Source organism: Desmodus rotundus, chromosome 5 (assembly GCF_022682495.2).
Source record: "Desmodus rotundus isolate HL8 chromosome 5, HLdesRot8A.1, whole genome shotgun sequence".
In the NCBI taxonomy this organism is placed as follows: domain Eukaryota; kingdom Metazoa; phylum Chordata; class Mammalia; order Chiroptera; family Phyllostomidae; genus Desmodus; species Desmodus rotundus.
The window spans coordinates 22,164,377-22,236,465 of NC_071391.1; the positions used below are offsets into that span (position 1 = coordinate 22,164,377).

The following is a 72,089-nucleotide window of genomic DNA, read 5'->3' on the forward strand; positions in this document are numbered from 1 at the left end:
AGTTTTTCGTTACAGGTAAGATTTTATAACTGCTTTGCTAGAAACTGATGGGTCAGGAAGGCAGCCGCCCCACTCGTTTCTAATAGCAGGATGCGTATCTCAGTAAGGCCCCGTATCTTGGATCCTTAAAGGGAATAAAATGAAACAAACAGTCATAAAAAGCAGCAGAAAGCAGTCCCCTAGAGGAGGCGTAGCAGACTTGAATCTAATATTCCTTTTTAAACACCGCCCCCAATTTCCAGCATGAAGGAGGAAGCCTCAAAGGGACATAAATGGAGCCTCGTAAAGTCAGGTCACCGCTTCTAGGTTTAAGCTCCAGTCTGGAGACAAAAGGGCCCTGGTAACACAAGAGGGGCTCTGACTGAAAACCCCAGGAACAGCAGGAGCTGAACCGGGGCATTTCAGGGAAAGGTTTTCCTTCTTCAGTTTGTGTCTTTTTCTTCAGTTTTAACAGGTCTCTGTATTCTCACTGCCTGAAGCCTACTCCCCACCCCAACACCAGTCTTTCCTCCTCTCAGCTGAGGGAATCAGACAAAATGGGAAGAAATGTACAGAATTAGAGACCTAGTAAGAAAAAAAATTAAGATCCTTAGGAAGAGGCATGAACACTTAACATCTTTTATAACCTGGACTCTGACAGGTATACCTCCTTCACGGGTGTGGCTCCTTAACAGGTATAAAGGTCAAGGGCATAAACTGCCAAGTTTACCTGGCCCACTTCCCACTTCAACCCAACTCCAAAAATAATCAATGAACCTCTTCCACTAAGAGCCGGTGGGTCTCCGACCCTTCCCCAAGCCTGGCACACTGATGCTTCTCTACAAGTTAACAAAATTTGCAGCCTTTGGACAAGTGCAAACCATTCAGGCTTACAGAGCACTGGAGATTGAGAGCTTTTGGGGAAACGCTGTTTAAAAAGGAAAATGGGCTACCGCTAAACCACAAAGATTCAGAGTCCATCTTACAAAGTTCTTTTTTTTTTAAAGATTTATGTATTTATTTTAGAGAGTAGGAAGAGAGGGAGAAAGAGAGGGAGAGAAGCATCAATGTGTGGTTGCCTCTCGTGCGCCCCCCACCAGATACCTGGCCTGCAACCCAGGCCTGTGCCCTGACTGGGAATCGAACCGGCGACCCTTAGGTTGGCAGGCCAGCACTCAATCCACCAAGCTATACCAGCCAGGGCAGTTCTTTTCTTTCTTTTAAATGGTGAGGTTATTGTTCTAGTTACTGAGGCACCACTTCCAAACCTACTGTAACTGAACAAAATCAGAACTGATGTCAGATAGCATACTCTCTCAATCCCACTTACTGAATTTTCAAGGGTCAAAACTACAACTTTTCAAACTGGTTAAATACATTTGTTAGTTTGCTTGAATGTTTTTCTTTAGAAGAGGCTGCAAATCTGGAACAGGTTTGTCCTAAAACAACTACCACATAAAAGACACGCGATTGCACAGGACGTACAGCGACTGGAAAACCAACTCAGAGCCACTCAAACACAGCGGGGTCTCAGGGCGTGCCTCACCTGCAGGGTCTGCCTGTGTTCTCGGAACACGTTCACTCTGATCACCGCTTTGTTGAATTCAGGGTTCAGAGACTGAACGATCTCATAATCCAGATGCTCCTGATGGGGAGAGTCGAACCAATGACACACGGCAGGAAAGTGAGCGTGCCCCGGATTTAAACTTGGCACTGAATCAAAATAAATTCTCATCCCGATCTCCTACCTGGTACTGCAGCGCATCAAACCCCTTAAACACAAATTCAAACAGAGTGTGGAGGTTATCAGGGCTTGGGGAGGTAACGAAGATATTGGAGTATCTGTTGAACAAAAGAAGAAGAAAATTAAGTTTTTTTAAGTAATTAGGAAATCTAAGAAATGTTCGGGGAACTTGAGAAAAAAGGAAACATTTTTGTTTGCCCAAGTCACACAGGCGATAATCAGAGACAATGGCAGGAGAAAAAAAACAGGACACTTTTTGGGGAGGAAAAGTAAAGCAACTCCAGACCTGAGGATACTTTTCCTCCCAAACTAAGGAAAACACATTGACAGTTTTAAGTTAGCCCGTCCCAGCAATTAGCTACCAAAATGTGAAAATGCACCCCTAAGTGGTGCTGTGCACCCTGCTGCCCAGCCCTGTGCCCTGAATGAGAGGGATGGCTCCACACTCATCGCCAGCGGGGCTGAGGGGGTTTCCAACTGGGAGGCCGGAGAGCCTCACTGGTACACAGGCCGAGGCCACAGCACACCTCTGGGGGACTCTGGTGGATGTACAGGATGGACATCCTAATGGGTCAAGTGTTACGGCTGGAGCAGCAAGAGGAACAAAGGTCTGGGAGTTGGGAGCTGAGTCCAGCCCCAGTGCTACTGACTTGCTCAGGGACCTCAGCCAAGTCACTGAAACCCTCAGGCCTAGGCTCCTCCACCGCCAAAATGCTCACGGGATGACTAGTGACCGGGAGCACTACGGAAGATGGTGCGTATAGTATAGGGGAACACAGCTCCTTGGTCCATTCTAGGTCCACTGTTTATGGCTGTGAAGTTGGAAGCACGAACTGCTGGCAGCTGTATGCATCTCCCAGCCAGAGCAAAAGACAGAAAGGAACGTCACCCAAGGCGGCTCCTCAGCAGTATCTTCTACTGATCAGAACCATTAACATGTCCAACTTTTCTCAGTCAGCAAAGCTGGTCATACACACTCGCACATACTGAGAATTTTTAAGTTTCTCGCCAGCATTTCTTTGCTGCGTGTTTGTTTCACTTTGAATCATGATCACAAAGGCCCTGGTGTGGGTGGGTGTGTTCGTCTGCACATGTGTACCTGCACCTCTGGGCAGTTGGGGGAATGTGCTGCTGTTTCAAGGTGGGAACCAAAGACCTAGAAGAAATCACCCAGAAGAGCCTCCCAGTCCCAAGCCCTGATCCCACACACTGCGGCCTCAGAGCCCAGAGTCCCTCGAGATGGGGAATCGGACCCTCTTACCCAAAAGCCACTGCCCCAGCAATAGCCAACCCCAGGGCCGCAGATTTTCCCCTTCCTCGGGCGGCTGTGAGCGCAACGGTACTTCTCAGGGTCTTCTCAGAGATCCCCTCGATGAATTTCAAGACCGCTTTGGCCTGTGGAAAGAGACACGCATTAGCTGAGCCCCGAGGAAGGCCAAGTTCCAGTCATCTGCCACCATCACCATGGAGAAGTCAGGCTGATGCCCATGCTGAATAAAGGGGGGCAGTTCTCCCAGGCCAGAGGGCAAGGCTCAGCACTTGGACTTCACTCCTGTAGTCACCTCCTCCGAGTCTGGAGGCTTTCAACACCAATTAGACGCCAATAACCCCAAATTCACATCCAGGGCAACTGCCCCTGCACAGCTCCACTTGCACCTCTAACAGACACGTCAGACTTCAAACAGAACACCGAACCTGCCCCTCAGACCTCCTCCGCCCATCATCTTCCCCACCTCGGTCAACGGTCCAATTGTTCAGGCTACAAGCCTTCTCCATTCCGCTCCCCCCCATCTGATTTATCAGCAAGTCCCACCACTACCTGCAGAACATACCCCAAATCCTGCCATGCCTACCGTTATCCTCCTCTATTACTCCGACAGAAGCCACCATCACTACAGGAGCCTCCTAATTAGGCTTTCTGCTCCCATCTTCCTTCCCCCAGTCTAGATGCAACAGGGCCACCAGAGGGACCCTTTTACACTAAGCCTGGGGATCCCTCTGGTGGCTGTGCTGAGAACAGACTAAGCCTAAGCCCTCCTACCTCTCGCAGACTAAGGGCCAAAGCCCTTCCAGGGGGCTGCCCGGATGTACACCACCTGATCTCCGCCACCAATGGCTGCCTCTTTGTGCTCACCCTGCTTCAGCCACACCAGGCCCCTTGCCAATCCTCAAGCACACCAGGCAGACTCCTACCTTGGGCCTTGGCAGCTGGAGATCCCTCTGCCGGGAGCACTCTTCCCCCAGAGAGCCACATGGCCCACTTTCTCAACTCCATCAGTCTGCTCAAATACCCCTAAACGAGGCCTTCTCTGCCCCCTAGAACTGCAGCATCCTACCCTGCTCCTGGCACAGCCTCCCCCTCTGTCCTGCTCACTGGGTTTCTCCGCCGTACAGAGCAGTCACTAGCTACAGGATTTGCTTGCTTCCCTGACTCACGGTCCACCTCATCCCACCAGAATGTGAACTCTAGGAAATGGGTGTGTCCCTGTTGTGCACCGCACAGCCCAGTGCCTAGAGGAGTGCCCAGCATCTAGGAGGGGAAGGAAGATGCCAGGGCACCAAAAGCGGAGGGACAGCCACACTTTGCAGGGGCCCAGTGGCTCTCCAACTGGCATCTGCCCTGAGCACAGGCCACTGAGACTGAGAGCAAGGCCGGATGGTCCTGCCTGGCCGGCGGGGTCCTGAAGAAGTTGCCTTACACACCCAGGTGGCGACACAAAGACACTGAGGAGATGCAGGCCCCAGGAGATGGAAGGGAAGGAAGGAGAGGGGCCACAGGAAACCAGTCTCACCAGAGGGAAACACTCAGAGGGCATCCAGGTCCCGGTTATCCCAACCTGGCCTTTGCCAAACACTGCATTTTACCTTTTTGTTTTTCACTTTAGAGTAAGGCAATTATAAACTCTAATAAAATGTGACCAAAAATCCCCTTACGTAATACCACAGGGGTACAAAACCTGCACTACACGCGCATGCACACACACCCTTGCCCCTGGGACAACGTGGGACTACGGAGGACCCACTGCCCTCAGAGTCGAAAACCCACGTGTAACACACGGCCCTCGGCGTACGCAGGCTCCCGACCAGCTGACCCTTGAACTGCATGGGTCCGCTGAAACAGACGCGTACCCGTGAACCCACACAGGCCAAACCGTATCGTTCACAGGTCGACTGTACTGTGAAATGATGACCACAACGTGTTCAACTGAAGCCCGTCTCCCCCACAGCGGCAATAAAAAGAATAAAGGAAGAAAATGTCTTCCCAGTGACGAGAACTCTTTGCATGTACTCTAACAATTTCCTGCACGTCCTCACGCTGTTCGTCACCTCCCTAGCACTTACCTATCTTATAACTGGAAGTCTGTGCCTTTCGACCACCTTTCTCCCACCACCCTCCCCTCGTCCCCTCCCGCGGGTGACCACATGACTGATCTCTTCTCCTGAGTGGTTTTTTAGGATTCCACATACTCTCTGAGATCATACAGTGTTTGTCCTTCTGTTTGACTTATTTCACTTACGTAATGCCTTCAAGTTCCATCCATGTTGTCGCAAATGGCGGGATTCATTCTTTTTTATGGCTGAATAAAAATAACATTCCATTGTGTGTGTGTGCGTGTGTGTATACACACACCACAATTTCTTCACTCATTCATCCACAGACAGAATTTCTTCACTCATTCATCCACAGACAGACCCTTAGGTTGCGTCCATATTCTGGCTATTGTAAATAACGTGGCAATGACCAGGAGGGTGTAGATCTCTTTTTCAATTAGTGTTTTCATTACCTTTAGATATATTCCATAAAGTGGAATTGCTGGGTGATGTAAGAGTCCTCCCTACTGTTTCCCCCAGTGGTTACACCAGTCTGCATTCCCACCAACAGCACACACGGGTTCCCTTTTCTCCACATGCAGGTCAGCATTTGCTCTCCCGTCTTTCTGATGAGGGCCATCCTAACGGGCGTGAAGTGGTATCTCACTGTGGCTTTAAATTTGCCTTTTTCCAAATGACCAGTGATGTTGAGCATCTTTTCAAATTGTCCGCTGGCCTTTCATGTATCTTCTTTGAGGAAATGTCTATTCGGGTCTTTTGCCCATTTTTAAATTGGGGCATTTATGAGTTCTTCGTATGCTTTGGGGATTAACCCCTCATCGGGTGTAGGGTCTGCAAGTATTTTTGCCCGCTCTGTACGTCTTCTCACATCGTGGATAGTTCTGCTTTTTCAGCTGATGCAGTGCCACTCGCTTATGTTTCTATGCTGTTGCTTGTGCTCCAGGGGTCACATTCAAATACTCATCACCACGGCCACGTCAAGGAGCTTTGTTCTTACGTGTTACTCTCGGAATTTCACATCGTACGTTTAAGTCTTCAACCCATTTCGAATTCAGTTTTGTGAGTGGTGAGACACAGGTCCAGTTTCATTCTTTTTCATGTGGGTATCATTTCAGCACCGCTCATTAAAAAGACTGCCTTTCCTCCATTGAGTATTCCTGGCTCCCTTGTCAAATACCAGTTGGTCATATGTGCTTTGGGTTACTTCTGGGCTCTCAATTCTGTTCCATTGGTCTGTGTGTCCGATGTGATGCCAGTTCCACACAGTTTGAATGACTGGAGCGTTACAGTGCTTGAAATCATGAAGTGCAGTACCTCCTGCTTTGTTCTTCTTTCTCGGGATTTCTTTGGCTGTACAGGGCCGTCTGCGGTTCCACATAAATTTTTAGGAGTGTTTTTAGTACTTCTGTAAAAAACGCCATTAGAATCTTGATAGGGATTGCACTGAATGAATCTACAGGTGGCTTTCGGAAGTACTGACATTTTCACAATACAGGAGTGGGCAAAAGTAGGTTAACGGTTAGCTGTAATACAAATACGATAATAAATAAATAATAACACAAGAATAAACTCTTGTGTTTCACATACTCACAACTGTAAACCTACTTTTGCTGAACCCCGTATTAATTCTCTCAGTCCATGAACACAGGATATCTTCCCATTTACTTGTGTCGTCGTTGGTTTCTTCTATCAATGCCTTGTAGCTTCCAGCAGAGATCTTTCCCCTCCTTAGTTAAATTTATTCCTAAGTATTTTATTGGTTTTATTTCTGTTTCAGAAATTTCACTGTTAGCATGCCACCTTCTATTTTTAAGCACGCTCTTTTGCAGTTACTGTTTTTTTTTTTGGCGGGGGGGGGGGGGGAGCGGCTATAAGCCACGTTTTCCTGTAATGCTACCACTGACATTATGGTGTCTCCCTCTCTGCCCCTTCTCCGTCTTCTGTCTCACCTCCTCTCTCTGGTGGTAAAGAGAGTACTAGGAAATGGTTTAAGGCCTAGAGCCTGCGGGCTGGACTGCACAGTCAGCTGGGAGCTGCTAATTCTGTTTCCAGAATGAAGAGAAAACCTGGCTTGTTTGGACGCAGCGCCGAGCAGGCACAGTCGTTGCAGCTATTTTCCATCATGACAGCAGAGCCCAGGACCTAGAGGCCTGTGCTGCTCATCAGAGCGCTGAACATACCTGACGGCCTAAAGGGCTCCGGGCCCTGCCCAGTGAGCTCCTGATGCAGCCTAGGAACCACCAGAGAGGCCGAGTTCACCAGCCCTGGCCGCCTCGATGAGCAGAGAAACGCCCACCCAGCCTGCTGTCTGCACCTAACGATCAAGTACATCACCCCCGACAAGGCCCTCACCAGCCCTCCCACAGGACGCGGGGTAAGTACAAGGGTCCTCAAGCTCTCCTCTCACTTCTGTATGAGGCGAAAGCAAAACCTTTATATCATCAAAACTTAACTCAAATGAAAGAACACAAGCATACCACCCTCTCTTGGGAGAAGTGTGGGGGGAGTTCCTCTTTAACTCTAATCCATCTCTTCCCAAATCTCAGCTCCCTGAACTGTTAATAGGGAGTCAGGGACACGTAATCCTGGATTTCTGTTGTGAACCCAGACAAGACAGAATAGCCCTGCTATTGCTGCATAGGTCTGAACAAGAGAAAATGCCTCTTCCCCAAGGAGGATCCAAGTCTTGACTTGTCCTAATGTGGCTTCTGTTGCTTTCTGCGCTCTACAGCTGACCTCTGGGCAACTCATACTGAGACAGGGCGCTTCTGACCGCCGCACTCACCTGGTCCAGGGTCTTGCAGCAATCCACCAGCACGCCCACTGGCTGCGTGTCCTGCAAGCTCTCCTTCAATTCCTTCAGCTCCAGATCAGAGGGACCCAGACTCTCATCCTACCAGAGACGAGAGGAGGTTTGCCACCGCCCTGGGAGAGTCAACACAGACACGCAACCTCCCGCAGATTCTCAGACCCCTGGCTGACTCACCGGGGCCTGGGGAGGTAGGGCCTCAATGCTGGCAGCGTGGGAAGAGATGGGCAGGATGTTGAGTTCATCGTCGATGACAAGACACTTCTTACAAGAGGTCAGAGAAAGAATAAACCTGAGGAATAAAACCACCATAGTGAGGTGTCGTGGGGGGAGAGGGCCAATGTCTATACAACCAAGAAGTGGCTTTTTTAAAGACTTTTATTTATTTTAGAGAGAGGGAGAAAGAGAGGAAGAGAAACATCAATGTGTGGTTGCCTCTCAAGCACCCCCTACCAGGGACCTGGCCCACAACCCAGGAATGTGCCCTGAGTGGGAATCGAACCAGTGACCCTTCGATTCACAGGCCGGCATTCAATCCACTGAGCCACACCAGCCAGGGCCAAGATGATGCTTTTCTTGAAGAAAAGCTTCTTGAGAAGCCAGAGAAAGAAGACAAGACCCAGTTGGAGAGCAACGTGAGGAGGTTCCAAGCCTCCTCTACAAGGCACCTGAACATGCTTTACACAGCAAAGAAGAAACACGAGAACTCTCTTGAGAGACTGATTACAAGCACTGCTCTTGTGCACAGCCACCCCCACTCCCTGAGCCATGGGGCCCTTCCCACATTCTCCTAGGCTCTCCCTCAGTACTATGGTGTCTCTGGCCACCCTCAAAGGGGGAACTCCAAGCCCACCCAACACAGGCTCACCGGTCACACAGGGGAACATACACCAATGGATTTACCTTCTATCACAAGAAAGAAACAATAAAGAACAGGGAGGACAAGAAATCTCCCTTAAGAAATATAATAAACATTCTCGCATGCAGAAAAACGTGTTTGCCAATGAAATTAAAACCTCTCCCACAAATGCAAGAAAAAGGCCTCATGAGCTACTTTCTCAGGCTTTGGTTCTCCCTGAGAGCACTTGGTAACTTCCTGGCCTACTCCTACTAAGTTAAAGTCTCAGAGACGGTTAAATGGCCCGGGGGAAACTGCTCCTGCACAGGACTGCTGATCTTAGGCCACAGTTCCTTAAGGTGGTCCACAGGCTGCTAACTGGTGTTCCCTAAAAAAGGGCCCTGTGGCCAAATAAGTGTGGGAAACCATCAGTTAAACAGGCCCCTGCTGCTGCAAGACTCTTAGAGGCTACAACAAGCTAATGCGACTCTTCACGAAGGAGAAACAGTTCCAGCATTTCCCAGACATATCGGGCACAAAACCCTGTTGTCATAAGGTCCCTCTTAAAACACGAGTGTTCTGCAAAACACGTTTTGGGAACAGTGACCCAGACAAATCACCCCTTTGACAGGTAAGCTAAGAGCCAGAGAGGGAGAGTGACCTGGTTAGGGCCAGGAGCCTGACAGAATCCAGTCTCCTGGCCCCCACCTCCCACTCACTTCCACTGCTTCCAGCTAGTTTCACGACTGCTGCTGTCAGAAACAGTGGTCTGGGGCTCCTGTGCCACCTTCCCTCAGACAGACGGAAGCACAGCGCTCAGTCGGGTCCGAGAGGAAAGCACTCCTCCCACCGTGGCTCCCCACAGTCAAGGGACTGGGCAATGGGCTGCAGACCCACCTCTCATTAAATCTTCCCACCACATCCTGATGGGCCTCAGTCCTGTACCGCGAATGCACGTCCTGAAAGAGAGAACACCCGTGAACAAAGGCGTCCACAGAGGGCTGAGGCCCAGGGTACAAACGTGAAGGCGTTCTGCCACGCCAGTCTGGGGTGAAGGAGGCGCCAGCGACGCTGCTGGAAACAAACTCCGCTTCTCCGTAACCTGCTGCACTGAACTGGCCCAACGCTGCCTGCCGGAACTGGGATCGGACACCAGATGCAATGCTTCTCGTTACAATAAACTTCCCTCGCCTCATCTTTGACTTTTTCCCCATTTTATCCAGCATCACAAAGTGTATTCATTCATTTAATAAAACACACATACCAACAGTGCCAGACATGCTGGGCACACGCCGGTGTCAAATGCTGTTTTCATGGAGCTTAGAGTCTCATGATTAGGGGGAGACAGACGAGTAAACAGATGCAAGTGTCGGCGAATGCTACCAATGAAAACCAGGGCGCAATGACAGCGAATGGGGGCGAGGGGGGCCTCCTACATGGGGTGGTGAGGGAAGGCGCTCTGAGGGGTAAGCATGCAGCCAGGTAAGAGAGGGAGGAAAAACCAACCAACTGCTGTGGACGCAAAGTCATTTGTTCGTTCATAAACATTTAACGACCAGGCACTCTTCCAGGGTCTCAAATGTACCAGCGAAGAAAACTAAGCCCTGCTTTTATGAAGTTTAACAACTAGCACAGGAGCGGTAAAATGCGTTAAATAAAAATGAAGCAGGTTAAAGCAGTGACAGACAAAGTGACCTATGCTCAACTGGGTGTGACAACAGATCACACTGAGGAGGTAGCATCTGAGCAGGAACTTAAGTGAGGAAGTGAGCCACATTGGCACGGGAATAGCAAGTGCAAAAGCCCTGAGGTGAGAGTGCTGGGCACTTCTGAGGACTTTCAAAGAGACCAGAGGGGCTGCAGTGACATGTAGGGGGCCGGAAGCAGGTACTAAGATTTGGGCAAAGTCCATTCCACCAGATGAATGCAGCTCACAAAACTCTGAGGCCGGTCCGAACACCTGTGCAGCTGAGCACTGGACAGGGCTCTCAGCCCCGCTCCTAACCATGCCCTCAGCCTTGGGAGAAAACGACCCCTCTCAGAGTCGAAGTTCTTGTAAACCTGGGGTGGAAATGGCAAATGGTCCTTCACTGCCCACTGGGATAAGGGCCAGAGTGGAACTCTGTGCAGCCCCTTTACTGCAATACACAGATGCAGGCACTGGCCCAACTTTCTGCAAATGCTACTTCAGGAATTTCACTGCGTAACAGGTGCATCGTATCTGCATCTCACTGGTGCAGAATCTGCAAAGGCCTGGCAACAAATGCAAAGTTCAGAGCTTCCCAGGCCCACCCAGGGCCAGTGAGATTTCTTTTCAGTGACTTTCCCATTAGCTGCAGTCAAAGAGCTCCCAGCCCAGAGACTGCTGACCGCTCACTGGAGCTGCTCCGGAGGAATTCTTAGGAGTCTACAGTAAGAACACAGAGTGGTCTGAGCCCTCCACAACCGAGGTACAAAACGGGCACTTACCATGGTCATGGTGTACAACTGCTTGAGCGAATGCATGGTCCGTAGGAGGATAACCACCAGCCCACCACCTTCCACTGTTTCGACAGTCCTGGCCAGCAAGTTTGGAGTCAAAGCTTCAAAATCCTGGAACAAGGAGATCTCAGAAAGGGCTGGTCATGCAAAGAGTACCACAGGGAAGCCTAACCAAGGGCCAGGAGATAAAGTAAAGGAGGGCTTCCGAATATGAACTCAAGACCATACCTCACCCAACTCACAGGACGGAGACACACACACACACAGCCCCTTCCTCAGGATGCCACAGAAGAAAGCCCAGCCCTGGAGAACAGGCCTACGCGGTTTCATATGTCTCAAGTGTCTCTAATAATCTCTGATAACATCCTGTCTGACAGAAGTCCCCCAATCTTCACGGATTCACACCTGAATTCCAAACAGACCTCACATTCGTTCTGGTATGTTTATAGATGGAAACTGCTGGACAAAACTCAACTGCACCACGTGGGGGAGCCACAGCCTAAACAGGCCCCCGGTCACTGCAGCTGAAACAGAGGGGCACTCACGTTAACAACACTCCCTGGTGGGCAGCAGTCAAGGGAGGAGGTGGCAAAACACTTTTTTCCTGGCCTCCAAGGTGGGAGGCAAGCCAAAGGCAGGGAAAAAAAAAAAAAAAGGAACTCCTATTCATGATATTTCCCCCTCATTCCTTAATTCACATTTTGTAAGGTATGTTTTATAATGTATATAATCACAATATACATGTAGGTAATAAATGCATACCAAAATGTGGAGATTTGTGCTTAAATGTCTTTTTATGAATCAAAAAATAAAAAAAACACCAGCACTCGAGACAAAGAAAAATGTGAAGTGTAGTCTATTAACTTGCCAGGCCAAAGGATAAGTAGCAGTGAAGAAATTTACCAGGGGTGGTTCTCCGAGCTGGAAAAGGCAGGTGATTTTAAGTACCAGAGGGGGTGGGAACAGTGCTGGTGGTGGTTATGCTAGTTGAGCACTCTGGGAGGGACACGGGAGTGCACAGGTCTGTGCCCAGGTGGTTAGAACGAGCCCTACTGCTCATCTGTCACTGAAGTCTTCAGTGAATTCCAATAAAGATCTTCAGTCCTAGGGTCACTTAAAGATCATGGTGCTTTATCAGCTTTAGCTAGTTAGAACCAATTGTGACAGAACATCACAGCCAGTTTTAGTATCTCCAGACAAGTGCCACTTTAAGTAGGAAATTTTCTTTTTTGTATGGGATGAATTATCACGTTCCCTTTGGAGAGTGGCCAAGTATTCTACTGACGATGCTGGGGGAAGAGGGCACACATGAGCCTTCTCTCCTCACTGTGCACTCGTCCTCAGGGGGCCAGGCACCCTGAGCTCACTGTGCACTGATCCTCACGGGGCCAGGCAGCCCAAGCTCACTGTGCACTCGTCCTCACGGGGCCAGGCATCCCGAGCTCACTGTGCACTGATCCTCACGGGGCCAGGCAGCCCAAGCTCACTGTGCACTCGTCCTCACAGGGACCAGGCACCCCGAGCTCACTGTGCACTAGTCTTCACGGGGAACAGGCAGCCCCAGCTCACTGTGCACTCGTCCTCACAGGGACCAGGCAGCACCCCTCAGTGCTGACTGCAGTCGCAGGCTGGAGGATGTCACCTACCTGGAGAACACACATGCCAAAGGTGTTGCCCAGGATCTTGTGAGTCTCATTGTAGTAGCAGTAGCGGATGTTTGTGGCAGCGACAAAGAGTTCAAACGGGTCATCTTGCTTTATGTTCAGCGTTCCATTCTTTATTTTTTTCTGCAGCTGACGCATTCTTTTCTTCCGGTGACTGCAATCACCCCCCATCCCATGAGAGTCAGTTAACCAGAGCATTTCTGATGTTATGTGCCAAGTGAGAGCACCCTACGCCCCAGACTCCTCTATATACATTTGTAGGCAGAACTGCCAAGTTTCTACTAGGTGACCAACCCCACCTCTCCTGGCCCAGAGGTGGGCATCTTTCCACAAGAATTTGAGAGAAAGACTGATTTCCATGTAGCTGGACCTGTAACATGTAAAACTCAAGTGCTGTTTCTGCAATGGGGACAAGAGAAAACAAAAAGCTGAGCTAAGGTGGGAAGAACTAGAGCGGACAAGTTGCAATGAGAGAATGAGCGGGACCGGGAGCATCAGCACTCTGGCTCTGCCTCCAAAGCACAGCTGAAGCCTCATGCCCGGAGGGTTCACAAGCTACCCCCAAGGCTCCAACAAACTCCCTTTGTGCCTAAGTGGATTCTGTTGGAGGTCTGCTATTTACAACTACAAGTCTTGAGCTTGCAGCTTCAAAAACGTAAGATTAGCCCACTGTCAAACACAGTAGTGAACTAGTGAGGAAAGAGCTCGGAAGAGAAGGAAAAAGGAGGAAAAGTTCTCGCGTTGGGCATTAGGTCACCAGCAATTTCCAAGAGCACAACTCGGTCACGATGGCAGAAGCAGGAGCCAGACAGCAGGGAGGGTGGCCAGGAGTGCAAAAGGCTTCCACTTCAAGGTGTATGGCAATGAGAAGGAGAGAAAATGCTGGCCTGAGGGATAAAGCTGGGTGTGTAGCTAATCTTCAAAGGAGAGAGCTGAGCAAGTTTAACAGGAAGAAGGAGAAAACTTCAAAGCAGTACAGAGTGTCCAACAAAGAATAGAAGGTAAAGGCCCTGAAAGCAGTTAGAGAAGAGATCCACAGTAAATTAAGGGGTTTGCTTTAAACATGGGATGAGCCCTGGCTCAATTGGTCGGAGCGTCATCCCAGGAATAGAAAGGTCATAGGTTCGATTCCCAGGCAGGGCACATGCCCTGGTTGCGCGTTTGATCCCCGGTCAGGGTACGTACAAGAAGGGAACCAATCGATGTTTCTCTCTCACACTGATGTTCTTTTCTCTCCTCCCCTCTCTAAAAGCAATTTAAAAATGTCTTTGGGTGAGGATAAAAAAAGTAAATAAAGAAGAACGAAAAACATGGGATGAGGTACAGCCTCCTCAGAAACAACAGAGAAAGAAAAGAGTAATAACGTGAAGTAAATTTGAGGTAAGAAAAGGTAATTAAAGGAGCTTGTGTTAAATGGGCTGAGAAAAGTAGAAAGAAAAATCACGTGTAGAAAGCAAGACATTGCACTGGGGACTGAAAGAGCATGAAAATGATTTGAAACGTATTGTCAGGAATGAAGGAAAGACACCAACTCCACCATTTTCTCTGTTTGGAAATGTCCTGAGACCAACTCCACTAACAATCTCAGGAAAACGACATCAAGGGATCATTGCCTGGCACTTAGCTAACGAGCAGGAACTGTCAGTAGCATGGGACACTTGGAGGGCCAAGCTTACCTGCTAAACCCCAGCTCTTTCTTATAACACCACAGCACGGAAGGCCGAGCCTTCACTGTTGCTTTGGACAACATGTGATGAAGTATGACCACCTGCCAAAGGAAAAAGTCACGGAGTCTCAGGGCCAAAAGAGACTTTTGAGACTGCCATCCTCGAGACCTCACTTGACAGATGTAGAAACTAAACTGAGGGCCAGGGAAGTGCCCAAGGTCACCAGGCAAGTGGTGCTGAAGTTCGGACTAGAAGCCAGGTCACATACCCTTAACCTTGTGCTCAGGCCACCACCCCAGGCATCAAGAGCTGTTAACCTGTCTAATAACTCTAAATACAGAGTATTTATCACTTACAGAAAAACAAAGGGCCCAGGCTGGTGTGGCTCAATGGATTGAGGGCCGACCTGCAAACCAAGGGGTCGTTGGTTTAATTCCTAGTCAGGGCACATGCCTGGGTTGCAGGCCAGGTCCCTGGTAGGGGGTGCACAAGAGGCAACCACACATGGATGCTTCCCTCCCTCTCTTTCTCTCTCCCTTCCCCCTCTCTAAAAATAAATAAATAAAATCGTTTTAAAAAAATAAATAAAGTCTTTAAAAAAAAAGAAAAAAAAAAACAAAGGAAGATTCCCCAGTAGGCATTTTACTTAAAGGAAGCCAGTCAAGGGACCTTAATGTCATTATGTGCTAAAACCCAAGAGGGCCTATGACATGCTGTTCTCTGGGACAGGATACAGCATCAGGAAGCACGCACCACGTCTTACCTGATCTTTTCCTCGATCTCCAACCACAACGAAGAGAGACCTTTGACGCTCAGCTACCCCATTCTCTATGAGAATCCGGATTCGGTTATCCACTTTCTTCCGATGCATGGTGAAATAATATCACTGAACAGAAAGAAAGGAAACACACTGGACATGAACACCAGGTTCTGGGTGAGGAACATTAGCTGCTGCCTCCTGCAGGGCTAGGCACTGTACTAGGCATGTTTATAGGCATCATCTTAACCCTCAAACGGCGGCTCTCTAGGGAAGCCATCACCCTCATTTTTAAAATTGGGAAACTGAGGCTTGGGGAGGGGATGAAAATGTTCCCTCCACATGGGAAGTCAACAGGAAAGCTGTAATTCACACCTCTGTGGATGAGTATTTAAAAAAATCAGAAACAATGTTCAAAAAAATAGAATGACTATCCTGGCCGGGTGGCTCAGCTGGTTGGAGCTTCATCCTGTACACCAAAAGACTGCAGGTTCAATCCCAGGTCAGGGCACATACAGGAGGCAACTGACCAATGTTCTTCTCTCTCACTCTCTCCCTTCTTCTCTCTCTAATATCAATAAACATGTCTTTGGGTGAGGATTAAAAAATAAACATTTAAGAAATAGAATGAAAACTATATAATGGCACATCCATGGGATAAGGCAGTTTTCAATAAAACTTTTTCAAAATCATTTGAAAACTAAGGATACAGGCAAAAATGTTTATGAGAGAATAACATGGCAGGATCGAGTATGATGCCATTTTTTAATGCACATACATAACTCATAGGGAAAGAAAAAGACTGGAAGAAAGCACCAAAGTACACAGTATTGGATTGGCCAAAAAGTTCGTTTGTTTTTTTTTTTCTGTAAGATGGCTCTAGTAGCACTTAATTTTATTCCAAATAATTTTGTTAAGATTGTATTGTGACAGCTGTCATATCAGCGTGCATTTTTAAAAAAACTTAATCAAAGTTGGTGAATTTTTGTGCAGCCACTTCACTACTGAAGACAGAAGAAAATATGCAACATTTTTGTCATATTATGCTTTATTATTTCAAGAAAGGTAAAAATGCAACTGAAACAAAAAAAGATTTGTGCAGTGTATGGAGAAGGTGCTGTGACTGATGAAACATGTCAAAAGTGGTTTGAGAAGTTTCACACTGGAAATTTCTCACTGGACAATGCTCCACAATCGGGGAAACCAGTTGAAGTTGACAGCAATCAAATCAAGACATTAATTGAAAACAATCAACGTTATACCACGCAGGCGATAGCCAATATACTCAAAATATCCAAATCAATAAAGTTACTGGTGAAAATGAAAAATGTGTCTTGTATTTTACAAAAAAACACAGACTTTTTGGCCAATCCAGTAGTTATTTCTGGATTGTGAGGTTGCAGGTGATTCTTATTTTGTTCTTCTTTGGGGGGTGGAGTGGGGTGGTGGTTTTGCTTTTTAAAAAGGCACATGCATTATTAATAAAGTCGGGGGGGAAATCAATGATCACTATGATGAAATGAGTCCAACTATCTCTTCAAGGGAGGGAAAAACCATACTCAAGCCTGTACTGAAAGACCTCAAAAGTTACTGTAACTACATATAATAAAATATTGCATCATTACCACAACACACCTAAGAAACATCAGCTGTATTAACTGTATCACTATAACATAAAATTTAAAAAGATAGGTCACTTAGAAACTCCAGTGCCTGCTACATTCTAAATATAAAGCTCATTAATTGAACCTTAACCATGCCTTAGCTGTCCTTCTAAGCCCCCAATCCAAATAGGGAATTTAGCAATTCTATTTCATCATGAACACTACATCACAATTAGTGGCTCCTATTTTATAAGGAAAGGAACAAGTATAAATACACAAGTCTCCCAAGAAAGAAAAACTACAAAGACAGAACTTAGTCTCAAGTCTGCCTGACTCCAAAGCCTGAGGTCTTTCAAGTTTTTTCCAACCTGCCCAGCTTGTAGGCTGTGTTGCAGGCTACATAAAGACCCCATAATAGTCAATTAATAATTAATTATCGGGACTGCTTTTTGCTCTAGTTACTGTGGGAGCCCCACAAGTAGTACCAGACAAAGTCTTGACTTTTAGGAGCTTTCATTCTCCTTGGAGAAGATATTTAAATGAAAAAGATGAGGAATAATCTGTGTAAAGACATAAAATTTGACCACTACAGCCAGCAGTCTGATGAAAGTCTGAGATTACTGTGGCTTGGAGTTGCCAAGGAAGTCTTAACGGGTGAGGATGGCCTTAAAGAAGGAAAAGGGTGGTTATTTTTCATTCGTTCATCTATTCGTCTAACATATATACATAGCATCTATGTGCCAGTCACCATTCTAGGCGTATTGGCAAACAAAACAAACTCCTAAATGTGACTGCTGAATAAAGAGCATAAATGAATGAGCTTGGTGAAGTAACCAGGAGTGTGCGAAGGATCTGTAATCAAGATCGTCTCAGTTCGATACCCAGGCGGCAACCAGGAACCGTGGGCAAGCTCCGCGGAAAGCAAAAGTGTTGTCACTCACCCAATCACCTCCACCCCACTCTCCCACCCCAGCTAGAGGTCTCTAGAGGGTGGAAATCGAGTCAAGTAACCCCCGAGAGCGCTATAGAAGTATGCCCAAGAGTGGCCGCCTACTGGGGACGAGGATCCTGTCATCTAAGAGCGCCCGGGTAGGGCAGCCGTCGGCGCGGGCCCGGCAGAGGCAGGGATGCAGAGCCTTCGTCTTTGAGTCAGTCTCCTCCAGGCGCAAGAAAAAAACGGACACTGACCTCCGCACCTAGCCCCAGCCATCCCGTTAAGAAGTACCTACGTCGGGAGCCAAGCGAATTCCAAGCAGCAGCGAAGCGGAAGCACGTGGGGCGCGGAAGCACGTGGGGCGCGGAAACACGTAGGGCGCCGAACCACTCCCGAGGAGTGGGGACGTCGCAGACAGCCCCTAGCGGTTGCCTGCAGTCGGCTCTCAGTGCTCGCCTGGATCCTACCAGCGCGTCCCGCTCAGGCGCTGGTAGGCTGTGCGTGCCCGAGCGCGCTAAGGATGCAGCGACGGCGAGCGAGGGGGGACCTTCCTAAACCCTGTCTCTGCGTGATGACGTCAAAGGCCCGGGAGGCGGAGCTGCAAGCTAGGTCCACGCGCGGGTGAGTTTTACCCTCTGCCTGTGGTGCGAAATGTAATTTCTCTCTCTTGTTGAAACTAAGATACCTAACTACCAAGGACAAATTAAGCATACAGATGTCCGCACCCTCAGTCCCTGCCACTGTGCCAGAGATAGCTCGGATGCCCAGGTAAGTCCGGGCAGCACAGGGTTAGAAGTCCAGGGTTTTCAGTGTTAGCCTTGTTATGCGAGACGAGTGGTTTCAGAGATCTGTGCGTATTTTTACCGATCCTACTTAAGTAGCACACCATTTTAATATTACAGGATAAGGAAACTCAGACCTATTTCATCTCACTCGATCCTCCTTCATACCCACAGTCGGTGACCTTGTAGTGCGTAAGTCTGAAGGTTGTCTATCCATTGCGGCCGCTGTACTTTGCAGGTTCCCTTTAGGCCTTCATCTGGCCGTCAAATGCTGGTGCTCTTCTGAAACCCAGCTCGGGGGCCCTGCTCTTCTTGTTCAGTTACTGCCAACCCCGTGTAGCAACCAGAACTCGCGTAAGCACACGACTACAGGGCCACCCATACAGACGTTTACGTTGTCTTTGAACCAGGTCGTTGGACTTAAGTAAACAAATATAACCCCTTGCTTGACATTTCTTCTCGGACACCTCAAATTCATAATGTCTGAAGCTGAACTAATTTCTCTTGCTCCCCCAAATCAAATGTAATAATCAGCACCACCACCCACCCACCATCAAATTCGTTAATTCACTCAGGATTTCAACATGCCAGACACAAGGGATAGTAACCACGTTTCCGTTCTTTGTGAAGCTTACATAATTCTAGGTAGGTTTTAATAAAGCATCCAGCAAGTGACTAAGGGTACTGTTTTAGAGGTGAGCATGATGAAAACAATTTATGAGTGAAGTCTTCCCATGCTGAAAACACGTAAGGACTCCAAGATGGGAAAAATCTTGGCAAAGCAGCCAGTGTGGCTAGAGACAGTAGTAAGGAAAATGGAACATGGTAGAATATTAGGATATATAGTGAAAGGCATGTGGGTCAGACTTAGAACTTAACTCCAGGTGTGAGAAACCACTGCAGTTTGGGAAAACAGTTAAGTGGCAAAATCGGATCTGCCCTCTTAAAAGGCTCACTCTGGCCAACGTGCAAAAATTGTACTACAGAAGAGCAAGAGTAGATTCACGGAGAACCATTTACAAGCTACTGTAGTTAACTGTTCAAAGCTGGTAATGGTGGTGGGTACAAGTGCTAGGTGACTCAGGACATATTTTCAAGGTAGAAGCAGGTGGGTTTGCTTAAGGACTAGATAACAGAGTATGAATGAAAATCAAAGACGATCTCCACAGTATATTTGCCCTGAGCAACTGGATGAATGTGGGCTAATCAAAAGGTCGATTTGTAATACTCATAACATTCAAATCAAGATACTTATTATGAACTGTTTCAGTTTGGGACCTAAAAATATTCAGGACTAAAATACTAATTGTGTCGTAATCATAGGACTAGATGAGGCCACCTAGGGAACAGTATTAGCTACAAAGTCTGATAACAACGACCTGGAGAACTCCAAGTATACTGATAGGATGTAGACATCCACTCACCACCACCCTCCACTTTGTGTTCATTTCATACATGAGCTACCTCCCTTTGTACATTTTGCTCTCAACACTGCACTGAGCGTTCTTCAAATGGCATTTATTAGGTGAGCCACCATTCTTCCCCCACCCCTTGTACACATGGCATAAAAATCGTCAAATGTTCCCAACTACTCGAGACAAAACTTAGTATTAACATGGCATGTAACTATAAAGCCATCCATAGTAGCTGTTATGTTTCAACCTCTCACTCTCAACTTGTACTGTTTTCACTTGAGCCAGATACCCTTCTGTCACCGGAGATTAGACCTTTGGACATGCTTTTCGCCCCTTTGTCTAGTTTATAACTCCTCATTCTCCAAATCTTAGTTATCTCTTTCAACTGAAGTCTTTCCTGATCGTGTAGACTAGGTCATATCCTACTAGTCATGGCCTTAGAACCTACCATTCTACATGTTGCTCCATCATGATTTGCTACACTTTAATGCCACCACGTAAGTATCTTTAGATTGTTCAGTGAAAGCAGTGATTTTGTCACCAATGAATGCTGTGCTTGGCATGATGCCTGGCAGAGGCTACCCAAATTTTCTAAAGATTTAGTTCACTGGCTTACAGTGGCTCCCTCATATAAACACAGGACTTAAAACTAGTACTCACAAATAATACAACACTAAAAATGGCCTTAATAGATTAGATTCTTTCACTACCTAAACTCAAAGAGCCAGTCTTCTGCATGGACTGGATTAGGCTTCAGAACAGCTGTTAAAGCCTGGAAATCCAGGCTACCAGACATTTCTTTAAGGTTTTTCCTCTCCTAAGCAGCACATCATCTTTACTTAGAGCTTTGCTGGATGGTATATATGACTGAAGCAGACTTCACTCAAGGACAATAAGGAATCAGATTTTAATATGGTTTAATCTAATGTAATTTAAAACATTCACTAGTCTTTTTCCAGTATTTTTGTATAGAATTCAAAATTGGAAAAGGTATAGAGATGAGCCTTCATTTTACTGAAGGTTTTCCTTCCCCATTACCTCTTTAGAAGGGATATAAGCTCAAGGACAATACCAATTCTTTTCAATATAACTTAAGTCAACAAAACTTAGGAGCACTTAACAAGAACTCAAGTGAGTTGGGGATTTGGGAGCTTAGAGATTAAATGAAGGGTTTGAACTCAGCACTTACCTGTATCCCCATTCCCCCTAAGATACATTATTTAAAATAAAATGAACAGTACAAATTTCCTAAGACACTTAGAAGGCTGACTACTCAACTACCTTCTACATTTTATGAATTGGTTGTCAACAGAGCACCTCAGTTAATGAGCTTTCTGCTAATAAACACCTTCTCGTGTCTCCTATAAGCGGAAAAGTCTCCCATGTTGCCTATATAGGAGACAAAAGAAGTACAGGGGCTAACTGATTAAAAGTATTTAAAGGCTATTTTAGTATCAAGATACAATGATCAGGAAAAACTCTTCCATATTCTTTAGGGATATTAGGATCTGAAAACAAAACTGCCCTAACCAAGGCAATCTATGACATTCCAGCTTGAAGCTTGAAAACAGAAATGTCAGTATTCATATGAGATGACTGATACTGTGCATTTACAGTTCTTTATGTGTGGAGTCCTGCTATACCAAGAAGCTACAGTGACATGTGTGACAATCATTTCCTTGCAACTGTTAAACTATGCCATTTAACCAAACAAAAGGCCTTCTGCAGGTAGGACAAGTGTATTATACAGAACACTTAGGACCAAGACTCAGATCTTAATGGAACTTTTTTTAAAAAGTTCTCTGCCCCATAATGAGGCATTCCTTTAAAAAATATAGTCTGAATTGAGGCATAAAAGTTTTACATTTAAACTGCAATTGTAGAATGCCAAAAATAATATATAGCACTTCAGAAAGAAACAATACTTTAAAGAACATACAGAAAAATAATCAAACTAACACCTTTGCACATTCACAACATCTGCACTAACGCATAGAATTTTGAAATCTAGAAAGCGCTTCTCCCACTCCCATCTCTGAACTGACTCATAGAAATCACTGTAAAAAGAACTTAGAATTTTGATTGTAAATGTCCTGAAATTATTTTCAACACGGATAGCAAGTTTACCTTTATGTAGAGGACTGTAAGCGTACATCGAGGGACGACCCAATAGACCATGAACACTTGTCTAACCCGTCTACAACACAACTAACATATGGTTGTGGTACATCCCAGGCAGATGTCATTTAAAGCACACAAGGGGAGGTGCTAACAAAACTCATTTGCGAATGTAAACAGATAACCCTCAATATGATGTACCACAACCACACATGAGAAAAGTCAAGAACTTACTTTATTTTAAAATAAACATTGAAGACCCCCTCCTTCCCCACCACCCTATAAAACTTTTGAATGTGGAATGTTCAACAGCCTATCCATTTTAGTGGGTTACAAAACCAGTGAAAATTCCACTTGTCTAATGATGAATGTCTGAGGATAGCTTTGTGTGTGTTTAAGTAGTTGAGCACCTACTGCAAAAATTCCTTAACTAAAGGCTGAAAAGAAAATGTAATTTCTGCACAGAAAACACCATGAACTTAGCAGCCTTTGCTTACTAGGTGGGCCTAGTCCTCCATGAAGGCGAAGTGGGACACAGCCAGCAGCATGAAGCCCACAGGCACACAGAACTAGTGCTCACACGGCTAGCACACGTTCCCAGCTCAGTATGTGAATGACTGAACTGTCCACTCCACCGAATCTGTGACTCTCCTTATGCATCTAAGGGAAGGAATCACCACTCTGACTATAAATAAGACCTCCATGAGAAAAGGATTATTCAGTTAGGGTTAGGCAAAGGCAAGTGCAAGTACTACAGAAGTAGCTGCTGGAGATGACCATAAAATGTAGCACACTATCAATGCGTGGGTGAATCACATAAGCTGCTAGCTGTTGAACACCAGTGTTTCAAGATACGACTTTTATAAACACGTTTTATTTGTTTTGCTTATACCATCAGAACTGAAACTACTGACTGTCATTTCCCTAAAATAGGGAAATCAATCTAAAACACATACTGGTGCTTTTCAAAAGATAGCAATTTAAGAGGGTGGTAGCAGCAGGCATTTGATATCTTTTAAAAACCTTCAGGCTGCAGGAAAACTTGTGACCAAGAGTGTTATGATTACCCATTATAGATTTTTATCAGTACCTGTACCAATTTCGGTGACAATACAGCAAGATCCAAGGATTAGTGATCAGCAATGAGCATCATAAGGAATGATATGTAGTACCAATCCTTACAAAAGCCATTGTCAAAGAAAATGTTATGTGTCCAAAAAGGTATCTAAATACTTCACAGTAAGTACAGAAGTGGCCATCCAGATTACATCCCATATTTGTTGCGTATTTTTCAAAAAGTGCCAATCAAAGCCTAATTTTTCATTTGGGCTTTGTCTTAACATGTATCAGCTGTTAACAAGCAAGTTAGATGTGTTTTTAACCAGTCCTTTGGCCAGAGGATGAATAGTACTGTGTCAAAGTCTATAGCCAACCTTGTATGTGTGATTAAGGGCCCATGCGTAATCTGGTATGCATCTAAATGTTCAGTGCTCCAATTTAACTGGAAAAGCTGTGAAATGCAGTTTTTCTGCCATACCACACTCCTTCCATCTTCCTTTCAAGGGAAATATTTTTGTCAATTACCACTGAATAATGCTAGGGCTGATTTGCAGATTTTTATCCAATGTCAAAAGTCAATCTTGCTTTTTCCAAGCCACTTCGATTAACTATGGAGATATTATCACCCCATAAAGAATATTATGTTTTACTCCTAGGCAAGGGTGAGGAATCTGAGTATCATGTGCAAGGCTCAAGATGACGCTTAGGACAGAACATGCAGAGTAAAAATAGTTTCCTTCCATGTCCAGGTAATATAAAGCTGACAATTGTAGTTCTGTCTTTATGGGATGAAAACAGTCCCTTTACAATAGGTTTCCTGAAAGGGAGAACAAATAGGTAATAACTCTTCTGGTAACATATTATGGTACACTGGCCAGTGTGTTTTTGGCGATTAAACATAATCCTGTGAATCAGATTAATTCACTTGCTGAGTGTTCATTTGCGGCATCCCTCTGTTGGGTCTTGGGGGCCCTCCACGACCTAGAAGACAAAAATGGCATTTGGTTTTTCTTTCAAATACTATTTGTTTTGCCTTCAAGCAGATTTTCATCTGAAGTCAAGAAGCATGTGGGCAGCTTGTCACCACATTATTAGGTTAAAGAGGTCAATTCTTCAGTGTTCAAGTTTCACCTGTCCTGGAAGTTGTCATATGCAAATTTGCTCATGTTCTCTAGCTAAAGGAAGAGTAGAGCTAATGGAGTATTCCACCAGTACTCATTCATTCATTCATTCAACAAGTATTTATTGAGTGCCTACTATGTGCCAGGCACTGTCATCAGGCGTTGGAAATAGATACAGCAGTAAAGACAGACAAGGTACCTGCTCTCATGGAGCTTACATTCTAGTGTACACTCTAGCTTACATTTCAGTAGTAACATCATACTATCAAAATTAATAAAAGCACCAGAATGAAAAACAGACCTTATTACCTAAACTGTTAAAAAGAAAACTACATAACATTGAAAATTATATAATGACTTGTAACAGATAAAATAACTTTTTACATGCTGTTAAAACAGATTTTTAGCTACCAGTCAACTCAACTTTCATAGAATATGCTACAAGATGAAAAAGAACATAACTCACATTCACATGCAAATATCCTTAGATACTTCAAGTCAATAATTTCCCAGTGATCCATTAATGTTTTAAAAGTGCACCTTTTTGTTGGCCAGTTTCTACTAGCATTAAAATTGAAGTACTTTGTAATTCCTCCTCAATATACATTTTATACATGTGATGGCCAATATCTAGAGGAAACCTATTCAATTTACTTCCCTCAAGTAAGAACCATTCAGAACTTCAGATCATGTGAAATGCTACCTCTAATTGTTACACAGGTTGACTTCCTGCCCACATGATATGAAGTAGTTTTCCTACAACAGACAAAACCAAAAACCCTTAAAACCTGTCATTTTTTTAGTATAATTCAATTACAGTTAGGAATTTGGCGGTCTTGTTTAAAAGTAAGAAATAATTGGATATTTATATAATAGTACTCCAAAAGGCATTGAAATTTCAATTAGTTCTATGACTTCTAAATGGTTCTCTAAATGTAACTATGGCTTATCTGGCCATCAAAGGGTCCCTGGCCCTACAATATAATATGCATGTTTCAAAAATAAAAGAGGAATAATAAATTTATATAAATGTTCAATCTCATTCCAAAAATGTCTTACAAAAATGTTTCAGTAAGTACTTCCTAAAAACATTTAGCAGGTTTTAGGACCTGAAAAATAATTTGCAGTTGGAAAAACATTTTTCTCTGAGGAGGAGAAATGTTCTAGTTTTCAAGACAGTGTAGAATAACAGGGAAAGTCATTCAAAAAATTAAATTTGGGTTCAAGATAAATTTTAGAAACAGAGCATTTCATTTAACCCCTAGAAACAAGTCTGGAAATGATGAATGTATTCCTAACATGTAACCTACATGCAGATTATGAACAGCTCTTCCAAGGCCAGAATAGAAGCTCCACGTGGGAGCTAGGATCACCACCACAAAATATTACCTCGTGGGGCTCCCCGTGGTCCACTCTGCCCAGAGCCTCGCTTGAAATTCTGCTGATATCCATCCTAGAAGACAAGCTAGTTAGTAATGAAGAGAAGGTAATTTTTTAATCCCTAGCCATCTATATTCTTAGTCTAATATTTGCAGAATATAGAATTCTTCCTTATTCTTTCAGACATTTCAATGTATCAGAACTAAATATTATTCTGTAATTATTGTACTCCTATTACTCAAGAACATTGAATGATGTATTTCTCTGCTCTTAAAAAGCATTGTTTTAACACTCTTAAATCAGCACCTATACTGAGTGCCAAGAAAAGCAAGTCGTCATTCTTCATAATGAAGTATCTTGTACAAAAGTACAAATAAAATCAGCCCCAAATTACTTAATCAAGCCCATCAAGAAACTACATCGATTCCTTTCACTGGTACATTTCCATCAGGTTTACAGTTGAAATAACATTACATACCCGCTGATAGCCAGAATAGTCCCGGGGAGCACTGAACTGAGACTGTGTGTAACCACTGTTTGGAGTGTTAGAGAATGAAGGGCGATAACCATCATATCCTCCTAAAATTTAGGACAAGAAAATAATTTTCTTATCTTCACGAGGAATTTTTACTTTCTTACTACTGACTCAAGAAAAGAAATGAAAAATTATAAGCCATGCTAGTTATTCATAATAATCTCTAATTCCCTTATCCCAACTCAATGTTTATCTATTTGTATGAGAGCTGCCTTAGAAAATGAAATTGCCACCCATCCATGCACATACACACACACAGACATAAAACAACCAAACAAATCTCCGTAACGTCTGATAATGTACAAGAAGTAATTACCGCTTGGAGGACAGGGAGAGACATGGATTCCACACATATGAAAAACTCACTGTCAATTTAAACTACTCTATCAAACTATACTAAAAATGCTTAAATTGTACATAAAAGGCTAATACAGAGATACATATTTTTCCCCAAAACCATGACATATTTCTTATATTTTACAAAGCAGAAAAGGACATGAACTTGGCGTTGTCTTTACCTCTGAATCCATTGGCAGGGCCCCTGTATCCATTCATCAAGCCTCTAGCACCACGAGCGCCTCCACGAGACACACCACGACTGTTGTAATAGGGCTGACTGCTCCGAGGAAATCCAGTGTTCTGCTGCGGAGGCTGCTGGTGGTTCCCAGTCACTTGATGCGGCTGGTCCTGGGAACCATGGTAAGTGCCAACCACTACAACAGAAAGAAAAAATAGTAATACACACACACACTACACACAGCTCATTACAATTTGTTTTCCCCACATGCTTACTGGTTTAAGAGTGTCTTATACAATCTCTTCAAAGTTGAATTCTGTGTTTAAATAAATCTTCATATTAACAATAGGGAAAAGTACACATTAATAAGTCCCTGCCTTTCTCCTACCCGTGTATTAAGTGGAACAACATTCTCCACCAACCCCAAGCCTTTGACAGCACACAACGGTGTGACAGCACAGGTCTACCCTTCCATAGCCGACCCAAATATCCCATGCGTAGGCAGAGGGGACAAGTGGTGTGACTCTTCAAAATCTTTACCAGACCTATTTTGTATCTTCAAGAAACCCAAAATACATTTATTAGTTCTCACAATGCTTTTTTGCAATAAGAAAGCTAGAAAATGCCTCGAAAGAGAAGGGGTCATGACTCCTTTTTTTCAGTTATGTAATGAACCGGATACACTATTCCCAATGTGAACTTCCTACACAGATGACCCGTTACTACAGTCCCAAAATTAAAAATTATAAGCAAATATCAGGAGTACAATTAACATTTTCTATCTAAAAATATTCATTTGTATGCATTTTGACTACAGAAAGTAGTCAAAAGAAACTGAATTTTTGGCCCTGGCTGGTGTGGCTCAGTGGATTGAGCGCCAGCCTGCAAACCAAAGTGTTGCCAGTTTGATTCTCAGTCAGGGCACATGCCTGGGTTGTGTGCCAGGTCCCCAGTGGGGGCGTGCGAGAGGCAACCACACATTGATGTTTCTCTCCCTCTCTTTCCCCCTCCCTTCCCCTCTAAAAAAACTTTAAAAATCTTAAAAAAAAAAACAAAACACCTGATGTTTGACTCACTTTTTATCTATAAGAATTTTATTAATCTTGGTCAAATCTCACTTCAAGAAACACTAAGCAGAACAATTGAAGTGTGATCTTTATTTAAAAAGACCAAAATTACTTTTAAGTGTTTGTAAAGCATAAACTCTAGTCCATAAAAAAAATGCCAAAGATCCTTTTTGCCTTTTTTAATTCAAATTAAAACAAAACTTCTAATACTATGGGACACACTGATTTGTTCAACAAATATCAACATGCCAATCAAGTCCTAGACATCAGGGGTGTATCAGTTACCAACACACAATGCTTGCCCAGATGAATAATGGGAGATAACACATGAATAAAATACACATAAGTGAAAACATCTGTATTTTATCAAGTAGTAAGTGATGAGGAATATACTGTAGTAGGATAAATGAGTGACCAAAGTGAGTGTGGTATTTAGACAAGGGTGACAAAGGAAGGTCTCTGTGAGGTGACATTTGAGCACAAATCTGAAAGAAGTCAAGAAACAAAGCTATGCAAACATTAACGGAAGGAAGTTCCAAACAAAGAGGAAGTGTGGAAGCTTGAGAGGGCAGAACATGTTCAGTGTTTGGGGCTGCTATGGGGACATAAGGAAGAAAATAGGATATACGACAGGATCAAGGCAGGGACCACATTGTAAAGGAACTTGTAAACCAAGGTGAAGACTTTGGATTTCCTTCTAAATAAAATAGGAAGTCACTAGAAGATTTTAACAAGAGTAAGACATCTGATTTACATTTTAAAATAATCACTGTGGCTACTGTGTGAAGAACAGACTGGGCTAAAACAGAGTCAAAAGAGAAAAAAGCAACAGTCCAAGTAAGAGAGGGCTGCCTAGATTAGAGTGGAAGTGTCTAAATAAAAGCAAAGTGTATGGGCTGGTTTTGTTTTGTTTTTGAAAATGTCTATGAATGTTATGAAATTTTTATAAATAACGTGTATTTTTAAATAGTAACAAAAGCTTATCTAGCTCAAGTTCTTATAATCAATTAGTGAAGGCAAGGAGAATATAAGAACAAGACAATGAAATCAACTGGTACAAAGGGCAACATTAACCAAGTCAAATGATACATAGTAACTACTTTTAATTTCATCACATCATCTGTAAAAAAAAGGCAAAACAGCAAGCATGTCAGCATAATATTTTTAAGGCCCCAAATTTACCTGCTCCAAAACCAACTTATAAGTATATGACAAAGAAATTAAAGGAGCCAGAGAGCAAGAAGCCCAGTTATCATTAAGAAGCTGAGCACACGTAGCGTGACAAATTTCTATCAAATTATGGTTGACTGACCTCCCTACTGATTAGTAATGGTGATTACTACAGGAATATGTAAGAGTCTAGTGCTGAAAAATCTATAACATTGATCCAGGTCTATCAAGAAAATTTCATAGTTATTTAAATCAGTCTGGCCTTGACCTGTGTGGCTCAGTTGGTTGGGCATCATCCTGCAAAGCAAAAGGTCGCCAGTTCAATTGCTGGTTAGGGCACATGCCTGGGTGCGGGCCTGGTCCCTGGTTGGGGCACGTGCGAAAGGCAACCAATCGGTGCTTCTCTCACACACCGATGTATTTCTCCCTCTCTCCCTCTCTCTCCCTTCCCTTCTCTCTTAAAAAAAAAATAGTAAGTAAAATCTTTTTTAAAAAATCAGTCTGATAAAATCAAAGTACTAACTCCTATGATTTTAGGAGGGTTTGCTAGTTTGTTGTGGGACTCCAATTAAACTAGGAATAAAATAACAAAGACCTAAAGAAGATATTTCATGTGTTACAAATTTAAAAAATCTAAAATATCTATCTACTTCATTACTATGACAGGTATGTAACTGGCCAAATTACAACCATACTTTCCAACAAGGACTTCTGTTTCAACCTAGTCCACCAAATGCAGCCACAGCAACTCCTTACTGCTTCCTAACTTTGTAAAACTGAGTGCAGATTATCATGCCAGCAGGCTTCAATAAAGCAGCAATTAAAAGCAAAATTGATCATAATTTGAGTAACAAGTTTAATTCCACTAAAATGAAAAAGGGTATTATAAGAGCTCACTAACCAAAGGAAAATGTGTATAAGGCCTTTAAAAATTGCACATAATTTACACAGCAAATATGGACCAGCAATGCAAAAGTTGTAAAGTCTAAAACTAAAACAAAAACTCTCAGATACGGCCACTCTAAAGTCTAAACTGTCCTAACACTGTCAATAACTGCACTGAAAAGCAAGTAGCCAAGGAATTGATACTGATTATCCTACCTGTTTGAAGCTGTTCTTGCTGAAGCTCTGTTTGTTCTACTTGGTGAGGCTGACTGGAAAAGCTCTGGTTATAACTGGCCTGGTACTGATTCTGCTGTTTTAAAGTTTCTGGTTCATTAACAGGAGGAACTGGGGCATTCATATTGAACACCTGTAAGTAAATAAATGATTAGTTCATCCTGTTATGCTAACAATTTCCCTACTTTTTACATAGCAGACTTCGATGCTGGTTTTACCTCAAATGTAAAAAAACAAAGTCTTAATAGAAGTCTCAAACATCACACACACACAATTCCTCAATTAATGTACTTCAATGTGGGGAAAAAACACATTAAAAGCAAACTGTAAGTGGGGATTAAAAAAATCTAAAGACACGTAATCAGCAACCTTGAAAATGCTATTATAAATGAAAAATCCTTATAGAAGATAAAAACCCCTGATATAGTACCACTTACAGAAATTAATTCTATCAATTTGAATTTTGAGTTCAATATTTACTTCAATTATTATATTTTCATTGATTTTTTACTCAAAAGTTATCAAGTTAAAAGTTTAACTCTATAAACTTTCCTGAGTGATTTAACTGTATCCTATTAATTATAGTATTTCCATTATCATTATTTTCTAGAAACTCTTAAAACTGAGAGATGCTTACAGAGGAAGCAGGGTGAAGTATCATGTCTGAAATTTACTTTGTGATATACTTCAGTGAAGTAAAAGACTAAATAAGCAAGTACAGCAAAATGTAAACAACTGTTAAAGATAAGTAACAACTTTTATATGTGGATATTGGTCTACTTTTCTGCATGCGCAGAAAGGTGCAACTATAAAACAAAATGTGAGCGCATAACACCTAAGGCTCAAATCTACCTCTGGAAGCCGGAAAATCGGAGTTAGATTCAATTAAATATACCCTCCAGATAGGGTAGATGCAGACTGAAGCACAAAGTTAAGTGAAGACTTTCCATTGAAATGCTAGCACGATGATAGTATACTCCAGACACTTAATGTGAGTTGAATTAATTTGCCTACCGTTTGCATGGATTGGAATGGAGCCGCATTCACATTGATTCCACTGCTATGTAAAGGTTTGCTTGTCCCAGCCTGGAACACTTGGGGCTGAGAAGCAGCAGGAAGGGATGATGATGCTGTAGTCTGGTCTGTATTTAAAGAGATTGTTGCCTAAACACAAAGTGAATAGACGCACTTTAGTGATAAACTAAACTTAGCCAAAGCTACTACCCATATGTGTATTAGCAAACTCAGCTACTTCATGAAATATACTGTAGTGCATGCATTAGGTCCAAAAAGAAGAGTAACTAAATTAACAGTAATTTACCTCTGCCCAATTCATGAATAAGCAAGCGCCTCATCAAGTTGATATGCCCTGGTAACAGAACTTGCCTGAATCTGGTCAATTGGTTCCTTTTGTGGTCGTTGCTCTGTAGCATGAGACGGCTGGTACAAGGGTTGAGATGCTGTATACCCCTCACTTGTGGACGAAACCAAAGGAACCTACACAGAAGTAAAGAAATCAAAGCTTCTTTTTGTTATAAATAAACTCTAATACATCCAGGACTTTAAAAAAATGTACCTGTTAAAGAGACTATAAAACCTAACAACTACAAAACATACATATTATTGAAGCTCAAAGTTAAATAAACCCTAGTCCAGTTATGAAGTTCCCCACAAATGCTCCTAAAATGGCAATATCTGCATTAAATTTTAGAATTATGTCTCTAAAAGCTTCTTCTTTTGTTATTATAAGCTATGATAAAACATAAGAATTAAAAAAAATTTAACTGTCCCAAGAAAAATATAAACATGGAAATAAAGCTACACACGCTAAATCTGGACACGGACCAAACCTGTACCTGACTTTCATAAGCTAACTCAGAAAGGAACCCAAGAACTGACTAAAAACAATCTGCAAAAATATTTTTATCACTCTTACCTGTGTAGCTTCTGGTTGTACGGGAACTTGATTAGGTTGAGCAAGTCTAGATTCAGAATGAACTGCAAAATTGACCAGAAAAATAGTGTTTTACAAAATCAAATTTCTATAGCCAAACCCTAAATGAACTTTAGCAATCATGAAAATACACTGGGTAAGATAGGTAGAATTTTAGCTTTCAAGTGAGCCTTGTGTTTACTGATAGTCATTATTAATCAACTCTCACAATGGCTTTCATTTTGTGTTTTGCAAAGATAAAGTGAGATGTTCGTGACAAAGTGCTAACAAAGAGGTAGAGAGCAGAACATAGAAGAGTGATGCCAGGTTATCCAGGAAAAAGCCTTTTAAAGCAGCAACTAAAGTAGCATTACTCTTACTCAAGACCTTACCTAATATTCGGTAATATTTTCACATTATCAAGTTTCAGTTATTTCAAATGTCTCCACAAAAAACAAATAAAAATGCAAATACACTTTTAAAAAGCCTATATTCGATTCTGTGTGCATATTATTGCCAATTCTCACCATCCTTCCACTCCTGTCCCAACCATGGTTAGTAGATAATCAAAAATACAGGACTCTGGCTAGTCATTGAAAACTGCCGTTTTCACTGGAGAGTCTAATGGACTCGGCCTGAGTAACGTCAGTGCTGCTGCATGTGTTGGCTTGAGCACAACTCACCAGCGAAGAAAACTATGTATTTTGTTCCTCTGGTCAGACTCAGAAAATGAACACCAATTAAACTGATTCCGTTCTAGAAGGCCTAATCCTGTTCTGTTTTCTAACCCTTGGTAGACATGTGACAAAGATGAGTTCACTTTACTTTGGAAACATTGTAACCACCTTACCATAAGTAGGTTTTTACTCAGCAACTCCTTTTATGATATTTAAAATTATACATTAAATGTTACTTTACATAGTTCCACTTTTGGGCGCTTAATGTTGACATATTTGGTTGGCCTTAAAGTTCATTTAGTGTTTTCCATGTGATGGCTCTAGCAATCCTTAGTTGTTTTTAACTTCATTCAAAACAATTTTATTAGACTGTACTGTGACAGCTGTCATTCAGCACACACTAAAAAAAAAAAATTCAAAATTGGTGAATTTTTGTGCAGCCATTTTAATATTGAAAATGGAAAATATGCAACATTTTCAGCATATTATGCTTTATTATTTAAAGAAAGGTAAAAACGCAACTGAAATGCAAAAAAAAGATTGGTGCAGTGTACGGAGAAGGTGCAGTGACTGACCGAACATGTCAAGAGTGGTTTGCAAAGTGTCTTGGTATACTGACATTTTTGCTAAATTATTCCTTGCTGTGGGACCGTCTTATGCATTGGAAGATATTTAGCAGCACCCCTGACCTCTACCCACTGAAAGACAATAGCAGCAGACAGCCAATATATTCAACATATCTGAATCAAGTTATTGGTGAAAATGAAAAATGTATCTTTTATTTTACAGAAAAAACCATATAGACTTTTTGGCCAACTTAGTATTTGAAGGGAAAAACAAGACTCAGTTACTAATGATCCACTTAACCCAATACAAGGCACCAACTCTTAGTGCTGCTCTTTTGAATAATGGTGTAAGACTAGTAAAAGTCTGGAACTTAAATTGTCTTCTTATCTATCTCTTCCCTTTCCTCTTAAGCATTCCCTTACCCACTTCCCTGTTAAATATCATTTTTATTTAGCTAATAAAATGTTCAGAAACTCTCCTAAAAAGCTGCAAGCATCCTTCAGAGAAAAATACCTCTACTATTTTTATTTCTAGATTAATTTTGGCATTTAAAAAGCCAAGTAAAATTTCATTTATATAAATTACAGACACAGGAAAAACCAGCCTATAGTCTTACAAGTCAGGAAGCCATTACCATGGGGCTGGGGGAGATGGTAATTAGTGACCAGAGGGAACAAAAATAGGTTTCTGGGTCGATAATGTTCCATTTCTGGGTGCTGATGTGTTCGGTTTGTGAAAACTTGTTGAAGTGGCCCCAGCTGGTGTGGCTCAGTGGATTGGGCACTGGCCTGCGAACCAAAGGATCACTGGTTCAACTCCCAGTCGGGGCACATGCCTGGGTTACAGACCAGGTTCCCCAGTGGGGGGCGTGCGAGAGGCAACCAAACGTTGATGTTTCTCTCCCTCTCTTTCTCCCTCCCTTCCACTCTGTCTAAAAATAAAATATATTTTTTTAAAACTTGAAATATACACTTGCATGTACTTTTCTAAGTCTATATACCAAAAGAAGGTACAAAAAATTATGGAACTACAGTTATCATTCATATTATAGGAAAAAAAGCAATGTTTCTTATCAAATTAAAAAGGTAGAAGAACTAAAAGATAAACAAGCATGAAAAGAAAAAAATTCACTTTTACAAACTTTAAAAAACCTGAAAGCATTGGCCCTACATGTATTTCTCACATAAAGATATACCATTACTAACCTGGAGGGCAAACCAGCTGGGGCATGTCTATGTTTTGTGCTGGATTCATAGGCTGTGCAGATACAATGGCAGGATCAAGTGTCTGGTTTTCAAAATCCAGCATTGAATCCTACAAGTGAGAATACAATGGAATTAAGTTAAGTACGGTAAACACTTAAATTTTCTGTTACAACACCTAATTAAACTGCACCTACCTGTATGAAATTATAAGGCCCCTGCATTTGCGCCATGAGGTCCTGTACTCGCTGTCTTCTCACAAGCGGATCTGCCTGAGCCACGGGTGTCAAAGAGTGGGGCTCTGGCACTGAAGGAGATGCAGCCTGAGGTTGCTGCTGGAGTGAATTGACCACCTAAAGAAAGTGGGAGCAGGGGAAGGCAAGAGAGGGGAGGAGAGCAGATTGGTAGAATGAAAGAGCTCCATCCATTACTATCATGACAGGTCCCCAAACTACATATGCTAAGTATACTATAAACAAAATAGTAAGTAGACTTTAATGTAATTACTCAAACTGACCACAGTTACGTCAAGTTTAATATTCTGATCAATGCTATAATTCTAAAGTGTTGTCAATTCCACAGGATCACCATGTAGCATTTCAGAATTACTTTTTATAAATTGCTTTCAAAGAAAGACTACCTTTGTTTACTTCCTAAAAGACTGTATTTTGCTTAAACTGTTAAGCCTTCTACATTAAGTAAATCTCTATCAAATACATATCTATCTCAGTACCCAATGTATAGTCAGCACTCATGAAACGTTAGCTATTATTAGCAGCAAGCTTTGAGTTCCTATCATTCCATCCTCTCTGCCAGAACCCTAGGTCAGTCAACGTCTATCACTTTATCTAAACTGCTACAAAAGCCAAAGCTCATTCTCCCTCCCTCTTTTTCCTAGCTCTAATAATTTCTCCAGATTATCATTTCAATAATTCTCTGCTCTGCTGGAAAAACTAATTTTTGTCACATCTAATTTATATTCTTCTGTTTTGGCTTTTAAGCCTGGGCAAGTCATACCTGTTGAGCTTGGGCAAGTCATAACCATATTTCCTGTACAAGGAAAATGGAGATAATAGAGCCTGGTAACCCAACAGACTGAGGATGAAGGAGGGGACTAAGATGACACTCCAATATATCCCCTGTAAGTGGTTTTCTTCTGAAGGCTACGCAGGTGGGAGCCCAGATTTTTAGAGACTAACCTGGTAACAAATCATACACTTTAAGACACAGGTGGCAAACACAAGACCCACGGGCTGAATCCGGCCCTCCACCTTGTTTTATCTGGTCTGGCACCTTTATTTCTACCTGGTGGCAGCGCCAAACTCTAGCTTAACTATTAAGGAGTAGTTACATTTATACAGTCCTAAAAGTACATTCGGCCCTTTGGAGGTAACTGCAAGGCTGATGTGGCCCCCAGTGAAAGTGAGTTTGACACCCCTGCTTTAATACATTAACCCTAATTTATACATGGTTATAACTTTTTGGAATTAGATCAGCACCAGTTATTCTATTAAACCACCATAGGAACGAACAAATCACCTTTTAAACCAAATAGTCTTGTGTAATGAGTTTAATATAATAAATGTACTTACACAAAGACTGTCTTAATTTGTTCTTAGAAGGCATAAAAATTACTAATTAAAGACAAGACATCAACCTTGTAATACAGAGAACTCTCACCTCGACTGTTTCAACTGTCCACTCATCTACCTGCTCCTTTTCACCACTGCTGAACTGTGTTTCGGCCATAAATTGTCTATTTACATACTGCAAAACAAAATAAATGTTTGAGACCTCTGTTTGAAAGGCAGAAAGGGAAAGCCAGCATTAAGTGAAAATCATACCTCTGTTGATTCAACTTCACTTTGTTCAGTGTATTCTTCAGCTGGCTCGGGTTCTAAGAGATTAAAAATACGATACAAAGAATATTAAGAATCTTTCTTAAAGTTAACAATTTATTTGAACTCCAAATAAGTAAAGGGTTTACCATCACATAGTCTGAATTTATTTACAAAATTATAGTCAACAGTAAGTTTCTATATTTTATCATTCTTATCATAACACATTTACAGTTTTTCTTTATCATTTATTCCAGAATAAATTAGTTTCAACAGTATTCTGGGTCAGGTATAATGCAAATTAAGAGCTCCTGTGTTAAAATTTCTCTCTATTCTTCAAAGTAGTATTACGAAACAGCATACAGATTATGCTGGTGGCAAAGTAAAGTAAAACCAAGACCCTAACCTAACGCTCATACCCACCCAAGTACTCACCAGCTTCAGCGACCTGGTCTTCAACAGCAGGTGCTGAGGCTGCCTCTTCTTCCTCACATAGCCCATTCTGGTGGTTGTGAGTACTGTCAAAGTAGTTTGACTGGAAAACACGCTCGACAATCTCCTTTAGAGCTTTATCTAAATATAGAATAGGAACTATGATGTTGGACTATCTGAAGTACAAGTCAACACCCTACAAAATATTTTAAGAAAAAAACCTCATGAACTGTTACTAAACATATACAAATATTAAATTCTACCAAGAACAGAAGTACATCACAGAATAATAAGAGAACAAAAGAATCTACTTGCATTTAAGTTTATCTTCCTGTACTTTAAGTAAATTCGTTTGTAAAAAGCTGACAATGTGGTAGGCACTGGGGCTACAAAAAGGTATGTACAAGATACAGCATCTGCCCTCCCTAAGCTTACAATCCAATAGAGAAGAGTTATCAAGTACTCACAAAAACAGTCAAATTACATCTGTGAAATGTTATACACAGAAATACAATGGATTGGACCTAGTCGAGGAGAGGCTGCAAGAAGCTTTCATGGTATAAATGCTGAAAAACCTGAGACGTGGAAGGTGAGTAGTAGAGAAGTGTTCCAAGGCAGAGGCGACAGCATTTAAAAGCCCTGTACGAAGAAGGGCGCCAAATACAAGAAAATGAGTGTGCACTCTGGCTGACGGACTGGGAGTAAGAAGGAGCGTTAGGAAACCTGAGTCTGGAGAGACTGGTAAGGGTCAGATCATGCAAGGTCTTGAAATTAAGGACAAATGTATATAAAATGTAATTAAAATAAAGCCATTGCAAGATTTTAATGATTGGGGGGGGCAGATGCAGCTAGAGGACCACATTAGACAAGAGAAAGGCAGAAAAGTAGAAGAGAAATAGAAGCAGATTCAACATATATACAAGTCAACTCAAATTGTCAGAATTTGGTTCACTAGGATATAAGGAGGGCAGGACAGCAGGCGAAGGTGTGTGTCTTAAGACCTAAAATCATAATTTCCTGGCCTTGGATGGCAAATGTGTAGTACAACTACTCCCTAATAGGTCACTCTACATAAATATAAAACTTCAGGGGCCATATCATATCAAACTATCATAAAATCAATCCTATTAGTAACATTATTAACTACATATTGAATTCTGAACATTTTGTATGTTTTCCTTCCCCTACACTTCTAAGATTCATGACTCAGAACTATTTGTTTAAAAAAGAACTAAATGCATGAAAACTGATTGCATATAAAAACACTAATGTTGAGTACATTAGTTAAGTTTCCATTAGCTATAGATACAGATGTGCCATTCCTAATATGCAGGAACAAGACTAGGTAGAAAATAACACCAATACAAACTAGATGAAGACGTTTAACCCTTGGCACTACTCAGTAATGCTCATGAAAACTGGATCAGGAGTGACTAACACTTTATGCACATAGACCAATCACTTTCCAAACTTCAAGTGATAAATGTAGTACATAAATTTATGTACAGATTTAGAACATACCTACAGCAGAACTAAAACCAAGAAGCCAGAGAGATTTTTTACCATGAAATACAGACAAGTTAACACACTAAAAAAAATTTTTTCTTAAATGAAAAGATATAAAAGGACTACTTCCTTATATGATTTGCACGTGTGCTTAAAGCAAATACACACCAAATTGTATCGTACTGTTTTGTCAATTGAAACTTATAATCCAATTTAGTTTCAACCAAATAGCTAAAAACAAGCTATAAACACATAGTTTTACCTTGATAAGATCAACAATCTACCTGGCTAAATCAACTTTATAGTCAAGAGAAGAACCTATTCCCTGATTTACTAAGGGACTAAAAACCTAAAATTCCTAATTTACCAAGTTAGTGAAACTCAAAGTCCTTTAAAAAAAAAAAAAATCAACACACAATTGCATTATTTCAGGTTAAGAACTCACACAGAGAAAACTGAACTAGATACCAGCACCCTCTTTAAAATACAGAAAAGCGGTCTAAGAAAAATCAAAACCAGACTAAGGCATGACCAAATGAGGTACAGAAAATGGCTTTCACAACATTTCAGCTACAAGGGAAAGCCAATCATCAACTAATAATCAAAAACTGGCAAGTAAATTGGTGTTAACATGTCCACCTCAGAGTAAGTTATAAACAAAACCATGTTAAGTTACGACTCCCATCTTTAAAGATTTTTGGTTGGCTGGTGCTGGTGTTTTGTCCACACACGGAACGGGCACAAAAAAATGCAAAAACAGATACAAAAACAAAATAAATGAGGAAGTAAACAGGGGACGTTATTTATCCTGTTCTAAAATTTCTTCAAACATTCCTCTTAAGTAGGAAACTAATTTTTAAAGATTTTTATTATAAAAACAAGGTATCAGTCATACTCACAGGTTGTTCCACATACAGATTTTTCTTTGCCTTCCAGCAAGTCCCACAGGTGAATGGAGGCATGTTCGTACTGCTCATTCAACCTTATAATAATAATCAAATAGCTAATTAATTACCTTTCCATTGTCAAGCGAAGGCAACATTCAGAAGTTCCTCCTGTCAAACACCACATACCTCAAGCTCATGTCCCGCTCAGGGTCGGCTAACTTGTAGAACTCATCCAGCAAGGACAGCTCATCTTCGGACAGTATGGGCACGCCGTTCAAGCCTTGTTTCAGGTCAGTGCGCACTTCTTCATCTCCCAGTTTGTCCAAAACATACTGCAGCTCAAGCACAGTTTTTAAACGCTTTTGTTCAGCTTCTTCTCTCATAAGCTGCTCCCGTCGTGCTGTTTTCTTTATTGTTTTCTGAATCTGCATAAGAATATAAACATAAGATATCAAAGTAAGTTTTAAAAACTCTCAGTTCAATCAACTTCAGGTCCATGTAAACAAGACATATTTCACTCAATGAGTTAGATGTGACCCCACTACACAAAAGGATGATTCCCAATTTACAAAAAGTTTACTCCATGATCAATTTTAAGCAGTTGTTAGAAAATCCGAACCCATCTTTTGCTAGAAGGTATTATACTACTGAAATGTTATCTGTAAAACAATACATTTGGGATTTGCTTCAAAATAATCCAGCAAACAGGAAGCAAGGGACTATATGAAATACAATTGCCCTTAAGATGGTAAATGTAGAAGATGAACAGATATGGGTACATGGGAATTCATTATATTCTTTAGTTTTGAAATTTCCCATAATAAAAAGTATAAAAATTAAAATGTTTAATTAAGGCCCTAAGTCAATTAAAAAACAAACCTAACCACAACAATAATTAAAAATATTAACTATACCTTCTCTATGGAAAAATGACCCAAAGTTCTAAGTACTTATTACTGAGTGCACAAAGAAATGCCAAAACCCACCACTGTCGCCTCAACCCAATCAATCAACGGCTAGTATTATAATGGCATTCCAACACATTGAAAATAGTGACTAAAACCGACTCGTTTTTATGAATATGAGCATACTAGCACAGAAAAAGAAGGTGGCAGTAGAAGACAGATAAAAGCTAAGTATGAATGTATTTTTTCCACTGCTTTTTTTCTATCCACTACACTCTTTCTCTTTCCCTGGAAGGCCGAAGGGCCGAACTCAAATTCTTCTCTCTTGTCTTAAGAATAGTGTCAGTGTGGGGGTCAAAGAAAAGTCAGTCTTTTCAAGAACCATGACAGTGTTTTCCTTCCCACATCCTCCCCTTTCTCAAGCCTCACTAGGATAACTTTAAACACAGAAAATGAAAATAAGGACATATAAAACATAATAAAAAGAAAAATAGGGAAGACATAGAAGGAATAATAAGGTTGCAATAGAGCAAATCTATAATGGCAGCAGACAGGGTAGTAAATTAAATGGTATCTTAGCAATAGATAGCAAGCAAAAACATGAACAGAAAGATGAGATCTCTCAAGCTAGGGTGGACAAGAAAGCTTTGAAGGAGAAAAGTTAACATGTACTTCAAAGATGGATGAGCTTTCAATCTTATTGGGGGAGTGCAATTTTAGGGTAGAGAGGTCTAAATTTATAGGCTGTCAGAGAAAAGCAGCACTATAGGAAGAGAGGCAGGAATGTGAAATTAAATCAAGAAAGCAAAAGAAAAAAAGATAATAGAGAAAGCCACTTTAGATGAAACGAGAAGTCCAAGTAGGGAAGAATATGAAAACTAGAACAGGTAGGCTGGAGCTAGGTTTAAAGAAGCTCTTGGATGCTGAACAAAAAAGGTGTGTTCAGTAATTGTGGCAAGTACAATAAAGGATCACAGTTAAACCAAAGGACTGCCAATGAAGTTAAAGATCTAGTGAAAAGTTTTTAAAAACACCAGTGTTAAAATAGAAGCAAAGGAGGACATAAGCATTGTCATTCACACAGCTTCAGAAATGAATTCTTTATTAAACTGCATAGCTTCAGAAAAAGAAACTGGGCACGGTTCCTCAAGCCTGAGGTTTGACCTAAGCTAAGGGGAACAAATTCCTACTTCAGTATAAATTTCCTTTCACTTTTAAAGATAGCATCAGTATTTTCCACCTCTAGTCAAATTTAGTAAGTAGCAATATTAAGTGCATAAAACATATTATTTATCAAATACCACTCTAAGCACAACCCTCTGATGAGGTAGGTACTATTATTATTGCCATTTTACAAATTCGAAAACAGAAGCAGAATGAGAACCTCTCCCCTTTCTCCTCCCCCACGTCTCATCTTTCTCCTTCTATCCCAGTCAGTAAAAATGGCAGAATCAGGATTCAAAACCAGGAAGTCTGGTTCCAGAGTCAGAACTTCTAATCTCTGTACTGCACTCTCATCACATAATAAATTGTTTATTCATTTCACCAAATCACAACTTTTTATTTTAATGTTAGCCTTCCTCCAAATAAGCTAACACTAATAATTCAGAAAGATACTATTTTATGGTCTCAGCTGAACAAATTATTTGGCTTTGAACTTAATTTTTGTCCTGTTCCCAAAGGCTTTTGTCGTACCAAAACATGTTTGGGAAAAACACTACTTTGCTGGGTCAAGAGCAATGTATCAATCTGCCACATCCCTTAAGAGCCCTAATGGAAAGAATAGTTACCAACTATATAAATAGGCCTATTTTCTGATAGTTAATGGAACTGTAAGATAGTCATCAAGCATACAGGAATATATAAAAAGTAAATGACTACCATGTTTTATCTGTTTTTTTAAACCAGTAAGAACCTTGGGGTAGCTACTATACCTGTTTGTCATATCTGAAAGCCAGTCCTTTTAAAATGCATCTTTCACGTGTTCAACTTTACAGAATTCAAAAGCATCTTAGATACAATTGGATCCAAACTTCTCACCTTGAAGAGTTTATCGACAGTAATACAAGGACTAAAACCAGAAAAACAACAAAATTTTCTGCCTTCCTTATTTAAAATACTTCATAAACATATACACCACTTTTAACTTACATCTTGACTTAATGCCATGAAACTCCTCTGTAATTCTTTTGCAAACTCCAAGTTATTTGTGACTTCCTGGTACTTAGACACGGCATCCTAAAATAACAGAACACAGAACACAACTTTACTGGAAACACAAACACAACATTAATTTTCTTGTTAAAAATAGTGAGCATAGAATCTTAAATAAAATGTAGCATCTTTACCAGCTGATCTTGATTAAGCCTTTCACCTTTATTCATTCGCTCCTGGTAATCATCAAGCTTGCCCTATATTAAGAAAAAAAATTAAATTCCATACTAGAACCATGTACCAGCTTAAAATAACAAAACCCACATAATCTTAAATTTGTCTCACATCTTGCCCTAAATATACTCCAGTTTCAATTAGTACATAAAATAACTTAGTTTAATAGTGAGCTAAAAAATGATTTTAAGTACTCTAGCCACTGCTAAATGGTTACCAAATAGTATATTATGAGCCAATGATACAACATTGCTCATTCTTTAGGTTTCTTTAAAAAAAAAGTATGCATCAGTGGACCCGGGCACATGGCCCCTCCGCCCCCCATGGGTGAGAGCCACAATGTGGTTAGGGTCCTGCTTATAGCCGAGTGAGCCTATCAGACATTTTATAATATGTTAAAAATTTATGTCACTCCCTCCCCCTACCAAAGAATTCACATGACTAAGTGACACAAATATTGTGTATTTCCTGAAAAACCCCGTGTGCACATTGTCTTTGATGTGCCTTATCCACTTCTCTTGACCCACATGAGATACTTCAGGCCATCACATCACCTCTGGGGAGTGCACTAGTCAACAGTTATCCTTTGGTATTTTCTCAAAAATGAAATTAAATGCACAAGTAGGGGCATAAAATTAACCTCTGGTCATGGTTTTTTTTGCTAAGATGAAAACTCTGGAGGTGTCCCAGGCTACTACTGTTAAGTAAGACCCCAGAGAGAAGATATTCAGATAATGCAACACGGCCAAGAATTCAGTTATTGTTTTATGGGTCAAAGGAGAGGGACTAAGGAGAAATCTAAATTCAGGAAGGAAATTTTATAAATAACCACAATAAAGTATAAACATATGTAGTTCCTTACCCTTAGCAATAAAATTAACCAAGAAGCAAAATACAAAGAAAGGTTCTGATAAAATGCAACCAGAGGCACAGACACAAGTTTAAAAACAATGTCGATAAGTTGTTTTATATCAATGACATAAAACATTTGTTTTATAACTCCCCCCTTAATTTAGATTTCTACTTATTCCCTCAACTCTGACCTCTGAACTGTCTTCGTTCATCTACTTTTTTAAAAGGGTAGGCTACTTTTCTTTGGAGAAATAAAAAACTAAACAAGTTTAGATTTGCTTTTAATTGAAACTTAGGCTATAACAGTTCTACAGTCAGAATTCTTCTATTTCAAAATATATGGGTAATAGAAAACATAATAGTAGGAACCTGAAATTCAGTGTTAATACATAGTTAAAATTCTGAGCTAAATACTAGGCAAAAGCAAAATTGCTATGAACTTATACCTGGCATTCATTATCTTCCCTGTTATGGTATTGTACCTTTTTCATGAAAACTGCTGCCAAATCTAGAAATACACAGGAAGTGTACTCTGTATCTCTCACAGTGCAGTTTTATATGCCTAGCCCATTCAACTTTACCATTTAATGCCTGTGAACTTAAAACATACATGCCAATCAAAATGGATGTCAAATCAAATTCATAAAAAAATGCTTATATACATATGAAAATAAACATGAAAAGGTTTTTTCAATGTTAAGAATTATACCTGAACGGTAGAATTATAAGTGGAACTTCCTTTTCCTTTACTATGTTCACTTAGACATTCTGCAGTGAACATATATATAGTTTGTATAATAAAAACTTTAATTTCATGCTACATACAAGATGTTAGCACTGACACATTGCAGAATAGTGTCAGGACCTTCACCTTTAAGATCCTTAAATATGAATCTATACCAACCTATAGTGGACAAGCTATTCTGTGATAGAAAAGTTCCAATTACCTACACAGTAGCAAATTTAGTATTTGTCCAACCGATAGGTCTATGGCAGATTACATTGCCCAAAGCTACCGCATCTGCAGTCCCACGATGTGACTTTGGCACTTCCCCATAAGAACTAATCCAATTCCCCTGTCATTGTATTGAATGGGCTTTGACCAACAGAGTACAGTAAAAGTGATCCTGTATGACTTCCAAGACTGAGTCATAAAAGCACTGTATCTCTGCCCTTTTGCTGGTCACTAAGAACACTGGTGTCTGGAGCCCAAGCCATCATATGAGAAGTTCAGTAACCCTGAGGATGCCATGCTATGAGGAAGCCAAGCCATGAAGAGAGGCCTTGTATAAGAATCTGGTCAGCAATGCTAGTGTTAAGAGTCATCCCAGCCCAGGCATCAAACATGAGAGCAAACAAGCCTGAGTCTACCCAGGTGAGGCCCCAGGTATCATGAAGCAGAGACACAAACCCAGTGTGTGCCCTGTCTGAATGCCTGACAGGCAGAATCCATATGCATGATAAAATGATGTAAGTTTTGAAGCAATCTGTCACACAGCAGTAACAGAAACAAGGTTAAAAAGGAAATGAAAAGGGAAAGCCATTACTTTGTGAAACTCAGCTTCAATATAAATCTTCATGGAATACCATCAACAGAAAGTATGTAAATTGACCTTCTGGGCAGCCAAAATAAAGATCTATAATTTTATTAAAGCTCATAACATCAATTTATTGTGGTTTTTATATTACTGTAACATGTTTCTAATTTTTCATAATTAATTTAAGAGCCATGATTTTTTCAATGTAGAAGAACTGCTAAAAACCCCCAAAGAAATGAGTTTACTATGAGGGAAAAAATGTGTTAAAAAGTCATGATATGACTGAAAAACCCCAAGGATCTTTAACAAGGGGTCTTCAAAAATACAGCAGTTCCTTATTCCTGGCAAGTTGAATTGATGCATCTAAAGGCATCCAAACAAAAAATGTAGTTAGATGAATGGAAATTAGGTCCTGTGAAATATTTTCCTAATCATAATGAAACAAGTTTTATCATAGCTTTGTATTTGTTACTCTCTAGCTGTTAACACTATCCAACAGTTATAACATCCTATCCCCTGTCCTTGCGTCAGGAAAGCAAGATCCTGGGTCTGGTCAAAGTTCCTAGTAAGTAACTCTCATTTGAGAAAACAGCAACACTTACTAATAAATTGACTACAGAATGACATTAAAAAAAAAAACTCTTCTACATTAAAGGGCAGTAGTCTCATTTGTTGTTGTTTGTAATCAGTAATAATACATGATCTCCTGGCTGCTTAGGGGTACTGGACTTTATCACCTCAGAATTGGAACTGAAAGCACCTCTGCTCACTGTTACATCTAATTAGATCCCTACACAGTGGAGACCCTATGGTGGTCAAGGTCAGTGATTCTCAAAGTGTGATCCCCAACCAGCAATGTAAGCCATCACTTAGGAACTTTAACTGGTGTGGGACCCAGTAATCTGTTTTATCAAGCCCCTGGGTGATTCTGATTATGTGCTTAAGTTTGAGAAACATCCACCAAAGTCAAATACACTGAACTCCTGTAATAGTGAGTCCACTAGAATGTAGAAATAAATTATTCTAAACCAGACATATGATATGAATTGTGATCTACAAACCGTTATATATCAGCCTCCACTTGGAAATAGGTTGCTTAAAAGCTCAACTTTAAACACAGAAGACTTGTTGAACGGTGGTTTTCTAAACCAGCTCATAAATCTATTTAACCTATTAATTACTTGCATAAGATCCACTTATGATCTGAACACTAAAGAGTTACCACCACCTTCCAATCGTAAGTAACACTTTTACTACATCTGGCATTGTGAGCTAAAGTTCCTTAAGTTTAGAGTACACTATGATTAAACTCAGTGGGGAATGCCAAATTTTGCACTAGAAACAAAGAGCCTCTAGGACAATCAATTGGTCTAACTTTCTACATTTCAAAATAAGGGCAGCATGCAATCCCAGCTCACTCTTAAGTAGCTTTAAGAGATAAGGAAAAGGATGTGGTATCTGCACTGGTCCCAATACTACTGGTTGCCAAATCTCTGAAAGAGCACTCAGAGACAAATGACACCATCGTTAACAGGCTCATTCCTATTATCACATCCTACTCAAATGGCTTAAGTAAAGTCCAAGTAGAAAAATTGTCCATTTGGGGTTAAAATTTCCAGTATAAACTAAATCAATATATACTGTAAATAAGGACTTACTTGTCACATTGGCTGAACCAACTCATTAACTCCAACAAAAATAGAGGGGCAAAGATAAAAGTGCTCCAGACAAACAGCTATTTTTCTTCCCTAAGCCAGCACAGTTACCTAACACATACTGTTAATACTGTTAGATAAATTGGTCATCCACCTAAAATATAAAGCATTATTTTTATGAAGAATGGAGCTGTTTTCCTAGCACAAACAAGATAACTTCATCAGAAAGCCCACCATAATATTGATAACAAAAACCTGCCCTGTTAGATTCTATCTTGAAATACCTATCTTGAAATTCAAGATAGGGTTTCCTTTTCAACTACTGAGTGTCCAGAGTATATTAAAAATTCATTTACAGCATCACATGTGAACAAAATAAAAATCAGGTCATCACCCAGATTATCCAGAGACTTCAAAGGGGAACCATCAGATAGAGGTATAACTGTACAAAGTAAATGTCAAAACACTACAGAGTTGTGTGGTTCTAAGAAATAATTACCCCAGCAAGTGCTACCCAGTCCCACTCGATCTTCTGTTTCTTCATTACTTACAGTAGTTAACACTGTGACAGACACCCCAATTTAAAGCATTTGTAGCTAGCCCTATCAGTGAGCACTATTATCAATCATTATTTCACCTAATTGGCAACTGAGAGACAGAGCAATTAAACAACTTCCCTCAGGTCATAAATCCCAGAAAAATCATTTGTGCTGCAACACACCCATCCCCCTTTATAATGCCACTCTGGATTCCAGCCACTGCTACATTTCATTCGGGCCCTACTACTGCTGTTTTCCACCTCTCCCTTCTCCAGAAAACAATTATTTTGCTGAATCACACTATGCCTATATCTTCCACTCTTCCCAAAGATTTTTTTCATCACCACCAAAGTTACTTTATTGAAATGTTTAAAAAAAATTCAATACAGTGCAATGAGGATGCCAGAAGATAAATATCCAAAATAGCTGTCCTCCTCCTAAGCATTCCTTCCTTCCCATTATATCCAACAAATTCCTTGAGTGTATAACTTAATAAAACATTTTTAAAATTATACAAATAAAAAGAAATAGCAAAGAGATAAGAGACTCAAAAAGAGTAATAAAAATTCTTCAACTAGACAACAGTAAACAGTCTTAACAACAAAGATTAGGAGGCGACAACACCTGAAATTTTGGCTATCCAGGAAACTATGTAAATCCTGTTCTCAATTAAGGAGATCTCCAAAGTGGGACAGAACAAATACTTAACTTAAAAATGAAGCCTAACATAACAAAAGGAGTTAAGAGCTTTAAATTTTGTCTTCAAATAAGGCACTTCTATAGTACTAAATGAACCTGTGAAAAGAAAACACAAAAACAACAGATAAAGATTTCTTTTCCTCTCATCTCTCCATAATGTTCAGTGGCCTTTCTAGATACTGTTTCAAGTTCCCACTTCTAACATTCGCTGTTTTCCCCTAGAAACATTAGCTCTAACTCTGCCTACATAATGGTAGGCAGCTGACTCTGCCTCCTGTTTACCCTCCACCAATTTAACTGAGAATTAGCTACTGGTAAAATTCACAAAAGTCAGAGATAATAAGAAACATTTTCTCAATATTTACAAGGACAGTAGAGAGCATTTAGTACAATCCATAGATGATCCTTAATAGCTATCTTCAAATGCTGGAAGCCTTCTCAAGTAGCAGAATTCTGAGTTGTTCCAGGAAAACAAACTATACATTAAAGAGTGGTGGTGTAACACAAACATTAAGAACTTGTCCAAAAACGAAACTTGCACTGAGAAATGAGAATTCTACCAGGTCCATAAGACTGATTAATGCAGAAGCTGAATTAACAACTACTTATTCAGAATGCTGAATTTTTGAACACTAAGAACAATAAAAGGATACTAAATTAGATGTTATCTAAGGTCCCATCATTAAGATAATTTTTCAAGCAGATAAGTAACCAGGAGTTTAATCTGACAAGACTTTTGCCCAACTCAAAAGGAAAAACAAGATAAAAGATAATCCTGTAAAAACTCTAATCCCTTATCTATGGCTATAATTATGAAGTGAAGTCTAAATGAATGGAAGCAGCTAGTAGGAAAATAAAAAGTGTAATATTAAAAAGAGTTCCAGCATCACTTACTTTGAATTATATTTTTAAAAGTTTAAAGCTGCCCTAGCTGGTGTGGCTCAGTGGATTGACTGCTGGCCTGAGAACCAAAGGGCCTCAGGTTCAATTCCCAGTCAGAGCACATGCCTGGGCTGCAGGCCAGGTCCCCAGTGGGGGGCACATGAGAGGCAACCACACACTGATGTTTCTCTCCCTTTCTCCCTCCCTTCTTCTCTCTCTGAAAATAAATACATAAAACCTTTAAAAATAAATAAATAAGTAAAAAGTTTAAAGCTTGTGCATTTGAAAAACAAATGATCATTTATAATCTTAACAGGTGTCTCTTGAGTTATTAGTTGCTTTAACCAAGCTACTCATTAGAGTAATTCAGTACAAAGGAATGATATTTATACACTGTTGGGAGTTCAATGTAAAAAGGTGTGAATTCGAATTCATTTAAAATGGAGACCAAATGGTTTTTTCCCAATGAATAAAGTATATTTCAGTTATTTCTGTTTGGATAACAGCACTAAGTGGAATACAATAACATTTCTAGTAATTTTTAACTGTGCAAATACCAAGAATCATCAATATTCTCCTTCCTAAGATTACACACGAATCTTGCTTACACTACCTAGATTTTGAAGTAAGTGTGTTCTACTTGCCTAATCATTAAGGAAGGAGGGAAAGAAAGAGAAGAGAACCAAAATCCTTCAGGAAAAATTCCACTTTAGTAAAAAAACACAAGTAAATAGCTCTATACAAAGAGCATTTCCCCTCGCTGATTAATCCATTTTAACAGGGTTTTGCAAGTGAAGATACAAATATGTCTACGCAAGGATTTAGTCAAACTAGCAAATATTTACTTAAATATACCATGTGGAAGGCACAGTATGTTATTAATAGTCTCTGCCTCATAGAAGCTTAATACCTATTTTGAAAAACACGTAAGGTAAGAACATAAGGTACTGTAAAAACGTCAAAGTATACAGACAATAGGTAGCACAAGAAGTTAAAGGAAACAGACTACTTTAGTTGAGCATGGTCAAGAAGCACACCTTCCCATTTCCTTAGGAAATAGGAAATTCTGAACTCTGCCCCGTAAAGTCTCTTTCATCTGTTTTACACTCATGCTCTACCCAACACACACACTGGTATAGCTAGTGAAGAAAAATTTTTAAAATATGCAGAAGCCATGCAGTTTACAATTCCAACTTTGGCTGAATTTCACTTCGGCGACTCCTCAGATTCTTCTCTACAACACACATATTATTCATTTCCCCCGGAAAGAGGTTCCAATTACTAAAAATTATCCAGAAGTTTGGAATACAAGAATTAAGATAGAAAGGTTGACACACCTCCTACTCCTTTCTACTTGGTACGCTTTTCCCAAATTTTCTGGTCTACAACACACCAAGTTTGAGTAGAGGCTGGCAAACGTGCATTTGGAGCTTACCTATGCATAAAGAGAAACTGCGGAGTTTAAACTTTAAAATTCATTTCATTACAACATGGATATCCCAACAACATGGGACATTACCTATACTGCTAGTCTAAGGACCCCATTCTCTGGACAGCCTACAAACACAAAATTAACAACGACACATTAATAAAGGACTAACAGTGAAGAAATGAGATGCTTCTTTTGCTTTCGGCTTTTTAAAACAGAAGAACTCTAAAATGAAAGGATGTGAAGTAAAAGGCTTCACATGGTCTACAATATCAGCATAAATATGAAAAACTACCCTTACACTGCAGAGCATTACAAATTCTAATTACCCCCATAAAACACTCCAAGAGATCTTGGGATTCACCCACTCCAAGCCAGGTCATTTCACATGAGCACTCAACTTCCTCTTCTGTAAAATGAATTGAATTTTAAGATAGCTTTAAGCCGCGGGTGTCAAACTCATTTCAGCAGGGGCCACATCAGCCTCAAGACTGCCTTCAAAGGGACGAATGTATAATTTTAGGGCTGTATAAATGTAACTACTCCTTAACTAAGGGCAAGGAGCTCAGCGCTGCTGGGTAGAAACAAGGTACCAGCCAACAAAACAAGGTGGAGGGCCGGATTCAGCCCGCGGGCTTTGTGTTTTCCACCTGTGCTTCAAGCTCTCAAAAAACCTTAGGTTCTCTTAATAGTTTGGTAATGAAATTAAGGCCATGTTGTTTTAGTTTAACCTTTTGCAAGTACTTATTAATTTTTTAAAAGATAAAATAGTACCAGACAAATCTTTATCTAATTCTAAACATAAACTAAGAAATTACTTAAAAGTATGGCAAGTTGTATACTTAATCTCTAAGTCACACAAAACGTATTCCTATACAAACAGTTGCCACACGGATATTTAGCCTAGCAGGGGTGTCCAACCTTTTAGTGTCTCTGGGCCACAATGGAAGAAGAGTTGTCTTGGGCCACATATTAAATATATTGCAACACGCTATCATGATGTTTTAAGTAAATTTACGATTTTGTGTTGAGCTGCATTCACAGCCGTTCTGGGCCTTATGCGGCCGCTGGGGTGCTGGTTGAACGCCCCTAGAAAATAACATGGCCAGGTTAAAACAACCCATTCTCATTGTAATACTTAGGATTCTACCCTCATCCCAGGAAAAGGTACCCCCTATTATCACATGAGGGACTTAACATTCTTTTCTCTTTAAACTGAAACTTAAGTATTTCCCTATGGGCGAGTGCTTTCGCATGCACACAGGCATGCACACAGCGCACATGCGCACACGCAGGCAGAGGGAAACAACTTAAGCACTGTAAATGCTTTTTCATCTGTGACAAGGTGAATGCAAAAGTAAGTAATCTTGCCCTCTGCACTGCAGAGGAATAGTTCATGTAATCAATGGAGAGCTAACACATCAGAGATTTTAACTGTCAAGAAAAACTTCTGATGTTTTTATTTCAAATACTTGAAGAAATTCTGTACAACAGCTACACTGAAAATTCTAAGTATACTGCAATGCTCTGGAAAGAAATGTTATCCTCTCTAATAACAAAAACATCCTTTTTCTGAATAATATTAACTGCAAAGATATAAAGATCAAGAAGACTTTCAGGAGTAGTATGAAAAACAGTACACTTTGACTAACACATCTGGTCACGATTGGTTACAGAGATGTCAGGCTGTCATGCAAGAGAACACTGGTGGACCCTTTCTCCTACCAAAGTCACTGATGTCTGAACCTATTACACTTACGAAGTGTGTAACAATTGTAAAATGTCATCTATTAAAACACCTTTCCTTCTGTATAAAATCTGATTACATCTTACCATGTAAATGAGCTCTCTTCAGTTTAAATTAAGACTTGATTTCAAAATATCATCTTACATTGCCCAGGGTCCAGTTTTATACCAACAAACTGATGAAGACAAAGCAATCACTCAACTCATTATTTATACTTTAATCAGTTAGAAGACTTGTAAATGGAGTTTTACACTAGATTATTTTTATTATAGCGGGCTTTCCTCTCTCTGCTAAACACCCATGTAGTCTTCATAAGCCCAAATTTTGAAAACTATCAGGTCATTTAGTTGCATTACATAATAGGATCCCATTTCATCAATCTTAAGCATGCATTCTCGCTGAACAGATGCTTAGCTTTCCTCAAATGACTGGACTTACCAGAAAACTAACAAATAACTTTCTTTTTTAAATAAAGTGAAATAAAGTTATTGCAATTTTATTGCCACAATGTAAGTGATACTCATTATCTAGTAGTAATTATTGTCAGGATACTTCACTTTAGAACATAAGACAAAAGGCATTTTGAAATATAGCTCGAATATAAGTTGCTAAGTGGACTGAAGTAAAAAGAAATCCAGTTATACACAGTAACTTACTTCATCCCATAACAGTTCCCAAAAAAGTACAAAACCAATTTGTAAAGTAAATCCTATTTTAGGTGTATTAGAAATGCTCACTCGCTACTGAAAAATGAATCAGCCCTGGCCGGTGTGGCTCAGTTGGTTGGAGCACTGTCCCGCAACTGAAAGGTTGAGGGTTCAATTCCCGGTCAGGGCACATACCTAGGTTGTGGGTTCGATCCCTGGTCCGGATACGTAAGGGAGGCAACCAATCGATGCTTCTCTCTCGCATCGATGTTTTTCTTTCTCCCTTCCTCTCTCTCTCTAAAAAGCAATGAAAAAAAAAAATGTCCTTGGTTGATTAAAAAAAAAAGAAAAATGAATCAGTTAAGTCCTTTCATACAACAAATCATCAAGATATCAGGGAAAAAAGCCTTCGGTTTCTCAAAAAATAAACTTCTATTTTTAATAGCAATTAAGCCACATCAATACTTCCAACTTAACCATTTAAATAGATAGCACTTAGTAATACAAGCCTATGCAGACCTAAGCAGGAGTGACCTGCCATGGTTCAGGTACTCCTAAAGCTTGTCAACTAGATTTCTATTTTTCTCCAATACTCTTGAACAATAGACACTAACTAGACTCATCTCACAACTGAGCTGGCTGCTCATCTGTACCTGACTTTATACTAACACCTTTAAAAAGTTATTTTTTGGTCATTAAAATATAAATGTCTATACTTAAAATATCACTTCATTAATATTTATCCTCTGATTCCTAGCCTAAAAGAACAGAGATTTCTTAGGAATTCTGAAACCTGTTCAAGCAACAACCAGATTGACAGGATTGTTCATCATTTTAAGAGGTTTTAAAAAAATACCTCAATTAAGTCTCAATTTCAAGTAGAGTAACAAAAACTAAATCAGATGGCAGACTCAAGACTTATAATGGCCTTGGCCATGCTTATTCTATTACATATTTGAATGTACCTACTTTATAATTAAATTACTCTTGTTGCCTAGTTGCTATTGATAAGTCTATAATTGCAATCATTTATAATAAAACCATGCTTGTCGATCAAAATAATGGGTCAGAGAAAAGGTAGAAATCCACAATTAGAGCATCTCTCAATTTCAAATAAAGAAATTCAAGTAAAATTCCCAATACAGAAGATGAGACAAAAGTATCAAACCCAAAAATGTTTGTTTTAAAACTCTAAAAAAGTAAAATGAGTGATTAAATGAACCATTAAAATTAAGATCTTAGTATCAACAGTTTTCTTCAAGTTATTTCCCACGGCCCAAATTGTGGCCTAAGAATTACTACCTCAACATCTTAGTAACACAATTAGGTTTCTAACTAAATAAACACTTTTAAATGACTTCCTCAAAATTCAACATGTTACAAACGTTTTACTAGAGGCAGACAAGCAAGTTATCGAATGAAAGTTAATTATTTTTCTTTTTAAGGTAAAAGACAAAAGTTCGCATAATAGTCACTGATGTAATCACCCCATTTTCTGTACTACAGATTTGTTTCTCCCTTACCACCCCTAATCTGACGATGGCTGAACTATTACTCTGCCTAGACCTTTCCTCTACATACACACAAACACATCCGTCTAAAACAGCTGATACATTGCCCCGGGCTGAAAGCATAAAACAAAAGGCCGACTTGAAGATAAACCTCACGGTGTGACCTAGGGTGGCTAAACATTGAATCCAAAATATTGTGGGTGTGGCTCGATTTTTTTTTTTTTTTTTTTTTTTTTGGATGGGGGCGAGGAAGGCCAGTCGGGGCGGCTGCCTGGTCTCTGCCCTCCCCCTCGCTTTCGCTTTGTGCTCACAATGCAGCTCCTGTAAAGCGCTTCCCTCTCCCCGCAGCCGCCGCCATGTTAGTCGCTCTCTCCATGTGCCCAGAGACCCAAAGCTCCCCTCGGTGTAACCCACACCCTCTCCCCAACAAATCTCAATCGTGCAGTCTCCCTCCCATCCCTCTTTAGGGTCCTCAAAGTACAGAAAGCCGCAGCAGAATATCTTCCCGGGAACGAGTTGAGCGTGAGGCTCGGGGGCACCTAGACAATTGAAACAAAGAAGGAAACGTAGGAAGCCCATCTGATGGGGGAGGGGGTAGCAAATCGAAGACCCACTCAAAAGGGGGTTGATGGGAAAGCAATTCTAGTTTAAGATCCTAGATACACTCCTCTCCCACAGGGGACACTGAACAGATCTCAAGTACACAGTAACAGAGCGGACAAACCCCACGGCTAGAGGACGCAGGCCGCCCCAACTCACGAGGCAGTCGGTTGAACCCTTAGTCCCCACACTGGGACCTCGTTTCTCCTCGCTGGCCCTACTCAAAGAATTCGGGCCTCGGTAACGGGCAAAAGGGCATCACACAGTTAAATCTGGCGACAGGAAAGGTCCCCACCCTTACACACCTCACTCTCAAAGGCTCAAAGGCCTGGCTCACAACAGGGGGACAGCAATCAAGAGTCCTGGGGGGCAGCGCTGCGTCCGGGTCAGGTGACAAGCACCTCTCCTAGAAGCCCGTTTTCTGGGCACGAAGCTCCGGTTTACTGTGGACAACGGGAGCAGGGTGGGGAGGCGATGGAGGGAAAATGCCGGAGACGAAAAGAGTGAAGGATACGGCGGGCAGTGTCGGAGCACCAAACCCTCCCTTCCCCGCCAACTCTTGGCACCTTTTTCTTCTCCAGGTTCCTAAGTTTCTTGTCGATCACCCCGAGGATCTGTTTCATGGCCTCGGTCTGGACAGCGCCGGTGCCGGTTGCGGGGTGCTGAGAAGCCGGTGCAGCGGCCCCGGCCCCCGCCTCACTCCCAGAGGAACCCGACGGGGGTGGTGGTCCAGACGACTTGCTGCCGCTTCCGCTGTGGCTGGTGGCCGAGGGCATCTTTGGACCGTAAGAGGAAAGAAGAAAAAGCGGGAGGAAGGACAGGAGCGGCGAGTCAGGCGGCGGACGGGGCGAGACGCGGGACAAAACGCGGAGCGGGCGAGAGCCTGCGCGAGCGGGTGGGGGTGGGGACGAGGCGGCGCGCGCCGCGAGGGCAGGAAGGGACGGCCAGCGCGCGCGCGACCCGCCAGCCGAGCGCCGGGCCCGGTCTCGCACCGCCTCCGGTCCCGCCCCTCCCCCGCGCGGGCCGCCGGCTCGGCCTACCCACCCCCCCCACCCCCCGGGGCACCGAGGTTCGCGCTGGGGGCGGGGCCTCGCAGAGCCGGCCAACTGCCAGTGCAACGGTCTCCGCAGGGGAGGGCCTGCCGGCACAGTCGCCTTCCGAGGAAGGGAGGGAAGAGAGAGGTCGGGGCTGGGAGGCCGAGAAGGGTGGAGAAGGGCACTGGAAATGACTGGGGGAGAGAAGGTAGGGGGGAGACTTGAGGATCAAGCTCCTTGCGAAGGTCCAGCCGGTCCGGTGGTATAGGACACTCGGGAGTAGCAGCCCTCTTCCCAATCAGCGCCTCAGTCCGGGATGGCGCTCACCGTGCGCGCGCGGAGGCCGCTGGAGATCCCGAGTGGGCGGCTGAAGGGGCAAGGGTGGCGGTGCGTTCCGGGCAGTGTCGTACGCTCCGTGTGCGCAGGCCGCTTCGCCCTGTCCCCGCTGCACCGAGAGCCGCTGCTAGTGAGGTGGAGAGCCGGGAGCAGAAGGGACTTAGCCAGCCAGCCCTCTGGGACGGAGGGGGCGGGGAAAGCGGCGGGCGGGGACCTTCGCTGCTGCTCGGGCTGCCCAGCGCGAACGCCTGTTGGGAAGCCCCACCCCTTCGGCCTCCTACCAACCCGGCCCAAGTACCCTCCATGGGGGGCGGCCACTCCGCACAAGTCGGGAGGGCCCCGAGGAGGTTGTAGGAGCGATGTCATGAGTTTTGAACGAAATCGAAGCTAGGGTCCTTCGGGCGAAATCGCTTGACGTCCAAACGGGGACAATAGGTGTCAAGCAGCTGGATCTGAAGCTAGCTGCTGCCGTGTGTTAGAGCTCTTACTTGGTGGGGGTAGGGTGGGGTGGCAAAGGTTTCTGCAAGTAAGGGGTGCGTGGGGTGAGTGGTGCAATCCCACCTCCTAGAATTCTGTATGCAAAGCAAGCAAACTCCCACATGCGAAAAGGTCTTGAAAAGACAACTTCCCCCACAAATAATCACCCAGTAACCTAGGAATTCTCTGTAGAACGCGTTGGAAATAAGCAACATACTCCAGACTCATTAAAAATAATCGTCAGCTACCTTAAGATGACATTTATCCAGTAGGCCTGAGTATTGCGATTTAAACCTTTTTCCTTGATTTAGATGTACCTGAAACTTTTAAGAGAATGTTTAATGAAATAAAACAATTTTTTTTTTTTTGCCCCAAGAGAATTATTCCAGCTTTGTAATTAACCTAGGAGCAGGGTGGGTGTGGTTGTGGACAGTGAACAGAAAATAAGCCAGTGCTGGGAGGATATGTATTAAAAGGAATATAACAGCAGAAAATTTAGCAACATAATGTTGTATGACAACAGTAAATGACAAATTCCATGAAAAAGGATTTAGAGAGGATTCTACCAAACTCACTCTTCCTTGGAGACTGAAATGAGTAATGCTGGCAGCAGTGTACCCTGAGGGAGCCTAGGATGTACTGCAGAGAAACCACTGCAGCCTCCATCCTCAAGATATTTCAGTGAGCTAAGAGGTCTGTTAGACACATTCAAGTATTTGTTGAGCTCCTTACTGTGCGTTAAGAACTCTTTAGTGCTAGGAATTGTAAACAAAACAAAAATACCTTCATGGTGTCAGGATGGGCAGGGTAGGACAAAATGGCAGCTGAACTACCACCCGGAAGGGATGGCTGACGTCAAACCGGGGAACCACCAATGATGGATTGCCGCTTTGTTCCAGGAGACCAATCCCTAGCCCCCGAGGGGAGCCAACCAGAATTTGGTGCATAAAACCCCGCCATATTCCCTGCTTGTGCGCGACTTCCCCGGCCCGGCTCTGAGGGCTGGGGAACCTCGTCCGGGTGCGCAAACCCCAATAAAGCTCTATCCTGCCTAATTTTGTGGCTGATTGGCATTTCTTCCTCGGCGGAGCCTAAGAAAACCTTTCACATGGAACTTACATTCTATGTGGTAAGAAGATAAGTAAATACATGTCAGATAGTGAAGTGGTAGAAAAAATAAACAGGTTGGCCAGGAAAAGCCTTACTGACCCATGAGCTAAGACTGAAGGAAATGAGGAAGGCCAAGCACTTATCTTGGAAGAATTTTCTGGGTAGAAGGAACACCAAGTGCCAGGGGCTGAGACCAGAGTGTGTTTGGTGAGTTCTAGGAACAGCAAGGAGGCAGCAGTGTCTACAACAGAGTAGGAGATGAGGTCAGAGACATGAGAGAGGGCCAGTCTTACAAATCCTGATGCCATTGTAAGGACTTTGGCTTTTGCTGAGTGAAATATGGAGTCACCGCATGCACACTTTTAAGAGGAGGAGTCACATGATTAACCTGTGGGGTTTCTTTTTTTTAATCCTCTTGATGCTGTATAAAGAATTTACAATAAGTGGCTATTAGAGGTGAGAGGGAGAGTGGAGCAAGAGCAGACCTGGGAGCGAATTTGGAGGCTGTTGAAATAATACAGCCCAGAGATAGTGGTGGTCCACATCACTGTGTTATAGTAAATGTGGTGACAGGTGATTGAATGCTTTATACATTGTGATTGTAGAACCAACGGGGTTTGCGGGTTGTGTGTTGTGTGAGAGACGGCAAAGTTGACCTAAGATGATTAAGATTTAAGCACCTGAACTGTGCTTAGCACTTTGCCAAACACTCTGCGAGCCTAGAGGCTAGAAAGAAAGATCAGAATTCTTTAGCTTCTTTCAGCTTTTAGTGTACTCAGCCTGACCGGTATCACTATCAAAATCTCAGACTCCAACCCAGACCTACTGAATCTGCATTTTAACAAGAACCCCAGCTGATTGATATGCATACTGGAATTTTTTTTGGTGGACGGGGAGCAGGGAGGGAGTCATTCCTTTATTCCTTAGAACTTGACCAGTGTCTTTCAGATCAGACATGAAATACTCTTATCAGGCAGATTTTCTCCAGACCTACAGAATCAAATTCTTGGGGGTGGAGCCCAGCAATCTGTTATCAAGCCCATCAGGTGACTGATGCACGCTAATGTACCAGAACTGTTGACTTGGAGACTGCTAACGATTCAGGTTTGAGTTGAGGGCTTGTGATAAGGTATGAGAAAGAAAGGCCTCTTCTGCCTGTCCTTGACACATTACTACTCAGTAGCAGTTAGGAAGCATGAAGATTCACGGTCTGCTAAATTGGGCTTGTCAAGAGAAAGGAAAGTAGATTGTTAAGAGGTAGAAGGACAGATGACAACACAGATAACCAGGAGTCTCCTTTGGGGGTCCGTCTCACAGCTCTGTATATCAAGATAAAAGCTACCTTGTACTGCAGTAACAATCTTGAAAGCTCTGTGACTTAAAAGAGGGATTTGCAAAGTATAGATAGTCCCTGGGCCAAGTGCGCCTCGGTCTATTTTTGTAAACAAACGTTTCTGGAGACACAGCCATATCCATTTATGTATATATTGTGGCCATTTTTGTGCCACAGGAGAGCAGAGTTGAGTAGTTGTGACAGAGACAATATCATGTGCAAAACCTACAATAATGTCTCATTCATTACAGAAGTTTACCAATCCCTGGTCTAAAACAAGTGATATATATCCATCATGGTTTGCAGAGGACTCTGCTCATAGTGGTCACGCAGTACATTCAGGCTGATGGAGAAACGATATTTCTAGTGTTGCTGATTACTGTGCCATCAGGAAAAAGAACTCAGGAGTATGTGGAGTGTCATATACTTTAGACGGGTAGGCTTGCATCCTGTGTGCTCACACCTCATTGGCCAGGAAGAGTCACATGACCCTAGCAAACATTGATCCTAGCAAACATTGATCCTGTTCTAATCAGATGCCCAGGAGAAAAATCTTCTGAAACAGAAATATCTGGTCAACCTACATTCCTTCCTGCTCTCACTTCCTACAATACGCCATCCCAATCCCATTTCTTTGGTTTTTCTGATATTCTTATAGCTGTTTGTTCAGGTCAGCAAGTCCAGGAAGTCCAATAAACTTACGGCAAAGACATGTCTTGCCCAGCCCAATGCTATGGTCCCAGAAAACCAAATTTGTCTGTTTCCTACCTGACAAAAATGGGACTAAAGCTATATTTATGTAAATTTTTTAGTACTTACTATTTTTTAACCTTTTTTCTAATTTAAAGCCATGTAGTGCTTGGAGTTACTATGTCATTGAAGAAATAGAAAAATTAAAGAGTTTTCCCAGAAAAACAATAGGAACACAGAATATGTCTATAAACAAGAAACACTTTCTCCAAAAGCCTTGGTGCCAAAGTTACATACAATATTAATATATTTTAACTTTTAATTGAGTTTTAGAGAGAAAAAAGAAGGGGGAGGGAGGGAGGCAGGCAGGGAGAGAGAGAAAGAAACTGATCTGTTGTTCTCCTTATTTATGCATTCATTGGTTGCTTCTCGTATATGCCCTGACCTGACCAATGATCAAACCCAAAACCCTGGCATATCAAGATGATGCACCAACCAACTGAACTACCAACAGGGCCAATATTAATAAGTTTTAATAACACAAATCTCCCAAGCTGACAATCACTCGTTTAATTCACTAAACAGCAATCTGAAGTCTCCACAGTCAAGTGAAGTGAGTAATTGAACGACTTATCCTGATGACTTTGGCAAAATACTTCAGCTGCTTCCATTTGAATCATCCAACAAGCCAATGCCAAGGTTGTTTGTAGCAAAAGAGGGGAAATTTTCTCTGAATGACATTAACTGCCTTACTGCATGCAGCAGGCTGACAGAAGCCTAGCCTAGGGGTGAACTAAGCTATGCAGAGCGCTAAGGCTCTTGTTTTTTAGTCATTTTACAACTCAGCAGTAGACATTTGTATCATAATTTTTCCAGTGCTGCCTTTTTTGTGATGTCATAATTATTTATATGCTCATGAGGCACCCTTAGACTCTGATCTTTTCAAGGGGAGAAAGCAGTTGTTTTCACCTCTGCACCATCAGAAGCAATAATAGGTCTGGCATGAATGTTTTGTCAGTAAACATCGCTTACGTTAACATATCAGTGTGGTATTACTATTGGCGGTCCACAGTGCCTCTTTCCCTTATTGCATTGTGGTTATCAGCTGAGCTAACATTCTTTTCCACTTGCATTTTCTTATGTCTACCTTTTCTTAGTTGTAATACTATGCTCAGAAATACAGTTCATATTTTGTAGAGGTACAATATGTCCAGAATAACTTTATCAGATTTCACAAAATACTGTTGTTTCTTACTGAACACTCTTAGAAGCTATGCACTATTTTCAACATAAAATCAAAAATATTTTGACCAGCCATTAAAGTGTTCCATATAGTTACTTTTAAGAATTATACATTCTCTTAATTTGATGTTTGTATTTCAGTGGTTCTCAACCTGTAGCGATTTTGCCTGCCCTCCCCTCCAAAGATATTTGGCAATGTGTGGAGATATGTTTAAGTTGTCACAACTTGGGGTGAAGGGTGTGCTATTGACATCGGGAGGTGAAGAACACTTCTAAATGTCCCACAATACACAGGACAACACAGAATAGTCCAGGTCAAGACGCCAGTAATGCTGAGATTGAGCAACTCTCTTTTATGAGACCAAAAATGTAGTCATTTGTTCCAGCACGTTACAAGTAAAACTACCAAGATGACAGTGGCAAAAAAAAAAAACCAGTTTTTAGAAAGAAAGGACACAACACAGCTATAAACAGATAATCATCTTCCATCTTGGCAACTGATATATAATCATGGTCTTTTCCAGGAAATATATAGTATATGAATTTATTTCTCCTCCTAGCGCATACAACCCACTGTGAATAATAATCTTCTGTGAAAAAGGATGTCTTTCAAAGCAACAACTCAACACATTTTAGAAGGAATAAAACTTTGTATCTCAAAGTTACATACTAGGAGAATATAAGTCTAAAGGTAATCAGCTTATTCCGGATGGTTTCTACAACTAGTCAGGGTCTGTATTATTTTCGAGAATCACTTTCACACCTAACAGCACCTCCCCCTGCATTAATGAGTTACCCTTCAAATGTTAATAACATTTTTTTAAACTTGAGAGTCTAAGAACTTGATTTAAAGATCTCCCTAATACTAAACTGCTAAATTAAAGATAAAAAATATTACAGAAAAGATGTAGGTCCCATGTTACTTCTTATTTTCTCTTGTATGTAGGTGTCCAGTGGGTGTAGACTTCGCAAAGAGGAGAGGTACGGAAGCCCCTTCTCAGCTCATCCTTTTTGCCGTGCTTCTGAAATGAGGAGAGGCCCACGGCCTTCAAAATCACCAAAATCAGCACTCCCGGATTCCACCCCAGACACTGTATCTACACCCCGGAATCTGAGACCTAGGAATATGCATTCGAAAAATCAAACTCCCCTTTGCACATTCAAGTTTGTGGTTCTCGGAGGCACTGTGGAAGTAGTGTACTTACTTTCACAAAAATAAGTATCATAAATTGCCAAACCAAAATTCCTCTTTTCAAGGTGTCCTCTTTTCTTTCTCCCCAGGAAGTGCTGTGAGGACCTCTGAAGCAGGGCACGTGGACAATCACCAGATAGGTGGAAAAGGACCGCACGCTCAAGTTGCTGATTCAGAAAGGTGCAATCAGATTCCAAACTGTTGAGAGAACTATGCTGAGGGAAAAATCGAAGCAGGGTGGTGAATGGAAGGTCAGGGGAAGGGAATGGGAGGTGACTCAGCGAATCTGTTGCACCAACTATTTTACATTATACTTAAAAAGCTCATGGCTAAGAAAAAGGGGCAGGAATTAGAGCCCTGGGGCTGAAATTTGAGAGTGCTTCAGAATATCCTGGGGGGCTTGATGAGGCTCTGCTGCCTGGGCCTTACCCCAGAGTGTGGGATTGTGGGATTTGGGGTGGGCTGATAATTTACATTTCTAACAAGTCCTCTGGTATTGTCGATGCTGCTAGTCTGGGAACCACATTCTGAGAAGCCCAGGATTAGAGGTGTTAAAAAAGAATTTTTTTTTAAACCATTGGAGCAAGAAAAAAGAGTAAGAGGGAGAAGACATTTAAAAAACTGATCAAAGATGACCCTAGTACAATATCATGTTTCATGCTGCTAGTTTTTGTTTTGTATTTTCTTCTTCAAGAGGCCAGAAGAGAAAAAGTAGAAGAGGATGTGGGACAGGCTGGCCGTGCTCCAGTAAGACCATTGCTTGCAGAGGACTAGGAGAGAAGAGACTAGCAATCTTTTCTCCAGACTCCTCTTGCCTACACTAAATGCCTCTAGCCGCCCTGTCATCCTGCAAGGTCACATTCCTCGGCACTTGTTGGACTTAGAGCAGGGGACACACACTTCGGTCATGAGTGCTGTGCTAACATCCACCTGAAGAAGAAAAGGGCTTGTTCTCTAGGAAGGCACAGGCTGGTTTGATGAGAAAAAGAAGGAGGTGATCATGTTACAAGAAAAATGGTTTTTGCCACCTTTTCACAGGAAAAAGAAATACAAACCATAATTAAGTCTATTTTTAAAACCTTTGGTTTTTGAAATTGCAAGAGTGATGTAATAATAATTCAGATTAAAAGTAAATTATTTTTAAAAGTAAAACTTAACAGTCCAAGTTGATGTATAACAGCTTTGTTGAGATATAATTTATATACCATAAAACTTACCATTTTAAAGTGTACAATTCAGTGGTTTTTAGTATATTCACAAAGTAATGCAGCCATCACTATTGTCTAATTTTAATACATTTTATCACCCCCAAAATTAACATGTACCCATTAGCAGTCACACCCTTTTCTCAGGCCCTGGCTACCACTAACCTAATTTCTGTCTCTATGGATTTGCTTATTCTGGACATTTTATATAGATGGCACTATATAATATACAGCCTTTGCACCTGGCTTATTTCACTTAACATCATATTTTCAAGATTCATTCCATGTTGTAGGGTGTATTTCATTCTATTTTATGGCTGAACAATATTCCATTGTGTGTCTATACAACAATTTGTTTATCAACTCAGCAGCTGATGGACATTTGGGTTGTTTCCACTTTTTGGTTATTATGAATAATGCTATGAACATTCATGTGAGAGTTTTCGTATGAACATGTTTTCAGTTCTCTAGGTATAGCATCTATACCATTTTACACTCCTATCAGCTGTGTATGAGGCTTCCAATTTCTTCACATACTCACCGACACTTGTTATTATCTGTCTTTTTTATTATAGCCATCCTCGCGACTGTATCTCACTGAGAAATGGTACCTCGTTGTGGGTTTGATTTGCATCTCTGGGTATCTTTAAACAAGGCTTAGCTTCTTTCAGTGGCTTAGAGTGATTTTTCCAGACAGCAGGGGAAATACAATTATATTTCAAAATCTCAACTTTAAGTTTATGGTTGGAATTATCACAGCTCTGATGTGTACATCCCTAGTCAATGCTATGCAGTGCCTAGCTGGTGAGTCCTTGAGAAAGTGCAGAAGAACAACACCAGCAGCAGGGGACACCCAAACCTGTCTGACAATGAGGACTTGACTTAAACTTAGACAAGGTATATAATCAATTACCAAAGAAAACCTTGATGTTAGCACTAGGGAGACTTCTCAGCCCCTTATTCTTTCTCCAATTTGAGTCTGTTCACTCAATAAACACTCCCTTAGCACCGCATGTGTGCCAGGCACTGTACTTGTAGATGTGCAATGCTAAATAAGACACAGTTCTAGGGCCTCAAGGAAATCAGTGTTCAGAAGGTGGACAGATATATAAAGCAATAAAATTCAGTATCATATACCTCCATGAGGCACTACCATACAGTCACCAAAGTGGCTAAAACTTAAAAACTAACACGGACAAGCAATGGCAACAATGCAGACCAACAGGAACTCTCCTGCACTATTGATGGGGGTATAAACTGGCCCAACCAATTGAGAACAGTATCGGGCAGTGTCCCCTGAGCTGACTATTCACACAGTCTAGAATCCGGAAGCTCTGCTTTTAGATGTACATATACCTGAAAGAAATGCATATATGTGGCCACTGAAATACGTGGACAAGAATGTTCATAGCAGCATTGTTCTTATTCTTAGTAGCCAAAAAAGGAAACAATTCCAATGTCTATGAATAGTAGAAAAGGATAACTAAATAGCATATTTGTATAATGGAATACTATATAACTGAAAATTAACAAATCACTGTGACTAGTAGCAACATGGATGAGTCCAACACAGAGAATGTTGAACCAAAGAAGCTGGATATAAGACCATGAGACTTTTAAAAACTGGCAAATTAATTTATGGTAAAAAATAAATCAGAACAGTGGTTACCTGTGAGGTTTGCTAATGACTGGGATTAAGCACAAGAGAGGCTTTGTGGGTCCTGCCGATATTCTATTTCTTCATTAGATGGGTAGTTACACAGGTGTATTTACTTTGTAAAAATCGTGGAGCTGCTGCATGCTTACAGTTTGCACACTTTTGTTGGTATGCTGACTTCAACTTAAAAAAGGTCTCTTTCAAATATTTTTATGGGTAAAAATATGGCAAAACAAGAAACCTGTCCAAGAAAAAGAGGTGGCTCATAAGTGGAAGTAGTTATTCTTTACAGGGAATCAGGGAAGGCTCTCTGGAAATGTTGCCGGAGCTGAATTTTTAAAGACAAAAGTGGATAAAGGAAAGAAGAAAGGCCTTGCAAACACACCCAAAAACACATGGAGGCATAAACCATATGGTATGTTGTAAGAATCACAAGCAATTCTATGCTGTTGGTGGACTAATGGGGGAGAAGTGGCAGAGAGGAAGATGCAGGTGATGAGCGGCCAGATAAGCAGTACCCAGGTCATTAAAATCCCTCTCATTCCAGCTAAGCAGCTTGAGCTTGAACTACAGAGTTTAGCCTTGCTGTGGAAATGTGTTCCCCTGAAGTTCTGATTGAAGTTATTGGCCCTCTTACTGGGAACACGCACATATAAAATTCTGCATATAATTCACGGTTCCTTTGATGCCCCTCCATTGCATGCATCTCAGACTCAGAATCCTATCTTTGAAATAGACAGTGGGGATTAATTAAAGAGCCCTACACTGAACAGAAGCAGGTCCAGATTTATATTTTAGATCAGTCAATGCAATATGGAGATCGTATTGGAAGCTGAGCCAGGATGACCTGTAGGAAATGATTAAAATGGTTAAGAGAACAGATAGGGCTTCAACTAAGACAGCGTCAGAGCCGAATTCTAAGGATATTCATAAGTAGAGTCATCAGGATTGGTGGCTGATTAGATACGAAGGTTGAGGGAGGAGGTAGCTTCTGGGAGTCTCCCTTGTTTCTAGCTTAGGTTACTGGTCAGACCACCTGTGAAAGACAGGAACTAGAGAGTGTCAGGGACATTTTGGTTAAAAATAAACTTATCTCTCGGAAAGAAGTAGACTACACACTAACTCTAGGTTTTAAGTGCGTCCTGACCAGTGCTGGGGCCCAGGCTCCTGGCCTCTGGTGACATCCTTTGCATTTGGGCGTCATGTGCTGCAGGAGTAGACTTCAGCGGGAGCCAATCAATTTGCTGCACAAATTCACGTGGGCATTAAGGTCTTATTTTGGGAAATGCAAGCAGATTCTGACACCTACCAGTGCTCCTTACCCATGTGTGTAGAAAGAAAGAAAGCTGTGCAAGGGAGGAGCTTTAACATCTGTTCCTAGACCTACCGTGGCACTGAGCCGTCGTAGTTGAATAGAACACTTGGAAAGTATGGGGTTTTTTTTCTTACTTCCAGAACTGAAACACTGTTGGGTCTGGATCATCAAAACACTTTCTTTCACTGAATACGGGTTACCATGGGCTATTTGGTGGACATTTGTGCCCAGTCACTACAGATACTCAGCAATAAGGACTACCCTGGGAACATACAATGCAATATACAGGTAATGGACTGTCGAAATGTACACTCAAAACCTATATAATGTTATTAGCCAATGTCACCCCAGTAAATTCAATAAAAAATTCTTTAAAAAGATAAAGACTACCTAAAAACAGAGGACCAGTAGAGTGTGGTATTTTACTGACAATCAAAGCAGTCAAAAAGAATATGAGCAGGTTTTCCGGTTGCATCTGGTAAGAGAATCTGAACCTTTGGAATCTGAAGTTATCTCCAAAGGGAGAAAGTAGAAGGCTCCAAGTCTTCTGATTTGAACACTAAGAGGAATGTGACCTCATTTTGAACCCCACAGGAGTGAAACAGGATATATTGGTTTAATCAGATCTGCATTTTTAAAAAGATCATTTTCCTGCTTTATGGGAAATAGATTGGGGGGAGGCAAATATGGATGCAGGAGTACAAAAGGCCACTGTTATCAGTGATAGTGGCTTGAACCAGAGACTTGCAGGAGATATGAGGAGAATCGAATGGGCTTAATACATATTCCCTATTTAGAGGGACAACAAATAGAATGTGGTGATTGATAAAAGGTAAAGAGGTGGTGAAGGAGAGAGAGGGGTCACAGATGACTCTTAGGTTTCTGATTTGTGCATCTCAGGGATGGTAGAGCCATTTCTGTAGAAGGGCTAGATGGGGAGCTAAGAGATGGGAAGTTCAGTTTTACACATGTTGCATTTGTAGACCTGATGAGGCATCCAGATGATTTGCTAAGAAGATATTTGAGTCAGGTCTAGAGTTCAGAGGATAGGTCTTGGTTAAATATTCACTGTGGGGCCCTGGGTGGTGTGGCTCAGTGGATTGAGTGCCAGACTGCGAAGCAAAGGGTTGTCAGTTCGATTTCCAGTCAGGGTACATGCCTGGTTTGCAGGCCAGATTCCCAGTAGGGGTGTGTGAGGGGCAACCACACATTGATGTTTCTCTCCCTCTCTTTCTCCCCCTCCCTTCCCCTCTCTCCAAAAATAAATAAATAAAATATTTTATAAAAACATGTAATGTAGGGTTCACTCCCATGTATAGTAATTGAAGTCATGAGGTAAGAATAAGTGAGACCTGTTGAGATATTAAAGGGAAGATGACCCAGGACAACACCAGCGTTTAAAGGGTTATGTCAATGGGGAAAGTCAGTATAGAAAACTGCGAAGTGAAAGAAGAAAACCAGGAGAGTGTGTCACCATACAGATCAAAAGAAGAAACCATTTCCATTAGTCAACTGTGTTGAATGATTCTGAACAGCCAAGACAGAGTCCAGAAAATCTGCTGATTTTTGCTGAGACAGGTTATACTAAAAATACTTAACAACCAGTATGGGCTGGGCACAAACTAATCAGGAAGGATGTGAGCCTGATTGAGAGTTGAGCGAGAGAGAGGGGATGTAGACAGCTCTTCCAAGATGTTTGGCTTTGAGGCAGGCAGAGTGAGGGGTGGAGGTAGAGGGGGGGAAGTTACTTATTTTTTAACATGCTCGCATAGACTAGAGCACATGTGAATGGCAAGCACAGGTAGAGGGAGAAGCCACAGTTAGCATAAATAGACTGGAAGGAAATAATTTTATAGATAGAGCAGCTAGAAATTGAAGGAATTCTTGCACGACAGACTTTTTTCCTGTGAAGTAGGAAGTGAGAGGTATTTGCTGAGAATGAAGGGAGATGTAAAGGGTCAGAAGTTTAGTCAATGTAGGTAGACGAGTGGGGTGGGGCCTGGAAATTTGCCTTAGAAGTGCCCAGGTAATGTGGATGATGCTGGCTCAGGGACCACACTTCCAGAGGAAAGTACAGAGTAAGGCATGGTTAGCTCCGCAGTGGAACACCGTCATCTCCCTGCTGGACCGCAGCAGCGTTCCTGTCGCTGTGTCCCAGCTCCGTCTATGCCTTTCCCACAGCACAATTTCTGCACATACCCACAGTGGTTTTGTTTGTTTGTTTTTAAGAAAATCAGACCATTTCAATCAGCTGCTTAAAACTCTTTAATGGCTTCTTTGGACCAAACAAAGTCCCAAGTCCTCATCTAGGTCTACATGGCCTTCATGGTGTAGCCTCTGGATATCTCCCCAACCTCATCTTCTCCCTGTCTGTGCATTCTAGTCATGTTGTCACCTTGCTCTTCCTCAAAGCACACACCCGCCCCAGGATCTTTGTACCCACTGTTCTCCAGAGTGTCCTCTCCTGCCTTGGTTCTCTGCTCATTGGGGCCTCCGCTCAAAAGTCCCCCCCCTCAGTGACGCCTTCCTAGACCATTGCATCTCAAATAGCACCAACCTCCTCTCCCTGCCCTCCTACCTCCCATTACTTTCAGTGCCCTCTCCTGGCACTTATTTTTCCTCAAAAGCACTTGTGACCTGACATACATTAAATAATTCTGTGCTTATTTTCTGCCAACACCGCCGATCCCACAGCAGGATATAAACTCCACAAAGTCAGGGTCATGATGTGACTTGTCCATTTTGCATCTTCAGTGCCTATAAAACCGCCTGTTACAAAGTTGATGTTCACACAATACCTGATTTTTTGATGGTTGATGTCAACCATGACTGGGTTTTGCCAGTGTAGTAACCAAAAGGTCAGAAGAACAAAGTAAATGAAAATATTTGCAAAACTAAAAAAATGATAGACCATTCAGTCAAAGCTGGGTAAGGAACCAAGGAGATGACTATGTGAAGAAATTTTTGGAACTAAGTATCTCAAAGAGGTTGGAGTCAAGGAAACTCTAATGTAAGAATCTGTGGTCGGGAATGGGATGCTTGTATTTATGATTTTGGAGGTAAAGCAGTTTCAAGGGGCACAGGTTTCGTATGTAACTATGGGAGTCAATGGGAGAGGACAAAGCAGAAGGTCATTGGAAATGAGGTGGTCAACGAATTGAGAGGCTCAGGTGTTAGCCATCACCATGGACTTATCTCTGTGGACTTTGAAGTGGCTCTGGATGAGCCTAGTGTGAGAGATCTGAATAATGAGAAGGGGGGAGGGTGGTATAACCACAGGGTATGAGCCTCGAAGGAGTTTTTACACAAGGGCGGGAAAGAAGTAATGATCTAGAAATACTAATGGAGAGATTTGAGGACAAGGAATAAACAGTAAATAGATGTAAGCAAATTGTTAATAAATGCAAGTGCAGATCTGCCACCACAGAGGGCTGCTTTAAAAGAGGTTTCACTTAATGCAAGAGGTATGGGTACCATTCCTGGAAGATGTGGAAGGTAAAGGGGAATATTTGCTTATCACAGAGCAGCTGCTCTCTAAGGTACATTGGAGAGCAGGGCATAAGGGTGGGGCGGTGCATTAGAACAGTGGGGAACTGATTCAGGAACAAAGGAATACGAAGTATTGTGGAGATGATGCTCTAGCACAGTCAGTCTCAAACTTAAATGTGCATCGAAATCACGGGAGAGCTTGTTAAAGCACAGATTGCTTTAAAGCACAATCAGAAACTACTCCCAGAGTTTCTGATTGAGCAGATCTGGAGTGGGGCCTGAGAATTTTTACCGCAAATTCCCAAGTGACATGGATACTCTGATCCGAGGACCATACTTTGAGACCATGGATGTAATGGAATACCCGTGACAGGTGTGACAATGAAAACAGGGTTAAAGTGCAGAGTGAATTTGTCCCAACCGTCTCCTGGGGGATGTCAGGTTCTGGACGAGTGGACCGAGGGTTTGATCCATTCACTGTAGGAGCTGTCGGCTTGACACCAGCGGCCTTAGCGCATTCAAGTTAGGGGTGGTGTACAGGTCTGGTCTTAATATAAACAGTGTTGGCTTAGTCCCAGAGAATATACCATAGAATCCAGAAGTCTTTATTATGGGATGAGGTAGCACAGAGCGGTGCTCCCTTGAAGCGTATTTATGCTAAGTGCAGTGGAATTAGAGACTGGCCTAAAACTGCATCCTGGTGGACCTGTTGCGGGTTGGACTGTGAAGTCTCAGCAGTGATATAATCAGGCGTCTGTCTCCACCAAAAAGTAGCGATAATGCCTGAACAACCAAGGAGTGCCAGGCGTAGGCAACGTGATCAGAACAAAAGGATGCAGAGCTGCCAGGAAGACCTAGGTCTCAGACTTCACACGTTGGATGATATAAATGAAGCCACAATACCCCAATAGGAATACCCCTCATATACCAACACCCCTCATCTTGATACTCCAGGACCTTACCTAATTAACTAGCAGGAATTCAAATCGTTTCTAGCACTTTCTCTGAAAATATGTGGGAAGGGCTAGAGAACTGAAATGTTTTTGGACCTTAACTCCAAAGTCTCAAACCTCCAAATCCTAACTTAGTTCATGTAAAGACAATACAGGACCTTTCAGTTTCTCTCCTAACACTCGTGAAGTTTCCAGGGAAAACTGCCTATGTCCGTGAATTACCGCTGGCCGTCATTTGCTGCTAGCCTCCTAGTAGAGGGAAAGGTCACATGTATCCTTTCAGGCAGAAATGCTAGCATGTGGATCAGAATAAAGCTGGTAGTTCTGTATGAACAGAACGCAGAAACTCATAGAAAAAGGAGTGGTGTTTTAAGTCAAAGCCCAGCCAACTCTCTAGAGATTGCAGGTGAAACCCTCCCTCTGGCACCAATGACAAAGAAGTACAGAGATCTCTATAGGGGCTTTAGAGGTGGCTGATGACTCACCCTTACACTAACTTAGCCTATTGGTCCCCACGAAGAGAACAAACCTAACCTCACTTCTGTTACTACTAGAGGAGAGAATGGATTGGTTTTGGGTCTTTCCCTTTAATTTGCCGTGGGAAGAGAGTGTGACCAGCCATAAACACCCGTGTACACTGGCTCAAGGCAAGGGCATGACACGCCCTTACAGAGAGCCAGGGACCTACCAGGACAGAAAGTGTCTGACTGGTAAGTCTTTAGAAGCTGTAAAAGTGTTGTGCCATGTACCCGCTGTGCATGCTAAAGTTAACTGGAAATTAGGGCAAGTAAGCACAGCTTGGCAACAAAATTTGAACATGCTCCCAGAGGTTCTCTGCTGTGGGGTTCAGGGGATTAAAAATCCATTCATTCAAGTAAATATTTATGACTGACGCCACAGCAGAATTACCAGGGGCACGTTTCCCCCCAAATGCTCGTGTCTTTAAAACTTTGCTTTGCTCAGTCCTTCGGGGGCTATTTTTTTTTCTCTATACTACGCCTGAAATACAGGTAACAAAGATAGATGAGTGACAGCAACTGAACAGGAAGGACTACACGTCAGAGTGGATTGTTTTTCCCAAGCCCCAGGGAACCTACTCTAATCACACATCCTCAATAACTTTTCTTCAGAAATCACTAATGAAGCAGTTTCTGATTTAGAGAAAATTAAAGAAATACGCCCTAAGTTAAGTACTTCCTTACACTTAAAAAAATCTAGTATGAAGTGCTGCTAGTCTAACTCCGATTGAAAGGACCAGGTAGAAATAATTATGGCTGCCATTCATTGACCACTTACTATGTGCCAAGCACTTTGTATGTGTTCTCATGTAATCTGAAAACTAATCCAGTGAGACAGGTATCATCTGATCAATAGGAGAGACTCAGAGAATTTGGATGACTTACGTTTAGACCTACAATTCTGGTCAGAATAACTGAGGCTTTGTCTGATGTTGGGCCTAAAGTTTAGAGGGCTCAAAAACAGTTTTAAAAGCCATTTTAAAGTCCCTTCTTTCTTTAGGAAACATTCTT

At 41.6% G+C, this 72,089-nt stretch overlaps 2 protein-coding genes across 4 annotated transcripts in view; both read right to left on the reverse strand.

Moving 5' to 3' along the window:
- NAT10 (N-acetyltransferase 10) overlaps positions 1-18,261 on the reverse strand; it is a 38,466-nt gene extending 20,205 nt beyond the window's left edge. The window contains exons 1-11 of one of the 3 annotated variants that reach the window (XM_053923845.2): positions 18,102-18,261; positions 15,279-15,401; positions 14,525-14,616; positions 12,831-13,002; positions 11,173-11,295; positions 9,601-9,662; positions 8,043-8,157; positions 7,842-7,949; positions 2,985-3,118; positions 1,728-1,821; positions 1,526-1,624 (exon numbers count right to left, since the gene is read on the reverse strand). In XM_053923845.2, coding sequence (XP_053779820.1) covers positions 1,526-1,624; positions 1,728-1,821; positions 2,985-3,118; positions 7,842-7,949; positions 8,043-8,157; positions 9,601-9,662; positions 11,173-11,295; positions 12,831-13,002; positions 14,525-14,616; positions 15,279-15,386 — 1,107 coding nt within the window. In that variant the 5' untranslated portion in view covers positions 15,387-15,401; positions 18,102-18,261. Of the gene's footprint in view, positions 1-1,525; positions 1,625-1,727; positions 1,822-2,984; positions 3,119-7,841; positions 7,950-8,042; positions 8,158-9,600; positions 9,663-11,172; positions 11,296-12,830; positions 13,003-14,524; positions 14,617-14,871; positions 14,922-15,278; positions 15,405-17,930; positions 18,069-18,101 lie in introns of those variants that run through there. The other 2 variants (XM_053923846.2, XM_053923847.2) reach the window with 2 other exon arrangements.
- A 4,081-nt stretch (positions 18,262-22,342) lies between these two features.
- On the reverse strand, positions 22,343-56,078 carry CAPRIN1 (cell cycle associated protein 1). The gene is made up of 19 exons (XM_024558698.4): positions 55,889-56,078; positions 55,094-55,303; positions 42,389-42,451; positions 42,192-42,278; positions 39,322-39,560; positions 39,148-39,230; positions 36,746-36,883; positions 36,317-36,369; positions 36,153-36,239; positions 34,670-34,825; positions 34,476-34,584; positions 32,030-32,091; positions 31,480-31,590; positions 31,108-31,257; positions 30,076-30,226; positions 26,739-26,933; positions 26,164-26,264; positions 25,695-25,758; positions 22,343-24,165 (listed from the first exon to the last, which is right to left on the reverse strand). Exons 2-19 carry the CDS (start codon positions 55,301-55,303, stop codon positions 24,101-24,103), a joined length of 2,124 nt encoding a protein of 707 aa, XP_024414466.2. The 5' UTR covers positions 55,889-56,078; the 3' UTR covers positions 22,343-24,100.
- Positions 56,079-72,089: the final 16,011 nt, after the last annotated feature.

Coding starts and splice junctions, on each gene's coding strand:
- CAPRIN1 (XM_024558698.4), bottom strand. CDS start 55,303: ATGCCCTCGGCCACCAGCCACAGCGGAAGCGGCAGCAAGTCGTCTGGA. Junction 39,561..42,191: donor TCATGGCATTAAGTCAAGAT/GTAAGTTAAAAG, acceptor ATTCTTATGCAG/ATTCAGAAAACAATAAAGAA. Junction 36,240..36,316: donor GTGAAGTTGAATCAACAGAG/GTATGATTTTCA, acceptor TTTGTTTTGCAG/TATGTAAATAGACAATTTAT.